Genomic DNA, 72,089 nt, shown 5'->3' on the forward strand with positions numbered 1-72,089 from the left:
CGATAATTGTAGTGAAGATCTAAAAACTCAAAAATATGATGTGTCTAACAGTGTTAAACGACAATGGTGGTGTTGACCATAACTCGATCTTGTTTCAGATCAGCCGAAACCCTAGGCCGAAGATGGTCCTAGGTTAGTTGATTTAGGGTTTTTTAAAAATTGTCTCCGCCTCTCTCACAAATCTAACAAATTCGTCGCCTCTCTTTCCTACAGATCTACAACAACGCTAGTTGTGGTTTCATGCATGAAGGCAACAATATCGGTGGTTTTTGGGGTTTTCTCTGGCTTTCTTTATCTTTTACACATCTGATGAGTATCTCGGACGAAGGGGGCATAAGATGGTATTAGAAAATCCGACAAAGGGGAGTACGGTCATGAGAAACAGTTCATGGTGTGGTGGTCGGTCATGGCTGAAATGGCCGATGGTTTCCTACAGCAAGGGTGTGAGAAATTGTAACATCTGTTACCCAAATGGACCAGTTCATGATACAAAGGATTCAAAGACATGGTTTTTGAGGAAAACCATATGCCACGACGTGACATGACCACTAAAGAATGTGTGCCTCGGATAGACACCAAGACGTGACATGAAGGGTGTCACGACATGGTGAACGCTGCAGCCCAAGCCCATGAATTTTAAGGTTTCTTCCATGTTTAAAGCCATTAACTTATGATCTAGGGCATCTTTTCCAGCCTCAAACATCCCTTAACAAAACCTTAGCCCCATTTCATGTTTGTGAGCTTGTTTGATTGATTGGAGGCCTTGTTCTTGGCTTTTGGTGAAACTTGAAGAATAAGGAAGTTCTTTGTGGTGAAAGGAAGCAATGATTTAGCTTCAATACCTCATCCTCTTCATATTTTTGAGTTGTTGGAGGTAAAAAGTTCATATGTTTACCATTGTTCTTCTAGTTTCAATTTTGGATTCATTTGGATGATTTTGGTCCCTTTCATGAATGCTCTTGGAGTTGAGAAACTCCAGAGCTTGTTGTAACCCTCAATTGGTCCTTAGGCTTCTAAGAATGAGAAAAGAGTCATGTTTGAAGCTATTTTGGGTCCATGAGCAAGTTAGGGTCATACTAAGGATTTAATGAACTTAGGGCTTAAGATCTTGTCTAATAGTGAACTCCTAATGGATAAAGTTGGAAACTTTATCCATTAAGTCAGTAAGAAGGATTAGATCTAAATTTTTGAGCCTTGATCTGTAAGGATTAAGCTCTTAATGAAGATTTGAGGAAACTGCTAGTTCCCACGACGTGACCAAGGAATGACCACGACGTGGTGAGGTTGTGATTTGCGATTGTTTTATCCTTTATTTCTCACAAAGTGATACATAGAGTGACACGACGTGATGTTAACTTTGGCCAAGTTGACCATTAACTTTGTAGACCTTTGACCATTGACTTTTGACCAGTTTGACTTATGGTCAAACTTAGAGGATTTGGGTTGCTGATTGGGTTTTATCTGTCTTGGTGTTAGTTGATTTGAGTGATTGATCAATCCCTACTACAAAATAAGCCTAATGCAACTATTTAGGTGCAACTCTTTCAAAAACCATGGCTTTTGGTTCTAAAACAACGTTTACAAAATAAGTGTTGCATTAAAATATATAATCCAACACTTTTCCTTTTTGAAGTGTTGCAAATTATAAAGTATGGTGACATTTTTATAAAAGTGTTGCAATTTCTAAAAATTTAAGACAACACTTATTTGAAAGTGTTGTATTTATAATGGAAATACCAACACTTATTTGAAATAGTTGTATTCATACATTTTTTTCGGAAGATTTGCTATGTTACAATATTAAATTGTTTAAACTATATATATATATATATATATATATATATATATATATATATATATATAGAGAGAGAGAGAGAGAGAGAGAGAGATAGAGAGCTAGGTTCAGGTGTTTAAACTAATTATTGTGTTATTGTATGCATGAATATGGGTCAATCAAAATTAAATAAAAAATTAAATAATTAAATAAATAAATAAGGGTAATAAAGTAATTTTATAAATAACTTCCACAAATACTTCCTATAATTATGATAGTTATTTTAACTTTGACCTAATTTCTTCTCATTCTTATATACACGACCGTTCACTATCAAAAACCCTATTCCACCATAAAAAAACTTCCATCAACGTACACCACCTCCATTTACAACAACGCCTCACCACTTCCACCGATCCCCATCAATAATTGAAATCGGTTTCTGAATCTGAATGTACCCATTCCTCTTCAACCGCTCATTAGATCGAGCTAAGGGATCAGTTGATCGATGGGGACAATCGATGGGGACAATCGATGGGATCTTCGTCGACAAATAAGCAGAAGCAGCTCGCGAGGTATGGTGGCATCAATCTTTGATGTCACACCCCAAAACCGGAACGGCGGAAACGTTCTGGGGTGGATGACGTCATGTCAAGTATAACCACATATGCAGTATAGTAATCAAAGTACAACAACCATTGCATTAATAGTAATAGTTTTACACAAGTTACATTTAATAGAGACATCAAAGTAATACAGAGACTAATATAGTTGCAGCTTGGTTCTAGGCTGGCTTCATAAAAGCTCCCGGGTGTACCTGTTTATTGCTGACCTGAGAATACAAGTTGTTTTGAAAGCGAGTATCAACATTTTTATAAATGCTGGTGAGTTCATAAGTATTTAGTTTCATTTATGTAAGTAAGCATTTTATTCAAAATAACTTTATAAAAGTAGTAGTTTAGAATTAACGGTGTATTAGAGCCCTTTCCAAAAAATCCTATATTTTCTAAATAAAAGCTGTCTTCTACCAAGACTCGACAAAATTATGTTTTAAAGAGTAATTTTCCCTGAAATACTATCATTACCAAAATACGGTATTTGATTTTCAAGGAAGTAGGAGAATATCACTAGTAAAAAAACATTAGGGAAAATGACATATGCCTCAGCAGAAAATACTGCTGACTAAGGCAAAAGAAATCATAGACTCCAGGAGAGTATCAAATGAATGATACGCCTGGCTCAGTCTAACATAAGGAAACACAGACCCCAGACAGTATCAAATGTACGATACGGCTAGGAAGGTCTAAAACAAAGAAACATAGACCCCAGACAGTATCAAATGAAAGATACAACTAGCAAGGTCTAAAACAAAGAAACACAGACCCCGGACAATATCAAATGAAAGATACAGCTAGCAAGGTCTAAAACAAAGAAATACAGACCCCAAACAGTATCAAATGAAAGATACAGCTAGCAAGGTCTGAAACAAAGGGAAATCTTAAGTGGGTTGTTTCAAGAATACATTGTTAATTCTCGTTACCTTAAGGCCATGAATTATAAGGTAAACATGGAGATACTCGTAACCATACTGATTGACACTAGAGTACTTGACACCCTGCAAGCGTCGGAATAAATATGACATTTGTCACCCCTTGGCTTGGTAGGTCGTGGACTGTAGCTAGCAGTCAGGGTGCGGGAGTGTCAGTCCCGTATAGATCTATACACACAATGCCCGCTCTCCCTACATGAGACTCTGGTTACCAACTCGACGACGGGCAGATCCGTGTCTTGAAGATGCATCTCGTAATCTGAATTCTATTAGAGGCGCTAGAGAAATGATATAGACTCGCGTATGAACTGACTCCTGTGGAATTCTCGTACTAGAAAGAGTGAATAGAACCTCCTAACTATTCCTATAATAGTTACTAGTGTCTCTGATCTATGAATGATGAATGGAAGGATGCCCTTGCTACCCAAGGGAAATGAACTGGCCGATGTAAACCTTTATGTCTATACATGTATACATGATATATAATTAATGTTTAAACGAACTTCGGACGGATATCTGATACCCACCAGACCACATCCAAACGATGAAAAGGAAATAGGGCAAACTAGCCTTCCTAAGTCCTTTAAACATTATTTATATAACTATACAAGTACAGGCATGCATTTAACGAAGTAGAAGCATTTAACGAAGTAGAAGCATAGAAGCATGGAAGAAAACTTTGACGAAAACTTTGGAAAACCTTTACACTTAAGAAAATCGTGACTTGATACCCTTTTGTAAAATAAGTTTGAAGACCTTTGGAAATCCTTGAAAATCTTTCATAAACAAGTTTTGAATATAACTTTGATAAAACAATATAAGTAAAGAAAAAACCTTTGTTTAAAATACTGTTGTAACTGGTTTTGAAGTAAAACATACAAAGCGAGTGACAATTTGAGAAAAGATTTAAACAAGTAAAGACGTTTTGGAAATCCACTTATAGTATTATACTTAGTAAAATAGCTGAAAGTGTGATAAATCCTTGTGCATGCGGGTTATTAATCACATATGATTGATATGATAACTGACATGTTTTAACTTGTATTCCCCCCATAAAAGCATGTAAAAACATTTAAAAGGTTAATTCAGGGGTATGAACTCACCTGTTGTAAGTGGATCAAACGAAAGTGCCGGTTGGGTGCTCGGTGTCAAGTAAAGACTTGAACACACTTGGTGACCTATTAACATATGATGACATATGTTTACATACAATTAGTAAATATAATACTAATTAAACACGTATACGCATCCTAAAATGCGGAAAAAACTTTGGTTAAGTGCTAGGGGTGTCCCAGGTAATATCTAAGGGAGTGTATGGCCTAGTTAGGGAGTTTACTCTTCAAGAGCAAACTCTTTATAGGGTTTACGGTCCTAAGACCATATCCCCATGAGTTTACGGACGTAAACTCATGGGTGTTGTGTTCTTTGATGCTTCAAGGTCTTATCTCACTCATAGAATCATGCTAGAGTCGAATCAAGGGCTAAGGAAGTGATTGGGGCTCAAAATGGACACAATAGGGAGTTTATGGCTAATTGACCACTCCTTGAGGAGTTTACAGCCGTAAACACATGAGTTTATGGTCGTAAACTCATTTTTGTCCATTTATTTTGTTTTTTGGTGGTTCTAACTCATGCATGCAAGGTTCTAGTCCCTTATATGAGCATAGGAAGGTGTTAAAGGCACTTAAACACCTTGGAAAGGTGTTTATGGTCTATGAAGATGTTCTTGGGGAGTTTACTACCTTAAACACATGCGTTTACGGTAGTAAACTCATGTTAGTCCATGAATCATGTGTTTTGGTGGTTGTAGGTTAAGCATACAAAGTTCTAGGTCCAATTTTAAGCCATACAAAGTGTTAAGGGCACTTTAACACCCTTTGGGGGTGTTTATGGTCTAAGAAGGGATGTTTACGGTCCAAGAACCTTCTTGGGCTATAGACTCCAGTGTGACTTACTTGTGTATGCTTTGGTGCATCTCAAGAAGGAATATAAGGCTCTATTCACTCAAGGAAGTTCATAGAAGCTTTTGGAGGTGTTTGAGGGGTAGTTTAACACCCAAAAAGGTGTTTATGGTCATTGAAGATGGGTTTACAGTCTAAGAATGTTCTTAGACCGTAAACTCATGTTTACTCCCCATTTGTTACGATTTTGGTGTTCTAAGTCCTTTCATACAAGCCCCTAAGTCATTGCTAAGCATTAGAAGTGGTTTGGAGGGGTTTTTGGGCACCAAAACCCTCTTTCAAGGTGTTTACGGTTTTGGGATGCTCCCAAGACCGTAAAATCTTGTTCTTGGGGTTTTTGGATGTTTAAGCCACGAATTTGCAAGCTAGATAAGATAAACAGCAAGTTGGGAAGGTTAACTTACCGATTTGAAGCTCGAAGGGGCGATTTTTTGACCAAAACCCGTTTTGTAAAGAGAGAAAGTAGAGAGAGAGAGAGAGAGAGAGAGTCTAAGGTGGGAAAAATGTGGGAATGAAACCCACTCAACCCTTATATAGGGTGGAGTTTATGGCCTGGTTGGGGGTTCACCCGACACCAACCGCGAACGGGGTTTTTCACAACTACCGTTAAACACGACTAATTTTAAAATTATACTTCCTAAATTTTGGTTTGCTTGACGAATATTATTTAAAATATTCCAACGGGTTTAAATCCGGTCAAAAATATTTTTGGGATAAATTTGGCTAATTTTATACGTGCTTAATTTCGATGTTAAAACTAACGGAAATTTTTGGGTTGTCACATCATCCCCCCCCCCCCCCCCCCCCCCCGGTTAGAGGGAATTTCGTCCCAAAATTCAGGTTTAGGTGTAACGACCCAAAATTCAAGACTAAAAATTTCTTTTAATAAAACATTACTTAGAGCAAAATCGTCAATCCAAAACATAATCAGAGTATTAATTCCCAAAACACATGTTCATTATCAGAGTAAAACATTCCCATGCTGTCTAGTCTATGGTGTGTGCCATGCGATCACCCCGAGCTCTCCCCTCTGCTACCGGAAGTACTTGAAACCAAAACTAAAAACCGTAAGCACGAAGCTTAGTGAGTTCCCCAGATACCACATACCATACAAACCATTTATAGCCAAGAACCATACATAACCGACTTATCCATAATCAAGTAAGGTGCTATGTGCCAAACATAGTCTTGCCATTATGCCACGGGCCGTGCGTGGTCTTCCTGGTCAAGCCTGGGCCGCTCCCTGGGTCTTACAGACAAGTGCCAAGGGCCACCCCCTGGTTTTTCAGACATGTGCCAAGGGCCACCCCCTGGTCTTTTATGCAAGTATCACAAAGACAACCGTACATACTACTCTACTTAGCTAAACAACATATAGTGTGCCAGAAGCCACCTCCTGGTCTTTCATATATAATAGCATACAATGCGCCATGAGCCACCTCCTGGTCTTTCATACATATTGCCTAGGGCTAACCCCCGGGTCTTCCTATCATCCATAATAATGTACTGTGTGCCAGGAGCCGCCCCCTGGTCTTTCATGCATATTGCCTAGGGCCAACCCTCGGGTCTTCCAACCATACATAATAACATACTGTGTGCCAGGAGCCGCCCCTGGTCTTTCGTGCATATTCTAAATGGGCCAGCATTGGTGCCTTAGACCCATAAAAACAGTGAGGAGACTCACCTCGCACTGCTGAACTTTGCTGATAATCCTTTGGCTGCTGACCGACAACTCTCTGAACTCCTGCTCCACTAGCTCCCTGAGCTACTAATGTCAAAGCAACACTGAGTCTAACTGACCCCCGAAAGACAACCAAGTCAACTCTGGTCAAAGTCAAAGTCCTGGTCAAAGTCAACCTTCCAGGTCAACCCTACTCGCCGAGTCACCCTATTGACTCGCCGAGTTCATATGTTCAGAGTCCTTCTCTTTGCGACTTGACTCGCCGAGTCAGTCCATGACTCGCCGAGTCTACCGATTACCGAGTCCTGACCTGTCCAACTCACCGAGTCTCCATTCGACTCACTGATTCGAGTCTCAACTCGAAGGGTTTGGGGTTTCGCGACCTGACTCACCGAGTCCAAGGACAGACTCGCCGAGTCCAAGACAACCTTCAACAGACTCGCCGAGTTGTTCTTCCAACTCGCCGAGTTCCTGCCCAACTTCATCTGACTCGACGAGCTGTTCATCCCACTCGTCGAGTTTCTCCAAATCTTCATGCTACTCGCCGAGTCCACTCAAAGGACTCGCCGAGTCCATTCAGATCTCCATACATGCAGAGGACTTTTGAGTCATGCAGGGACTCCAAACCATAGATCCATACTTCCAAAGCTCAATCCCCACATAAAGTTGCAAACTTTACGTATAACTAAAGAGATCTAGGCTCAAAACATACTAGGGTTTGGTTTAAGGACAAAAGGGCTTCACCAACTACTCATCTCCTGATGCTTTATGACGTATTGGACCATCCCAACACTAGATCTGAAGTGGCAACAACATATCTAAGCCCCTAACTCGAATTGGGTCTCAATCAACCATAAAACCCCCAAATCTCATAACAAAAATAGATCTAGATGCAAAGAAGGGAACATGGCAGCTTAATACCTCCAAGATGAACACAAACTGAAGTAGATCTCGGATATACACCTCTCCTTTGAAGCAACCTTATTGATCTTCAAGTTCCTTTCCAAAATTTCCTTCCTCCAAATCTATTTCTCTCAAATGATGGAAGCTCACACGAAATCTAGGGTTTACAGGTTCTCTAGTATGATATGGAGGCTGAGGGAGGGACATAACACCCTTTATATAGGATACAACTCCCGGAATTACGGTTTTCCTCGCACAGACCAGACTCGCCGAGTCTCCTTGGCCGACTGACCGAGTTGGTCACTTACACCTCGACCCGGATCCCGCTCGGACTCGCCGAGTCGCCCCTAAAATTAGGGTTTTCTTTCCTTTCTTGGCCTTCAAAACTTTGGGTGTTACATTAGGCAAAGAAGTGGCATAAATAAACAGGTAGAGGTATGAGGGCACTTCCTATTCGGTTGGTCCTCACACTCCCAAGTGAAATCTGGCCTTTGCTTGTCATTCTAACAAACCTTCACTTACGAGATGCGGATTCCGTCTCGTGCGGTTAGCGATTCCTACAGGTTCGTCTACGAAGTTAGGGTTCCCAATGGTTTTTATCAAGATGAGTGGGATACAAAGAGTGATGTCGGGCAAACACTTATCAAGTCTTAGAAAGCTCGGGTTATCCTTGGATTTCGTGTTTCCTGTCAATTGGCTTTCAGAGGTCTTCTAGATCATCGGATGGATTGCATGTCTACGGGTATCTGTTTGCTGCAGGGTGGCCATCTCAATCTTGTGCAAAATGGACCTGCACTTCTGATTCTTGAGATGTTTCTAACGGAAACTCTCCGGGTCGGGGAGATAGGGTTTCACCAGACGAGTGCTTAGAAAGTTTTTAAACTTTACATTATCGTCTAGTTAGCGCTTTTACAATATGATCCTTAACGGGAAAAGATCATGCTCTTACTTGCCTTGCTGTTTCATGAACATCAGGCTCTGCTCCGGGCTAACTCAATTCTTAGAGATTTTCTGAAGTGTTGGACTATCTCGGGAGGTGGTTCTACTATTTATGCGCGAGATAGTATTCGTGGAACACCTAGTAGTCCAATGAATCTCTAAGACATGCCCTATTCTCTAAGGCGTTGGTTTATCTTAGTTGCAGAAAGCGCGTGCTCTCGTATAACCCATCGACTAACACCTAGACTGGTGTCTAGTCTATAATCTCTTCGGGATCTGGGTTATAAGGCTTAACACAACCTACTTTCGCACTTTATTCAAGTATTCTTGGCTGCGGAGGTTATCCTGTGGTTCTCGGTATTCTAGTGTTCACTTCGGAGAATGCAGTCTATCGTCTACAGGGTGACGGTGACTTCTTCCACGTGAGGAGGCGGAGGGTCCTAGGCACTACTCGTCGGTAACGGGGTGGACGAAGTGCCTGAGTAGTGCGAGCATCTTCTGCAACTACTCTTCCGGTGGTTCTGAGTTTTCTTGTCTAGAAGTATAGGGTTCCGTCACTCGGAACTTTTAATCTCTTCATCCACTCTTCTCAAGAGTTAACGTATCGCAGCTTCTGGATTTCCGGGATATCCGTTGAGATGCTTAATTCGGGGGATTAAGCGTGAGTGGATGGTTGTAGTCAATGTACTTGACATCTTAGGACTCAGATTTCCTTACCAACTGAGGGTGCTAGCCACTATGTTGGCTTAACCGGGATGACAACAATTTCGGATTTGTGGTCATTATAGTAGCTCAACCCGTAGTGGTTCTCTTGACTCTAGCTCCTATTCTATGGAATAGGATGAAGGGTTTGACTATGAGGTTTGTGGTAGAGCTCATACTCGGCTTAACCACTACTACTTGGTGTATGCAAGCCGTATATAATTGAGGTCGGCAGGATGTTCAGTATAACACCAAAAACACATTTCACTCTGACTTCAAACGAATGAGATATGTTTGTTTAAAGAATTTCACATAATACAAAAGTTTAAATTTCTTGCTAAAATGCTGAAATATTTCAGTTTTGATATCTCATCTTTGAATGATTGTAACTCATACAATATAACACCAAAAACAAAAAAATTATAATATAGAATCATCAACAAACTCTAAATTACACACTGAAAAAATGCATGTCGATCCGACTTAAAATGAATGAGATATGTTTGTTTAAAGAATTTCGTATATACCCTTATTAAACATAAAAATATCATATTTGTCCAGCTTAATTTCTAAATATCGCATTTACCCTTCATAAAAATCAATATATATATATATATATATATATATATATATATATATATATATATATATATATATATATATATATATATATATATATATAGACACACACACATCATTTGTAAATATCATAATATCATATATACCATTATTAAACATCTAAATATCAATGATAATATCTAAAATATCTTACAACTGAACATGACAATACTCAACAACATAAAATAAGCAATCAATGCATACATTCCATGGAGAGAGCCGAAGATGAAGTGTTTTGCTTGGCAAACGGACAACATTCCAACAACTTAGAAGTAGACGTTCCATTATTATAGACGTAGAGATAATACAGTTAAAATTTTTAATTATTATAATAACTCTAAAATATAAAAACGATTAAAAACTATTTAAAACTTTGTTAAAAAAGACTTAAGCAAATATGATATTTTGAAGGTTTATAAATGGTAAATATGATATTAAGAAATTAAGCTGAACAAATATAATATTTTGATGTTTATAAAGGGCAAATATGAAATTCTCCCAAAGAATTTCACAGAATACAATTTTTTTTTTAAAATAAGTTGGTGCAAAACTGGTTTTTACCCGGAACCAACCAACCGGACTGATTTTGCTCAAATCCTAGATCTAAAAACTAGTCGGGGGTCCAAACAAACGGTCCAATCTGATCCACAGATCCAAATACTCACCCATACACCAACATATCTGCAAAAAAAAGTTTTGTGATTCTTAGACGAAAAGTTCCATTAGTTCGTGATTACATATCTCAAACCTTTTCATGTGTTTCAATGGTTTCACAGGTACATTTGCTTTCATCGGTTTCAATGGTTTTTTTTAATCAAATTTTGGCCAATCGCAACTTATAATCCTTTTCTCTTTCTCATTTGGGTCATTAAATTAATTTAGTCCATTTTACGCAATGTCGGTAACTTGATGAATTCACACAAGTTTCATACAGTATTTATCTTTTTTTTTTTTCATAGTCACATAGCCACGGAGTTAGAATTAGGTTATTTTGTCAAATTAAATGTTAGCCTTTCTTTCTATCGACCAATTGACATGAGCCCAGCACCTAATGCATGTTTGCAACCTAAAGTCCTAAACTTTGCATGTGCTCCTTTTAAGGCAAATTAATATTATGATTTTTTTATCAGTTAATACAGTAAATGAATTCTTGTTATTTTAAGCATCTATGTTGTAAGAATTTTACAAATTTATGCAATGAATTTGATAAAATAACACACAAATCGTTAATTAAAAGAAACAAAACAACATAATTTGATAATCAAATTGATTTGATGCACATGGTAAAAAAAGTTATACATCTTTTTTTTTTCTTCATAAATAACGGGTAATATCATTAGTAATCAAGTTCTCTAAATGTGATTTTTGGATCCGAGAGGTGCAATTCTTGGGTCATGTAATTAACCAAGAAGACATAATGGTTGATCCAGCCAAAATTGAAGCAGTAATGAAGTGGGAACGACCAAAAAATCCCACTGAGATTCGTAGCTTTCTGGAATTAGCTGGATATTACAAAAAGTTTATCCAAGACTTTTCCTCAATAGCTTCCCCGTTGACAACTTTGACCCATAAAGGAGCTACCTACACATGGAGCGAGAAGCATGAAGAAGTTTTTGTGAAGTTAAAGAAGTTGTGTGAAACACCAATTCTTTCCTTACCCAATGGAGTGGAAGACTTCGCAGTTTATAGTGATGCATCTGGAGTTGGGTTAGGTTGTGTTCTGATCCAAAGAGATAAAGTAATAGCATATGCATCCCAACAACTAAAAGTCCATGAATTGAACTACATCACTCATGATTTGGAGTTGCCAGTAGTAGTTTTCGCGCTAAAGATATGGTGGCACTATCTTTATGACACAAAGTGTAAACTTTTTACTGATCATAAAAGTCTCCAGTACCTCTTTAATCAGAAGGAGTTGAACATGAGACAACGACGCTGACTAGAATTACTCAAGGATTACGATTGTGAAATACTTTATCACCTTGGTAAGGCAAAGGTCGTAATCGATGCTTTGGTAGGAAGATAAATCTGGAAATGAGAAGGACAAAAGCGTTAAAGATTGAAATTGTCTCGACAATTATAGAAAGTATCAAGAAATCGCAGAATGATGCTTTAGAAGAAGATAACCGAAAAGAACGTTTAGGAAAAACGTTAGTGTTCGGTACAAACAAAAGGATTGAAGGTATACCAAAACAAAATTTGGGTACCTAAGATGGGAGGAATGAGATATCTTCTCATGGAAGAGTCTCACAAGACCATGTACTCTATTCATCCAGGCAATACCAAGATGTATAGGGATCTGAAACCTTACTACTGGTGGCCGAAGATGAAGCTCGATGTCGCACAGTATGTGGCTAAATGTGTGACATATGAAAGAGTTAAATCTCAACATCAGAAATCATATGGGAGTTTGGAACCTTTATCGGTACCCATGGGAAAATGGGAAAACATCATCGTGGATTTTGTGACTAAACTACCAGGAACGAAGGGAGGTCACGATATGATTTGGGTAATTGTAGACAGATTCACGAAGAGTGTACATTTCATAGCAGCCAATGAGAAATGGTCTATAGAAAAGCTTGCAAAGGTTTACGTGAAAGAGATAGTGAAAGCTCATGGTGTTCCCCTAACAATTGTGTCAGATCGCAATAGTTGTTTCACCTCAAGATTTTGGAAGAGCTTACACGAAGAGATGGGTACAAAACTGGGTTTGAGTATAGCTTACCATCTAGAGACTGATCGTCAGAGTGAAAGGACGATTCAAACATTGGATGATATGTTGTGAGCATGTACCTTGGAATTTCTAGGTAACTGGGATGAGCTGTAACGACCCGTCTCCGGTATGATAATTCTTTGGTATTTATTTTGGAAGTTTTGCAAGAGGGACTCGACGAGTTCATAGCCTGACTCGCCGAGTAGGGTCGGGATTTCGAGCACGTGTTAGCTGGCGACTCGGCGAGTCCATATTCCGGACTCGACGAGTCTGTCCGTCTGGGAGAAACCCTAAATCCCCGGGTTGCCCACTATTTAAGCCACCTTATAGCCCCCAATCTCGCCTCCTTCACCCTCAAAAGCTGTGAGAAAACCCTAATTCGTTCTTGAGTGATTCTAAGTGATTTTGTGTGCTATTGTGAAGGCTTGAAGAAGGAGAAGAAGGAAGGAGCAAGGAGAAGGACTGTAGAGCAGAGATTCAAGGGAAAGCAAGAGCTCTTTGAGGTATTCTTCCGTTTTCCCTCTCTTTTATGCCTTAAAACCCTTTCTAGATCTTGTTAATGCCTTTCTCAAAGCTTTATGTTGATATGGAAGATCTCTTATGCCGAGATAACCTTAGATCTGTTCATTTAGGAGTTGTAGAGCCCAGATCTATTGCCTTTATGGAGCTATTTTGCATATTAACCCTAGATCTACCCCTTTTAAGCATCTTTTAGCCTTTATTCCCTTGTTCATGTGTTTGTACACGTAAAGTTGGAAACTTTACGTGGTAAATCAGCTTATTGGACTCAGATCTATCATTTGTATGTTTTGGATTCGAGCAGAATCGAGTGTAGAATAGTTGCATGGCGGTGACTCGGCGAGTCAGAAGAACGACTCGGCGAGTCGAGTCGCGAGTCCCCGATTTCTTCCTTTTTGAGCGGTGTCGAGTGGGACCAGTGAGTAGTGGAGTGGACTCAGCGAGTTTGAGGGTAGACTCAGTAATGGAGGAACTCGGCGAGTTGTTCATACAACTCGGCGAGTCCAAGGCAATCTTCTTAAGCTCAAGAACAACTCGTCGAGTTGTTCATATGACTCGGCGAGTCGGATGAAGATTTTCTGAGTTCTTGGATCGAATGAGTACTCATCGAGTCGATGCCATACTCGACGAGTAGCAGCGAGTAGGGTCGAGGAGTGAGAATAGGGACTCGGCGAGTTGGCGGCCCAACTCGGCGAGTTAGGTTTGACCGAGAGTTGACTTTGACCAAGGGTAAAAGAGTCATTTTACCCAATGCAGTGTTTAGTATTTGATTGAGTGTGTTTATGGACTTGTAGCCGGGGAGGTACCGGAGCAGCAGCAGTTAGCCCTCAGAGCTATTCACTCAGCAGCCAGTTCACGAGGTGAGTTCCCTTTCAGTAGGAACGGGTCTAAGGTCACAACGTCGGCCCGTTTAGCTAGCAGTAGTATTCAGATTGTTATCCGATGCAGTAGTTAGCACGTTTGATGCCTTCGTGGCTCAGACAGGATTATGTGTGTTCATGTTAAGTGATACGTTTATGTTATGATCAGTCAGCTTCGGACTTTGGTCCGATGTCAGCTTCGGACTTCGGTTCGATGTAGGGGACAAGGTCCCAGTCAGCTTCGGACTTCGGTCCGATGTCAGCTTCGAACTTCGGTTCGATGTAGGGGACACGGTCCTAGTCAGCTTCGGACTTCGGTCCGATGTCAGCTTCGGTCTCCAGTCCGATGTAGGGGACAAGGTCCCAGTCAGTCAGCTTCGGACTTCGGTCCGATGCAGGGGGCAAGGCCCCAGTATGTGTTTGATATATTATTGTATGGTATGTGGTAATTTGGGGGAGCTCACTAAGCTTCGTGCTTACAGTTTCAGTTTTGGTTTCAGGTACTTCCGCCAGTAGAGGGAAGAGCTCGGGATGATGGCATCGCACACACCACAACTTCAGCTTTTATCCTGGGAGTTGATTTAGTTCTTGATATTTATATGACATGGATATGATACGGTTTTCCGCACAGTGTTTTATTATTATTTTGAGACACATCATGTATGGTTTTATGATATGACACTCAGATTATGGTTTTTGGTTATGTTGAAAAATGAAATTTTCGGGTCGTATTTTTGAGTCGTTTCAGAGCACTTACCTCTAGTGCAGTTCCCTACAACAATAGTTACTATTCGAGCATTAAGATGGAACCTTATCATGCGTTGTATAGACAGAAGTGTCGTACGCCATCTTGTTGGCTTGAAGTTAGAGAAAAACAATTTATGGGTCTTGAGATTGTCCATTAGACTGCGGTGAAATTAAAGGTGATCAGAGACAGAATGTTAGCAGCTCAAAATCGTCAAAAGAGCTATGCAGATAAGAAGCGACGACCAATAACCTTCGAAGTTGGAGAATTGGTATTGCTTAAAGTCTCTCCATGGAATGGACTTATCGGATTTGAAAAACGAGGGAAGTCGAGTCCAAGATTGATTGGACCGTTTAAGGCACTTCAGAGAATTGAGAATCAAGCTTACAAGCTAGAATTGCCAGTTGAACTGGAAGGTATCCATAACACCTTTCATTTTTGTTACTTGAGAAAGTTCTTGGGAGAAGAACCCGACATGATCCCACTTTCAGAATTAAGAATCGATGAAAACAAGAGGCTGATTGAAGAGCCCGAAGCAATTGTTGACCGTAAGACAAAAAAAATTACAACGTAAGATGGTCGAATTAGTGTTGGTGCGATGAAAACATATGAATGGTCTAAACCTCACTTGGGAGACAGAAAATGATATGAGAAGTCGATATCCACATTTGTTTGCTGATACATGATTTCATGACGGGATCATTCTAAAGGGGAGGTTATTGTAATGCTTGTAAGTTGAGGCTAGACATTTAAAAGAATAATCCTTGAATAAGATAATTGTTCGTCGTACACTTTATGGGCTATACAAATATCTATTTATTGTATACACGTTATGTGGACAAATATTATTGGTATATAATATTTGTATAAGTTTTTTTATGGTTGAGCGATAAATTAATGTTTATAAATAAAAGATTATTTAGGATAAAATAATCTGAACGAAAGTTGTTACGACCCTAAACTCTCAAACTATAAGATGTATTTGGTCTAAATACATTCAAAGGTGAACTCAAGTAATGAGACAGTAATTTTTCTATTATATTCATTTTTCAACGATAACTATCAAGTATATTTTAAGATGTTAGACATCAATAATTATTCAGACATGTCATAAATGTTGGGGAATTTCGAATTGGGTTATAGGAAATCTGGATCACAAACAGGAATCGTGTGATACACTTTCCTTGTTTGATATTTCGACCCTAATTGCCTTGGGTATCACGAAATCCAAACTAGGATAATTCCTGAAGAAACGATTCTGATTTTAGGCACAAAACACATAATCAATTTTGAGAGAGAATGAAGAAGAAAGCCTTTTTCCGTTTTCTGTGTTTCAAAATGGAATCGATCTTTTTCCCGGACTTATCCACACAACGGATAAAACGAGAACAATTTTCAACTTTCAGAAAATACGAATTAAACCTTGTATTTGCATCTTTAAAGAATAACAAATTAGTCGTCGTACTGTTCTAACAATGTTTAGTAAATACAAGTGTGCACTCCCACACCTCCTAACTTGTATTATAACTAAAACACTATTCTTGAAACATTTGTTAAATCCATTACACTAAAATATATTTGGTGATTAAATCACCAACAATCCTCCCCTATTTTAGTGTAACCTTGAATTAACAACCTTAAAACAAAAGAAAACGAAACTAATGCATAAATGAAAATATTGATACGATTGAATTTTCATGTTAGTATATTACACATTTCAAACATTCGAGAAATCAAGGTATCTTAAAGATTGAACCCAACAACTCTTTTGAATATCTGAAGATAATATACACATTAGTTTTACAATCATCTCAACAAAATAACTTGACACTAATTATAAAGCCGTGTGTCCCAGTCCATTCTTGATCGTATAAAAGCCAAGCCCCCAGGCACTTTGAAGTGCGGCTACACTTCACGATCATATAGGTGATTCTTTTATTCATGTACCTATATACATTTTAGAAATTTAGTTTTATATTATTTTGACAATATATATATATATATATATATATATATATATATATATATATATATATATATATATATATATATATATATATAGGGGAGAGTTCAATTGAGAAAAAAAAAAGATTGAGAATGGGGGAATCATTCTCAGCCACTCATTTATTTTTGCCGCAAAAGCCTCCGTCGTACCAGCGGAAATGAGAAAAGAATAGACATGTGTTTTCCAACAAAACATATTTCCTTAAACTATGCTAAGCATTTACCTTAATATATACAAAAACATAGTCTTTTTTGTTTTTTTTTTTTTTTTTTAATTTTTTTAATTTTTAAGAAGCTATTTTTATCGAAAAATTATTTTAAATATACCAAAATTCATGATTTTTTATTCTCTACAAATAGACATCCATATTGATATAGTTTTAAAATAAAATAAAAAATTTATTTTTTTTATATTTTCAGCTATCGTTATTCATAAGTGAATAAAAATGAATCAAGTTTTTTCTACAGTACATTCGTCATTCACTTATGAATAAAAACTATGATTAATTTTTTTTACATTTTAAGTATCATTCATATATGAATATAACATATACTAAACATAGTATATTCATATTTAAATATTAGACGATTCATTCACTTGTGAATATTAGATGACATATTCACTTATGAATATTAGATAATATTTTCATATCTGAATATTACATAGTATTACATGGTATATCATATGTGAATAAAACATAGTATATTCACTTGTGAATATTAGATGATATATTCACTTATGAATATTACATAGTATATTCACATATGAATATTACAATGTGTTTTCACAAATATATATAATTTTTATATGTTATTCATATATGAATAACATGCAGACTTGCATATTCGTTTTTTTTTTTTTTTTTTTTTTTTTTTTTTTTTTTTGTTTTAATAATCATATACTGATTCAATTGAGAAAACATATTCATATATGAATATAACGTGGTAATTTAGTTTATGCATTTCATCAAACAGTTGGAGTGCATACAAGTTAACTATTTTAAAAATGTTAAAAACATCAAGTTATCAATTCCAAATCATCATATACTTCCGATTTCGACTTCAGATGCGACACCTATGTCTGATCGATTTCTCATTTTGATTTTGATTTTCGAAAATCCGATTGGGAACCTGTGAGTACCGATTCTGAGTCCTTCAATGTCGACCGTGACTGCGAGTCAAGAACTCTGATTCCAATTTCATGAACAGCGAAGAAATTCCGATTCCAACTGATTTCGTTTGCGAATCCGGGAAATTCCAGTTCCAAACGTTAACAAATCGATGAAATTGATGAATTTGGGTTGCGAATTTGTCTTGAACGACGAACCTCCCAATTACGACTATTGATGATTGATTAACACTGGATGACATTGATGATGGTTTAGTTGAAGAAATTTGGATGATTGTTGAAGGTTGGAGGAGAAATTTTGAGGATGAATGAACTGTTATCGAATTCTCTATAGTTACTTATTTGACATTGAAGGTTATTAACATATTTACAAGTTTGCCACCGTGTCTTTTTATGGTTAGATAAATGAGTGGCTGAGAATAATTCCCCCATTCTCAACCTTTTTTATTTTCTCAATTGAACCCACCTCTCTCTCTCTCTCTATATATATATATATATATATATATATATATATATATATATATATATATATATATATATATATATATAACTATTTAATGAAGTGACTACAATTCTTATATTAAAAATGACGTATACATATATTATATGTTAGTTGTTCAAATTCACACTATATTGATTCATTATTGATTGAGAAGTTCAAACAAAATAAAAGAAAAAAACGCTAAGAAAGTATTACCACTTTGACTTAAAGTCAAAGGTTATCCACAATATTGGTTATTATAAAAAAAACATTCATCCAATTGTAAATTAGTTGATCATTTAAGAAAATGGCTACATACGTATAATGGTGTCAAATTTATGTGAAGCCATGTCAAATATTGAAAAGTAGTAAGTTTGTTCATGTAATAAGTACAATTTGAAGGCGGTTTAAATTCGAATATAAATAGACATTTAAGATTGAAAGTTTTCTATGAAAAAGATAGATATAAAAGAAAGATAAAGATTATTTAAGTTTTTAAGATAAAAGGATTATACTGGTTGGCACGTCGGCACGGATCACAGTTAAAATGAGATAAGGTTTTGGCATGACAATAAGTTGGCAATCGGTATTGAGTTTGAAGCCACAATAGTAACTAGTCTCCACTAACTATCCAAGTGAGTGCATAGTTACTTTCAGCTTACACATATATACAAATATTTAACTGCTTAATTCCATATGTATGTAGTGATCCAGATTATGATGACATGTGCGAAATTGTAAAGATCAAATGAATCACACAAAAATGAAGAATACAAAGAGTAAATCAAATCTGTTTAAGCTATCATTAGATCTAGGAAACTATTACAAAATGGGTTTTGCAATAATTCTCTCATTAGTCTAATCACTCCAAAATGGGTTTTATATAAATAGTCACTCACTTCCTATTTATAGGAAAGACTAAACTCATTACACATCACAAGAGGGTAAGCCATATCTAAGGAGAACTTTGCACCCTATCATTCTCCCCCTTAAAGTTAGGATTGAATGTCCCGGCTTTAATTTCCAAACGAGCTCCAAGCGATCAAGACCAACTCCCCCTCGAAGTAACACCGGTCTTTAAATCCGCAAAATGAATACCCGAGAAGCTTCAAATACCCATTTCTACATTCTCCCCCTTTTTATAATCAACAAATGATTATAAAACCTTCAAAGGATGAGAAGCGCTCGAGGAATAAACTTGACGAAACTCCCCCTCGATGTGTGACAAAAAATTCAACCGCGAAAATCTTGCACGAAAAACAATCACAAAAAGCCGAGAAAAATCTCCAAATTTTGTGAAAATTTCGACTTTTGGATGAGAGTTGCAAGAATTTTGAAAAGTGGGTAAAAACTGTCAATTTTGCAAATTCTGCAGGGATCCATTGCGACAAATCAGCTTCAAATGTGAAACTTTACCCAAATACGAAAATAAAGTGACAATTCGCATCAACTGTAGGGACCAGATTTGAAATTTTTCCACTTCACGGAATTTTACCCTTAATTCGAAACAGGGTAGAAACTGTCAAAATTCTGAAACTGTAGGTATTCGAAATGAAATATCGTCCTTCTTCACAAGAAATTACTCAATTCGAGTATAGGTAGAAACTGTGAATTCGTTGAAAGTATAAGGACTCAAATCGTAAATTCTTTTTTCTTCTCCAATTCGATCCCAATACGCGAACAGAACAAACCATTAGTCGAACACGATACCAGTCAAATGCGAATTCGACCCCAAGGCGTTCGATCTCTAAGTCCAAATCGTTCCAACTCCAAAATCAATTTTCGTTTGACTATCATACTAAAGTTCGATTTGAACCCCGATCAGCCAACACGTTCAATCCCAAGGCTTTCCCAGCACACGATCAAACCAATCAAAAGAACATCAGTTTCAACTTGAAACCAGAATAACAAATATCAATCGAACCATCTCATTCGATACCCAGACCCATCTGCATTCGATTCCAAACAAAGTGTTTTTGACTCGAACGAACATCAAGAAGATACAATTTTGACTCTAGCGACCTTTCGATTTCTGATTCTTGTATATGGTCATTTTACTCAAGAACTTTGACTTTCGATTCCAAGTTCTTCCAGTCAAAAACCAATAATCAGACCAAAGACATTCGATTCCAAGGACTTTAATTTCGACTTTAACCAAATCATTCACAGATGCGAAATCACTATGCTTGACTCGAAGAACTCCAAATGCTTACAGTCAACTTAACCCAAAACATGTTCGATCAATTGCTTTCGACTTCAATCAGCAAACATCAGTCACAATTGAGTTCTACTAGATTCGATTCAACATCATACAAGTCGAAATCATCTTCAATCGAACTCGAATTCAACTCTAGTCAACATCAAAACGTGAACAAAAACATTCAAACAAATCATTCCAGATACTTGATTTGACTCAAACTCACAATTAACCAAAACTGATTTGTTGACTCGAATCGATAAGCAACATCAGTTGAATCGAACAACAACATATGTCGACAATCTGAGTTTCAACCTTTCGACTCCTACTGCTCGACATTTGATTTCAAAATCGACATCCACCAATTGCGAGACCATTACACAAGTCAGTACAATCAAAAATACAGTCATCGAATCTCAATTCCTTCACAACACAACCTTCCTTTCGATATAACAATGGAAATTTTGACTTAGATTGAAAGAATCGATATACACGACTGATGCACAAGAAAGAAATAGAGAAAAAAAATTGATTTCGATGTGGGCTTAACAAAATGAACATATCAGTACGAACTTTTGGGCTCAAGTAGTCTGTGATAAACAGTAACAAAACAATAAAGTTTTGTTTGTTTGGGCTCAAAAGTTAATCAATCAAATTTAATATTTGGGCTTGATCTAGCAAAAATTTATTGGATCATCAATGAGGTTGAAGCAATTTTGATTCAATGAGTCAAAACAATCGAAAATGAAAAACGAAAGCACGAATCGAAATTATGATTGAATTTCGAGACAACCTGGATTGTTCATCAACGGATCTTCAAAAACAAGATATCCATCTCAACATGAATTTTTCGGAATCCATTTGAGAAATTGAGAAACCTTCTTGATAACTCTTTTTTCCATTTGCAATACTCGAATCGATTATTGAAGATTTTGGTTCTTTTATTGTATCAAGAAAATCTCCAAACTTCACATTGTACCACCCACGATGCATGTTGTATAATCCGTTCTTCTCATTTTTCAAAGACCCAACTTCATCTTCATAATGATTTTGAGAATCTTCAACAACTTTGGGTTTGGAATTCGAATTCATTGCAACACTTGATTATTGTTGCTTTAGAACGCAAATTTGTTTCATTTATTTCAGCTTCAAGACAACATTTGAAGAATTTTGTTTAGAAACCTAATTGTTCCTGGTTTTGATATTCTTCTTCTTCTTCTTCATATTTTTAGATCTTGAAGTTTTGAATTCAAGAACAACATCATTCTTAACAACTTCAACTTTGCAATTTTGAATCAAATCTGTTGGAGTTTGATACATTTGAACTTCTTGGATTGAAAGTTTTTTATATGACACCATTCCTTCAAACAAATCACAAGAATTCAAGCATTCATCAGTTTGAACTCCAATTGAACAAGAAACTTTCACATCTTCATGAAAATCACATTGAATTCCCATTTTTTAAACTTCAACAACTTTAAGAACATGAAGATCATTTGGGTATTTAATAAGAGAAACATATTCCTTTTTGAATAATTCTCTTTCTTTTTCTTACTTTTGATTTTCACACTAAGATATTCATGGTAATTTCAATCAAACTTCCAATCTTTGAAAGAGGTTGAAATATCAATTATCCATGATCATCTTTCAAGCATCCATAAGAAATCAAAGTTTCCCATGTAATCAACCTGCCTTTCAACAATAACCCATAAAATTGTTTCTCATTGACTTTGTATTTGACATCTTTATTCATCACGATCCAAGAATCATAATGCAAATACACCCTCTTTGATTAATTAACAACAAAGATTACATGAACTTGGATTTTTCTAGAGATAGAAAGTGAATATGAACCAAGTTCTAGAGAGAGAAAGTGAAATTAACTAGTATTCTAGAGAGGGAAAATCGAATTTTGAATAAAATCAAGGAATAAATTCGATTTCTAGAACAAAAAATCTCTCAAAGATGAAGAACTTACACCCATTTGAGATTCACCAAATCATGTTGTCACCATGGATCAAATTCTTGAGAATTTCAAGAACACCCGCTCTGATAATAATTGTATTTACAATACATGTGCTCTTCTTGGCTTACTTGGCTGAATTCGATTTTTGATAAAATATTAAATTATTTATTTTATCGTATCTTAAACATATCGGGTAGTGATAGGTTGTAAAATGTGAAATAATAAAAGGGTGAGGGTGTTCAGGTACTATTGTAACAATGGTGAATTGTCATCTAGCAGAGTATAGATGACGACCACAGACTATTCTAGACAGTCCAGTGGGAATACTAACATGTTCACAACCTGTAGGTGTTAATGAACGATATGTTCATTCGGTGTACTCTATCCCACATGGTTGCTTTATTAACATATATTGCTAAGGAACCCCCAAGGCCACAATGTATATCGTTGATCACGTGTGGTTTCTTGAGCTAAACATTATAGAACTGGAGAGTAAGAGTAACGAGAATGGGTAACGGTGTTATTTGTTTATGGTGAAATGTATAATTAAAGCAAATTAATCATATTATTGTGCGATGAAAACCCTAAGTGCTCACCAGGCTTTCCCAAGCCTGACCCACTTAGTTTCTTTGTATCATAGGTAGCGGCATAAGAGCACATGTGTCATGTTTTTGGGAACAAATTATGCACTATTACTCTTTTGAAAAGAATACTCTGATTTAAATAAGCATAAACAAATCGACCTTTTCTGGCCGTGAAATTGGGGATGTCACATATGAAGATTACAATAGATGACCAATGTGATTACAGACTATGACTTAATCTAGAAGGAAACGCGGGCGTTACAATATATCTATGGTTAAGATACACAATTACCTTCTAATACAATGCTAGAAGTTGAATTCAATGTTGACAACTTGCTTATGGGGATTGGATCACATTTAAGTTACTACCTCCCAAGGTATGTGCTTATAACCTATATAGTTAAAGTAGGTTGATTAAGTTCTTAATAGTTCTTTTAAAAATGTGCATTAATAGGTGCATGATATAGAACGACTACATATGTGAGTGTGAAGTGATGTCACTTTGGAAAGATTGGGCTTGGTTTTTATGCACTCATGAGTGGATAGGACACATGGTTGTAATAGTGTCAAGTGTAGTTGCAATGAAATCGAGTATGTAGTACGAGAGCAGAGTAAAGTATGAACGATGAACACAAGATCTAAATAATATATGTTTGGCTCAATTAAGCTTTCAGTGAGTACAAAGTGTTTTAGACAATTACACGAAAAATTCTTATCTAACTCTAGTACACCACCCTAGTTATAGGGAACACGAAAGCGAACAAAAAATACAAGGGACTAGACACTATAAGTTTCGAAACATAACATGCCCTTGTAATAAAGTTACAAACTATCGAAACTAATAATGACATTCGACACCTCACAACTAAATTCGACATCTACATTCTCCCCCTTTGTGAGTAGTGATGAATCATGTCATTAAAATCTTCGCAGCTTGATGGATAACCCTTTGGATCTCAGCATACTAGTTGACTATCTTCCGAATCTTAGCCTTCTCCTTATCATTGTTCTTGGCACAACTGTTCAGACGAATCATGAGATTTGTGTAACGAGACGTTGTATACCTTTCGACATCACACACTTGAAACAAGAATTTTGAGTTATTTCCCTTCTTGTTCTTGCCAAGAAAAACAATTCCTAGTGGTTTCAAGCAAATCTATCCATCTTCGAAGTTTCTCAAACTAGCCTTACTCATAAGCATAGTTTGTGGAACTGTAATCTCTTTGCCCAAAGACTTAGCCAATTCAATGTCAATTAAAGCCAAGGCTCCATTGTATCCATCAATGAAAACCTTCAGATGAGCAAAACCATCCATAAAGTCTCCGCGAACCTTTTTAACGTCTTGAACAAAAAGGGCATGTTTTTGCTTCGCAACCACCTTCAATTCTTTAAGCTCACCATTGAAAGAATCAGATTGAGTTTTGAACCTTGACTAAATACCCCTATCCATCTGTTCAAGTTTCTGATGAATCCGATGCTCTTGAGCATTCGGCATCACATCCACTTCTATACCTGATACCGAATGGTTACCCCTGCATTCGCTTGGAATTAGAGTATAGAATTAAGCTTTCTGTTTAGGATCTTGAACTGTTTGCCGGACATCAACATGTGATTTGGGATATTTCCTCTTCTGAATCAAACTCAATATCATCAAATGTCCCCATAAACTCACCATCATCTGTTTCATTATCATGTATGGCTTTTGGAGTTTTGGTGGATTGGAATGGGAATAAAGAAGTAATGGGTTGTTGCATAATGGTTTCGAAAGTAGGTGAATTTGTGGATGTAGGTAATGTGGTTGGTGTAGGAATATTAAATGGAGGTAAAGAAACTGTAGGATCGATAGTAGAAGTTTCGAAAGTAGATACGAGAATAATCGAATGATTACCTTGGGCTTCATTAATCGATATTCCATAACTCTTGTTGACATTTGCATATATATCAGATACGTTTGTAGTGATGCCTGAAGTGCGAACCTCCTCAAAATTTTGATTCTATTGTCGACACTCCGAGTGGTTTGACAACTGTCTGCTCTGGAGTAGATGTCTTTGGTTGTTCACCCCGATTGATGGTTGTGTCCACTGTAGAAGTTACCACATTGCCACCAAGATTTCCAATCTCCTCAAAATTCGACTTGATTGGAGAATCCCTCACAGGTGAAGGAGTGCCCGTTTTATCACGTCCAATGGGAGATTCAGTTATGACCTCAACTTCCATGGAGTCGTCATTGAGTATCAACTTCCTCTGCTTCTTTTGTTTCTTCGAAATACATTTGGCCATGTCTTCAACACACCTTTTCTTCGAAGTTGGAGACACTGGTGTTGATATTTTGCGAATCACAACCCCTTTACTGTTAAGTTGAGGCTTGCGAATATAAGATGGAGAAAATCTTGATGACCGTTCAGGTGAATGGCGTGGTTTATGTGCCATATTCTTCAAGCTTTTTAAGACACCTGACTTCGTGGGTACCACCTCCTTCGAAGGAATGACAATTTCTTGAACTATTGGCTTTGGATTTTTCTTCGAAGGTTTTTCTCCTGTAACAACTTTCTTTGGAGACTTATCTAATTTTTCAACTGGACTGGCTTTTGAAGGACTAGGCTGAGCATCCTTCTTTGATCCTCTTCGCTTCTTTGAAGGACCTTCATCAGACTTCGCTAATAACTTGCTAGCCTCGATAGATAGATTAACAATCTTCAATTATTCGACCACGACTGGATTTACTGGGTCGAATTTTTGAAGCATCGCATCAGGGATACGAGACATAGTAGGAAAAACATTGATGTCATCTTCCACAGTCTTGGGATAATGATATTTTGAGAATTCTGCTATTTCTTTGCCTTCAGGAACCATAATCCCTTCTTTCTCATAAATGAATTGTAAGATTAAGCTCCAGTATCGAGCACAAGATATCCCATTTACAACATTCATGTTTCCAATGCTCTTGACAAGCTCATCCCAGAGTTGAGTTGCATAATCAACCTACAAATCATAATAGATTCCAGCAACCATAGCATACACCTCCAATCGAGATTTACCTAGCCCCACAGTTCTTCCTGTTAAACAGTGAAGATAGATGATAAACAAGAAATTCCAAATACACGGTAAAATGGACTTCTTAAAGTCACTGATCTTTGTAAGAACAAGTTGATAACCAATCTCATTTAACATATGGATGACTTGAGCATTCGTTACCTTATAGAAAGGTTTGACATTGGGAATATTCAGAATTTGAGCAAAGAGTTTCTTTGATAACATTAATTTCTTCTCATTCAACAACTGAAAGGTCACGATCTTCATCGTTTTGCTGTAAGTAGCCGTAGATCCAGCAAGCGATAACCAAGAAAGTGGTACTGAAAATGAATTGAACATTGCAGTCGACAACACAAAATTTTTGAGAGCAACAACGAGCATCTTTAAACCTTCTGGATAAGCATCGACATCACCAAAGAACTTGGTAGTTTGTGCTTTGGATCTTCATGATTGGTTGGGATGAAATATCTTCAGTGGTTTGAGATTGCTTAGCCGCCATTGATAGGGTTTTGAAGAACTTGAAGAATTTCAGAGAGAAAAGAACTCAAATCGTTTGAGAAGATTAAGTGTGTTTAAAGTTGGAATAGAATCCCCAAATCCCTTTTTATACGTACACCAAATTTGAATTCTAAACAGTTTGCGCATTAAATGATAGGCCACGTGTCACCTTGAAAGAGGAGCTAGTGCCGTAAAGATAGCCATGTCTGATAAAGTGATGATCACTTTTCCTTGAATACCGCGTAGTAACCAAAACATCACATCCACCAATCTGTTCGATAGTACTAATAGGATAAGAACCGCCAGAAATCTTCGGAATTGAAGTTAGGCTCTTTCACTTTTGGTTTGAAAAGCGAAGTCATGTTCCAGACTTTTGAAATCCTCAGCCTGAGTTAGTATTACTCAGAACCCCAAGGATTTCGTGAGTGCAATGTGTGCCAAAGAAAAATATAAGAAACAAAATAAGAAAATTTTGGATCTGTGATGTCAAAAATATTTCGAAACAAATGCAATTAGATCCCAAGCAAAGATCACTTCGCTAATCATCAAGAGAGATGACCAACAACTTGTTTGGTTTCTTGTGAATTACAATCGAATACTTATAGAGAAGTATCGAAAGGCATCTTTTGATAAGGCTTCATGGGTTGGCTAAATATTTCATTACATAGCACATATAAACATAAGAGTGATACATTGTAAACGATATTACCTGTTTGAACATTGTAGTCAGGGACAAGTATGGCTTGGAAAAATGTATGAAGTAACAAAGAGTCATATAGATACTTACACTGAAATCATATTCCACAAAACAAAAGTATGATTGGATCGTGTTGGGTAAAAATGTCGTGCGTTTCGAACATTTTAGCAAGACCATGCAAAAAGAAAAAATATGATTTGGAGTATCGAAAAGTGATATTGAATCAAAAGTTTCGTTAAAATCTGGAACAAAGTTCCCCATCAATTCCTTTAATGGGTCAAAATTTTGGGTTTCACTTTCATCACGGTTTCATGAATCCATATCATTAACGCAGATTGTTTACATACCTATAACCTGGTTGGTTTTGACCAGAGATGTCTTGGGTATGTGTCTTTGTGTGTGATCGTCAAAGAATTTTAGGATGAAAAAGTTTGGTTTCAGTATCAAATGTACCTCTGCTATGCTTGAACCAAGCAGTTAACTTTTAACTCATATGAGAAGAGTAAGGTAGCTCAGAGACTAGTGTGAATACAACCTAATTGGGAAGGAATTTTCATGATGATAAGTCCATTAAGGCTTTCGAAAACACATAGAGTCATGGAGGATTTGGTCGACATGCTACACCATGCTTCTAGGGACATCCTAACTAGGACAAAGTTTCGAGAATATACGTTTCCCTCAAGCAGCAAGCATGAACCAACAAAAATCTTCGCTAAAAGCTACACCAGAAAAGATTAAAAAAACACAAAAATATTTTTGGATTTTTGATTTTTGATTTTTGAAAGAAAATAACAAAAATAAGAAAATCTTTTTGATATTTTTGAATTTTTTTAAAGAGAAAAACAACAATGAAAATCTTTTTGTTGTTTTTGATTTTTGAAGAAAAATAGCAAACAATAAAAATTTACCTTACTAGCGAAAATTTGAAAAATAGAAAAAGTAACGAAAATTTTGTCAAACCATTGTGCATGATGTCGAAAGAGAAGCATGTCGAAGCGTTGACTATGAACAATAACCGCTGAATAATGAATAGTAACCGCTGAATCGACATCTTTCCTCCTCTTTGGCTTGTCATTCTAATAAAATTTGTCCATGAACAGAATTGATATCCATCATTCCTAAGCCATTCAGAATTCTCACGAAAGATTTTTAATCTAATGGTTTTGTAAAGATATCAGCAAGCTGAACAATGGTCTTTACAAAATGAACTTCTATGTTTCCATCTTCAACGTGATCTTTGATAAAATGGTAACAAAGAACAATGTGTTTGGTTTTCGAATGTTGCACAGGGTTATGGCAGATGCGAATGACACTTTGTAAGTCACAATACAACGGGATTTTCTTCATTTTGATTGCATAATCACACAGTTGACTTTGTATCCATATCATTTGTGAAGTGCAAGATGCAACAACAACATATTCAGCTTCTATTATGGAAATCGAAACACAAGTTTGGTTTTTTGATTACCAGCTTACGAGCTTCTCATCCAATAGTTGACATCCACCACTTGTTCTTTTGCGGTCAAGATTACAACCACCCAAATCAACATCTGAGAATGCTTGAATGAAAAAGCCTATCTTCGAAGGATACCACAAGTGCACATAGAAAACATAATATCAGGTTGACTTGCCGTGAGGTAAAGTAACGAACCTATCATGCTTCGATACAATGTGAGATCAACAGCTGGTTTATCCAACGAAGGATTAAGCCTTGTTCCAACTGCCATTGGTACTCTTAACTTTGTGCTATTCGTCATTCCGAACTTTTCAAGAAAATTTCTTGTATACTTCTCTTAATTAATAAATATCCATTCTCTGCTTTGATGAATATTTAATCCTAGAAAATTGTTTATTTTCCCCATCATGCTCATCTCAAATTGGCTTTTCATCAAAATTTTGAATTCTCTTAACAAAGCAGGGTCAGTAGAGCCAAAAATAATATCATCGACATAAATTTGAACAAGTATGAGATGATTCCCAACTTTCTTTCGAAAGAGAGTGGGATCAACTGAACCTTGTTTAAATTTTGATTGTTTTAAGAAATTGGTTAGAGTTGCATACCAGGCTCTTAGTGCTTGTTTTAACCCATAAACAACTTTATCTAAAATATAACAATGATCAAGGAATTCTTAGTTTATAAAACATGGGGGTTGTTCAACGTACACCGTCTCTTCGAGTTCATCGTTGAGAAACACACACTTGACATCCATCTGGTAGACATCAAAATCCTTGTGTGCTTCATAGGCTAAAAATATTTGAACCGTCTCGAGTCTTGCGACAGGGACGGAGGTTTCCTCATAGTCTATACCTTCTTGTTGCGAATAACCTTAACTACAAGCCTAGCTTTGTTTCGAACAATATTACCATCTTTATCAGTTTTATTTTTAAAGATCCATTTTAAGCCCACAATTGAAACATCTTTTGGTTTGGGAATTAATCTCCAGACCTTGTTTCTTTTGAATTCAGCAAGCTCAGATTGCATAGAAACAACCCAATAAGGATGTTCCATAGCATCCTTGACTGATTTAGGTTCAATTTTCGAAATAAAAACATTGAACATGAAAAATTCCTGGTGTACATTAAGTACCTCATTCTTTGCAAGAAGTCCAGCCCGTGTTAATACTCCATCATGAGGATCACCAAGAACTTGTTCCTTTGGATGACTACTAGTCCATCTATCCATTCGAGGATATGCAGGATCAAAGTCCAAAGGTGCATCTTCGAGCATTTCTTCAGTTTTAGATCCTTCACCTGCATTTGAAAAATTATCATTAATGTCATAAAATTCATCATCCCGAACATTCAAAACATTTGTATTATTTCCAACTTGCCCCTCTCAATAATTTGATTATTATCAAGATGATCCCCCTCGACATCAACCCTATTATTTCTTTCTCCCCCTCGAAAGTATACTCCCCCTCAACTTGAGTAGATGAATTCAAGTGCTCCCCATCAACTTGAACATTCGTTATAACTGGAAAACTTTCGTTATTACTTGAAGAATTTTTTGATGATAAGGAATCATAGTTGTAACGCCCGGGTTTCAGGGCTAAGCATTTTTGTCAATGTAATAGTCTAGGTCAACTCTTGTAACTCTTTTTGAAGTAATAAAGATGAAATATTTGAGTATTATGTGAATTATGTGTATTTATGTGCTTATAATTTAATTATAAATGTATAATTAATAAATAATAAAAATAAGCGTCAAAATTAAAGTATAAGATAATCCCGATATCTCTACATAAAGTTGTAGAATATGTCTCAAGGTTTCCGTACATATAAAGAATGCCGAAATCCGAGTTATAACGAAGAAGTTATGACCCGTCGAAGTTTTACGGTAAAACCGGCACGGCACCGGGAAGCGTAAATAGTGAATTTACGATAGAGCGAGATTTAGCCTTAGCGATCTAAACGAAAGTCGTAGAATATGTTAAACTAAGAACGTCGATAAAAAGAACGCCCAAATCTGACTTCGTATGAAGAAGTTATGATTTTTCGAAGTTTTGGAATAGCAGTGTACAGCCCGAAATTCGAATATCAGATCGAGCGGTTTTTAGCCGACACGACCTGAACGAGAATCGAAGATCTCGTTAAGAGTAGCGTAACGAGAAAAAGATGGGTGAAAACGGATGTCGGATGAAGAAGTTATGAGGATTTAACGGACCAATCGTGTCCCGGCCCGTTAATAATATAAAATTTAAAATCGAGCCAAAATTAGCCGACGGAGTCTAAACGAAAATTGTAGAGTACGTTCCCACCTTCGCGTGGATATAAAGAACGTCGAAAACGGAGGTCGTACGCGAAAGTTACGAATTTTTAAAGTCGAAGTATGAAAATGCGAAGTCTGGTGCAAGACTGGTGACGTGGCGCGTTGTGGGCCGTCCGATGAAGGTCTCAGATCTCGCTTCGGATCATGCCACGAAGCCTCGCCCTACGCCCCGCGTACGAGATCCGGAACGCCCCGCGTAACCTCGGTCTGATCCATCCGACGAGTGGAAGACAGCTGGGTCCGAGCTGAAGTTCTTATCCGAGGAGTACGCCCAGCGTACCCTCGGTACGCCCAGCGTAATGTCCGAGCTGCGCACCTATAAAAGGGGTCCGAAGGCAGCCCTCATTTTCACACCAAAACTCACTCTCTCTCTAAATTACTTTCTCTCTCTAGCCCATTTTAACCCCCTAAACCCTAGGAAGAACCCCCTAGCACCCTAGGGAAGCCCCGAGGCTCCCGGAGTCCCGAGAAAAAGGAGTTTTTCGGTTTCGAAACGTTGCTCCAATCAAGTCCCGGTTCTCGATAAAATTCGCTGTAAGTGTGCTACGCTTACGCAATTTTTAATATAGCTTTCAAATAATTATAGGAATGTTATTAGGTCCTTAAAATAATTATTTGGGCTATTATTATGAGTTATATCGAGTATTATTAACACTTAATAATACTCGGACTAATTAATTTGTCGCGGTTATCGTTAAACTAAACCCTAGTGGTATCGATACTAGGTTTTATCGAAGGAATATCGTTTTGAGAGTATCGAAGCGCTGTCCGAGTGCTGAGTCACCACCTAACCAGGTGAGTGCATAGTTACTTTCAGCTTAACATAGATATGAAGTATTTTATATAAATTACGTGCTATGTGTGCATATTATCTGAATACTTGCTATCTATGCTGGATGAACGTTGTTATACATGTTTTCAATGATTTAAACTGTATATGTATTTTATATCTACGAAAATGTTGGGGTAAAACATGGGTAGATGTAATAGCTGATGTGTGATAAAATGATGAGAGGCCTCGATGTTGATGTTGTTGTTTCTGTCATCTAGCGGAGTATGGATGACGACCACGGACTCTTCTAGACAGTCCAGTGGAACACTAGCAGGCTCGCAACCTGTAGGTGTTTGTGAACGATGTGTTCACCGGTGTACTCCATCCCCCACATGGTTGCCTTTAGGACATTTATTGCTGAGGAATCCCCTTAGTAGTAGTGTCCGTCCCGATGATGATCCTTAGGCTAGGTCCCTTATGATAGGTGTTTAGGGACGTAAAGTGAGGATAACGGGAACGGGTAATCGGGTTATTGTTGATTGATGAAATTAATAAGCTTATTTATTGTGGGTTGAAAACCCTATGTGCTCACCAGGCTCCCAAGCCTGACCCACTCAGTTTTATGTATTACAGGTAGTGGCGCATGAGCATAGATGTGATGTTTTGGACGAGGGATTACGGATATAGGCCTGTAGATATGAAATAATGTAGTAAGGCTTATATTGTACTGTTTATGCTTTTGATCTGTACGAACATGACATCCCAAGTCTTTTAATGAAATACATTTCTATGGAAATGCTTTTGATAAATCTTTATCATATTTTGTTTTGGGACAAATTCCGCAACACTTTCATTTAAAATGTAACTCTGATTTTTAAACAAAGCATAAACAAACCGGTCTTTTCTGGCCGTGATTTTGGGGATGTCACAGTTGGTATCAGAGCATTAGTTTAAGCGAACTAGGAATTTGTAGGATTTCTAGACTTAAACTTAGAATGCTAAGCGATGATTATGAGGTGTGAGCACTAGCTTATTTTAGGAATTGTGCCTAAAATGCTTTTATGTGCTAAATGCTTTGTGCATGATATGCTGTTATTTGTTCGGATCTATGGTCTGTTGCCGACCGGATCTGGAAACCTTATGTGTTTAGGATTCTAAACGTACGACTACGATATTAGAACTAGCATGTAAACGTTTCGGAGTGATAAGGACGATTTAAACGTCTATCCTAAATAAAGATCTAAATTCACCTTATTCGGTGTATAAATCAAGATGGCAAGGACTCGTAGCGGAAACGTGAACGCGAATGGAGATAGGAACCAACCCCCAGTGGTTCAACAAATACCTGTTGCACCTGAGCCAGTCACGATGGCCGGAGTGCAAGCGATGATCCAGGCTATGTTGGATCGTCAAATGGAGGAAACTAGACGTTTGCTCCAGCAAAATCGAGAGGAAGGCACTATTCGGATCGAACAGCCCGAGTTGAACGAAGGGCAGACTGAGGAAGGAGACTATAGTGGAACTGTTGGTCAAGTCAACCAACCAATAGTTCAAGAAAATAACCAAGATGACGGATTCGAGAGAAATGGATGCAAGTACAAGGATTTTCAGACTTGCATGCCATCGACTTTCACGGGAAAGGAAGATCCAATCGGAGTCATGGATTGGATCTCGGAGATGGAGTTAGCTTTCATGACATGCGGTTGCAGAGGGAAGCTACAGACCACGTTTGCAGTGCGTCAGTTTCGAGGAGGCGTTGTACGTTGGTGGAATACTTTGGGGAAGACTTTAAGCCCCAACAAACCCCTGGAACTGACATGGGCAGAATTTCTGGTACAATTCAAACGAAAGTACTGCTCAGCTCAAAACCTGCTCGAGCTAGAGAACCAGTTTCTAACCCTAAAGAAGGGGAGCATGTCAATCGATGAATACACGAACAACTTCACAGAAAAGATGGAATTTGCCTTGCGTCTTGTTCCGGACGAGCTGACAAAAATTGATAAGTACGCAAAAGGATTACCATGGGAGTACGCGGTGCCAGTACGTCAGGCACCTACTTTGGAGGCAGCTATCTGGGCTGCCAAGTCTGTGGAGGATATGATTTAGGGAAGAGCTGCCAGCAAAGTCGAGGTTGGCGAAAAAAGGAAATTTGACGGATCCTCAAGGTTCGGTAAGAAGGGTAGATTCTCGAAGTTTGGTTCGAGAGGAGGAGGATCAGAAGCGAAGAGGTGTGACAAGTGCAAGAAGAAGCACTCTAGGAAGTGTGAAGGAGGGGTCACTTGTTACAAATGTGGAAAGCCTGGGCACTATGCCAATGAATGCACGTTCACTAAGAAGTTCTGTTATGAGTGCAACGAGGAGGGGCACATTTCAAGGGATTGCCCGAAGAAGAAGGAGACAGGAAGACCCAACATACCACCGAAGCCGAAGGCGAGAGCCTTCCAGATGACGCTCGAGGCTGCAAAGGAGGCAACAGACGTCGCTTCAGGTACCTTTCTTGTAAATGGTTTGCCTGCAAATATACTATTTGATTCCGGAGCCAACTACTCCTTTGTGTTGCATAAATTTGGTGGGAAATTAGCATTGCCTGTAGAAAAACTAGATAATGCCCTGATTGTAGAAGTTGCCAGTGGCAAATTCGTACCTGTTAGTAATCGTATTAGGAACATCGTCATTGACCTAAACGGAAACGAATTCGATGAAGAGCTATTACCCATAGAGTTAAACGGTTTCGACATCGTTTTGGGTATGGATTGGCTTAGCGCCAACGATGCTGAGATTCAATGCCGAAAGAAGATAGTAAAGGTAAACCCACCCGGAAAGGAATCATTTATGGTGTACGGGGACAAACGCAGAGTGAATTCTGGAATCATCTCCCTGATGAAAGCCAGGAAATGTTTGTCCAAAGGATGCGCATCGTACTTGGCATTCGTAATCGATGCTAAGAAAGAAAAGAAAGAGGTGCAGAATATACCGGTTGTGTGTGATTATCCGGAAGTCTTTCCCGAAGATCTTCCCGGATTACCACCTGATAGACAAGTGGAGTTCCGTATAGACTTGTTACCAGGAACAACACCAATAGCAAAAGCACCTTACCGATTAGCACCGACGGAGATGAAGGAGCTCATGACGCAACTTCAGGAGCTATTGGACAACGGTTTTATTCGACCTAGTTCATCACCCTGGGGAGCTCCGGTGTTATTCGTGAAGAAGAAGGACGGAAGTATGAGAATGTGTATAGACTACCGAGAGCTGAATAAGGCAACGGTGAAGAACAAGTATCCATTGCCAAGGATTGATGACCTATTCGATCAGCTGCAAGGTTCGAGCTACTTCTCAAAGATCGATCTTAGGTCAGGATATCATCAGCTAAAGGTGAGAAAGCAGGATATTGAGAAGACTGCATTCAGAACGAGATATGGACACTACGAGTTCTTGGTTATGTCATTCGGGCTAACCAATGCTCCCGCAGCATTCATGGATTTGATGAATAGGGTTTGTAAACCATTCCTCGATAAATCCGTGATAGTGTTCATCGACGACATTCTCATCTACTCGAAAAGCCAAGGGGAGCATGGCAAGCATCTACGGGAAGTATTAGAAGTGTTGAAGAAGGAGAAGCTTTTTGCAAAGTTCTCCAAATGCGACTTTTGGATACGGGAAGTCCAATTCTTGGGTCATGTTGTTAACCAGGAGGGAATAATGGTTGACCCCGCAAAGATCGAGGCTGTAATGAAGTGGGAACGTCCAAAGAGTCCCACGGAGATTCGAAGCTTTCTAGGATTAGCCGGATATTATCGACGATTTATCCAAGGCTTTTCTTCGATAGCTGCTCCATTAACAGCTTTGACTCATAAAGGAGCTACGTATACGTGGAGTGAGAAACACGATGAGGCATTCGAGAAGCTAAAGAAGAAGTTATGTGAAGCACTGATACTTTCTCTACCCGATGGAGTCGAAGATTTCGCGGTTTACAGTGACGCATCTGGAGTCGGGTTGGGTTGTGTTCTGACCCAAAGAGAAAAGGTGATAGCATACGCATCTCGACAATTGAAAGAGCACGAAAAGAACTACCCCACTCATGATCTGGAGTTGGCAGCGGTAGTTTTTGCCTTAAAGATATGGAGGCATTACCTCTACGGCACGAAGTGCAAGCTCTTCACTGATCATAAGAGTCTCCAGTATCTCTTTAATCAGAAGGAGTTGAACATGAGGCAACGACGCTGGCTAGAACTTCTCAAGGACTACGACTGTGAGATACTTTACCACCCAGGTAAAGCAAATATTGTTGCTGATGCTCTCAGTCGGAAAGTCAATCTGGAAAGGAAAAGGCCAAGAGCGTTAAGAATTGAAGTCGTCTCGACGATTGTGGAAAGTATCAGGAAAGCTCAAGAAGAAGCTTTAGAGAAAAATGACCGAAAGGAAGAACGCTTGGGAAGAACGTTAGTGTTCGGTACAAACAGTCGAGGACTGAAGGTATTCCAAAATCGAATCTGGGTACCTAAGACGGGAGGAATAAGAGATCTTCTGATGGAAGAAGCACACAAGACCATGTACTCGATTCATCCCGGTAGCACTAAAATGTATAGGGACCTAAAACCCTACTACTGGTGGCCGACGATGAAGCTCGATGTTGCGAAGTATGTGGCCGAGTGCGTAACATGTGCGAGGGTTAAGGCACAACATCAGAAACCGTATGGGAGTTTGGAACCTTTACCTGTACCCATGGGTAAATGGGAAGACATCACCATGGATTTTGTGACTAAACTGCCCAGGATGAAGAACGGTCACGACATGATTTGGGTAGTCGTGGATCGTTTCACCAAGAGTGCACACTTCATAGCAGCCAACGAGAAGTGGTCTATGGATAAGCTCGCAAATGCTTACGTGAAGGAAATTGTAAGACTTCACGGTGTCCCTCTTACGATTGTATCAGATCGTGATAGTCGTTTCACGTCAAGGTTTTGGAGGAGTCTACAAGAGGAGTTAGGTACAAAGTTGTGTTTGAGTACTGCTTATCATCCGCAAACTGATGGTCAGAGCGAAAGAACGATTCAGACGCTGGAAGATATGCTGAGAGCATGTACCCTCGAATTCCAAGGGAATTGGGACGAGCACTTACCTCTGGTAGAATTCTCCTACAACAATAGTTTTCACTCGAGCATCAAGATGGCACCTTACCAAGCCTTGTATGGACAAAAGTGTCGTACGCCGTCTTGTTGGCTTGAAGCCGGAGAGAAGCAGTTTATGGGCCCCGAGATAGTCCATGAGACTGCTGAGAAGTTGAAGGTGATTAGGGAAAGAATGTTAGCAGCTCAGGATCGTCGGAAGAGCTATGCTGACAAGAAAAGACGACCGATAACCTTCGAAGTTGGGGATTCCGTTTTGCTTAAAGTCTCACCGTGGAAGGGACTTATAAGATTTGGGAAACGAGGAAAGTTGAGTCCAAGGTTTATTGGACCGTTCAAAGTTCTTCAGAAGATAGGGAACCAAGCTTACAAATTGGAATTGCCCGAAGAACTCAATGGTATTCATAACACTTTCCATGTGTGTTATTTGAGGAAATTCACGGGAGATGTTCCCGACATAATTCCAATCTCAGAGTTAAGGATGGATGACAATAAAAGGCTGATCGAAGAGCCTGAGGCAATTGTTGACCGTAAGACTAAGAAGTTACGACGCAAGATGGTCGACTTAGTGCTAGTCCGATGGAAACATTCGAATGGGCCGAACCTCACTTGGGAAACAGAGGATGACATGATGAGTCGCTATCCACATCTGTTTGCTGATGCATGATTCCGGGACGGAATCATCCTAAGGGGGAGAGAATTGTAACGCCCGGGTTTCAGGGCTAAGCATTTTTGTCAATGTAATAGTCTAGGTCAACTCTTGTAACTCTTTTTGAAGTAATAAAGATGAAATATTTGAGTATTATGTGAATTATGTGTATTTATGTGCTTATAATTTAATTATAAATGTATAATTAATAAATAATAAAAATAAGCGTCAAAATTAAAGTATAAGATAATCCCGATATCTCTACATAAAGTTGTAGAATATGTCTCAAGGTTTCCGTACATATAAAGAATGCCGAAATCCGAGTTATAACGAAGAAGTTATGACCCGTCGAAGTTTTACGGTAAAACCGGCACGGCACCGGGAAGCGTAAATAGTGAATTTACGATAGAGCGAGATTTAGCCTTAGCGATCTAAACGAAAGTCGTAGAATATGTTAAACTAAGAACGTCGATAAAAAGAACGCCCAAATCTGACTTCGTATGAAGAAGTTATGATTTTTCGAAGTTTTGGAATAGCAGTGTACAGCCCGAAATTCGAATATCAGATCGAGCGGTTTTTAGCCGACACGACCTGAACGAGAATCGAAGATCTCGTTAAGAGTAGCGTAACGAGAAAAAGATGGGTGAAAACGGATGTCGGATGAAGAAGTTATGAGGATTTAACGGACCAATCGTGTCCCGGCCCGTTAATAATATAAAATTTAAAATCGAGCCAAAATTAGCCGACGGAGTCTAAACGAAAGTTGTAGAGTACGTTCCCACCTTCGCGTGGATATAAAGAACGTCGAAAACGGAGGTCGTACACGAAAGTTACGAATTTTTAAAGTCGAAGTATGAAAATGCGAAGTCTGGTGCAAGACTGGTGACGTGGCGCGTTGTGGGCCGTCCGATGAAGGTCTCAGATCTCGCTTCGGATCATGCCACGAAGCCTCGCCCTACGCCCCGCGTACGAGATCCGGAACGCCCCGCGTAACCTCGGTCTGATCCATCCGACGAGTGGAAGACAGCTGGGTCCGAGCTGGAGTTCTTATCCGAGGAGTACGCCCAGCGTACCCTCGGTACGCCTAGCGTAATGTCCGAGCTGCACACCTATAAAAGGGGTCCGAAGGCAGCCCTCATTTTCACACCAAAACTCACTCTCTCTCTAAATTACTTTCTCTCTCTAGCCCATTTTAACCCCCTAAACCCTAGGAAGAACCCCCTAGCACCCTAGGGAAGCCCCGAGGCTCCCGGAGTCCCGAGAAAAAGGAGTTTTTCGGTTTCGAAACGTTGCTCCAATCAAGTCCCGGTTCTCGATAAAATTCGTTGTAAGTGTGCTACGCTTACGCAAATTTTAATATAGCTTTCAAATAATTATAGGAATGTTATTAGGTCCTTAAAATAATTATTTGGGATATTATTATGAGTTATATCGAGTATTATTAACACTTAATAATACTCGGACTAATTAATTTGTCGCGGTTATCGTTAAACTAAACCCTAGTGGTATCGATACTAGGTTTTATCGAAGGAATATCGTTTTGAGAGTATCGAAGCGCTGTCCGAGTGCTGAGTCACCACCTAACCAGGTGAGTGCATAGTTACTTTCAGCTTACACATAGATATGAAGTATTTTATATAAATTACGTGCTATGTGTGCATATTATCTGAATACTTGCTATCTATGCTGGATGAACGTTGTTATACATGTTTTCAATGATTTAAACTGTATATGTATTTTATATCTACGAAAATGTTGGGGTAAAACATGGGTAGATGTAATAGCTGATGTGTGATAAAATGATGAGAGGCCTCGATGTTGATGTTGTTGTTTCTGTCATCTAGCGGAGTATGGATGACGACCACGGACTCTTCTAGACAGTCCAGTGGAACACTAGCAGGCTCGCAACCTGTAGGTGTTTGTGAACGATGTGTTCACCGGTGTACTCCATCCCCCACATGGTTGCCTTTAGGACATTTATTGCTGAGGAATCCCCTTAGTAGTAGTGTCCGTCCCGATGATGATCCTTAGGCTAGGTCCCTTATGATAGGTGTTTAGGGACGTAAAGTGAGGATAACGGGAACGGGTAATCGGGTTATTGTTGATTGATGAAATTAATAAACTTATTTATTATGGGTTGAAAACCCTATGTGCTCACCAGGCTCCCAAGCCTGACCCACTCAGTTTTATGTATTACAGGTAGTGGCGCATGAGCATAGATGTGATGTTTTGGACGAGGGATTACGGATATAGGCCTGTAGATATGAAATAATGTAGTAAGGCTTATATTGTACTGTTTATGCTTTTGATCTGTACGAACATGACATCCCAAGTCTTTTAATGAAATACATTTCTATGGAAATGCTTTTGATAAATCTTTATCATATTTTGTTTTGGGACAAATTCCGCAACACTTTCATTTAAAATGTAACTCTGATTTTTAAACAAAGCATAAACAAAGCATAAACAAACCGGTCTTTTCTGGCCGTGATTTTGGGGATGTCACAATTGTTATCCCGTGTGAGAGTAGATTCATCCGAATGTTTCGATGCTTCAGGCACTCGATTGTCATCAGCATTAACTTCAACATCAATAACTCGATCGGGAACACCAAAAATCAAATCATAATCAAAATATAACGAATTCAAAGATTGAGATTCATTTTTTGATTCATTCATTATTGGTTGTTATTCAAAGGTCTTTTCCACTTGTTTAACATAATGATCATCAAAAGTGAGATTAAATGTTTCTTCGATTTTTCTTGTGCGTTTGTTTAACACCTTGTAAGCAACAGAATTGTGTGAATATCCCAAGAATATCCCTTCATCAGCTTTTGACTGAAATTTCGAAAGATTATCCCTAAGATTCATATTGAAGCACCTGCATCTAAAGACATGAAAGAATTTAACATTTGGTTTTCGTTTGTTAATAATTTCATAAGGAGTAATGTTAAAATGACGATGAATAAAAGACCAATTTTGAGTAAAACATGCAGTGGAAACTGCTTCGGCCCATAGATATTGAGGAAGATTCGCATATGTGGGCATTGTTCTTACAGATTCGTAAAGTGAATAATTTCTCCTTTCTACGACACCATTCTATTGAGGAGTGTAAGGTGAAGAGAAATTATGCGAAATTCCTTTGTCTATTAGAAACAAATCAAGAACATTGTTCTTAAATTCTGAGCCATTGTCATTCTTGATCTTTCAAACCTTTTTCTTCAAACTTAGTTCAATATTCTTGATGAAGTCGATCATTGCTTGAGCAGTTTCGGATTTCAGTTTTAGAGAATATACCTATGTAAATTGTGAAAAATCATCAACAATGACCAATATGTATCTCTTCTTGTTGAAAGTCTCAATAGTCGAGGGTCCACATAGATCAATATGAAGAAGTTCCATAGTTTCAACAATCTTTGAATTAATAACAATCAGATGACCTTGTATGTGCTGATTTCCCTATTCGCAAGTTGCACACAAAGTATCATTATCAAATTTTAACACTGGTAATCCTCTAACAAGATTATTTACCACCAATTTATTCAAAATTTGAAAATTCAAATGAGAAAGTCTTCGATGCCAGAGCCAACTAACAATTGGATGACCTTGTGTGTGCTGCTTTCCCTATTCGCAAGTTGCACACAAAGTATCATTATCAAATTTTAACACTGGTAATCCTCTAACAAGATTATTTACCACCAATTTATTCAAAATTTGAAAATTCAAATGAGAAAGTCTTCGATGCCAGAGCCAACTAACACCCGATGAAGCTTTCGAAAGTAAGCATACTGAGGGAATCCCAACTATTGGTTTGATGTTGACAGTAAACATATCGTCTTTTCGTTTTGATTTGAGCAATACTTCCTTTGTGTCAATGTTCGAAATCACACTGCCTTCTTCATTAAACACCACTTGATTGTCAGTGCTTACAACAAGTTGCGAAACACTTATCAAGTTATGTTGAAGACCTTCAACATAAGCCTCCTTGTTCACCATAAATTTCCCATTCGTTACTTTTCCATATCCTTTGACCTGACATTTGTTGTTATTGCCAAACTTTACCACTCCAGCATTATCTATACTTCAATAATCACACAACTTTTCCTTCTTTCCAGTCATGTGACGAGAGCAACCACTATCGATATACCATTTGTCATCATATTGCTCGTCACTCAAAACCTGCAATCAATGAAAGAATTTAGGTGCCTAAGGTTGTTTGGGTCCTTGGTTATTAGACTGGAAAACATTGTGAAAAGAAGATCCTAAAATCCAATTACGAACTTTAGGTTTAAGACTATCAATTACATCAACTTCGTTAGTTAAAGGCATAAAAAGTAAGTATTCTCAGGTTTAGAATTTTCACTGACTTTCGCCTTTTTCTTCTTAGTCTTTTCTCAGCAACCTTTTCTTTCGGAATGGCTTTCCACTATTTGACTGAAGGATTCGATACCTTGGATGAAGAGCTTCCATTCGAAGATTCATTTAGATACTTTTCATAAGCATCTTTGATTTGTTGTTGAGAAAACTTTTCTGATTGAAACAATTTTTCTTTTCCTTCAAGCCAATGGTTAATGTTTTTCACATCTGACTTTCCTTTGGCATACGAAACTTTGGGAACATGTTTCGTAAGAGGATTTGGAAAATGTGGTTGAGTTGGTTTGAAAGTTACATTCCTTTTAGATTAGACTTTATCAAACTTTTGAGTTGAAAACACTGGTTTCGTTTGAGAGGAAATTTTTTTTAACATTCGTTGGTTTATTCAAAAATTGGTTTTGTCGTGAAAAATGATTTTGTGAAAACTTTGTTTGTTGAGTTGAATTGAAATGCCTTGATGGTTGATGATTTGTGAACTGCTTTGCATTTGATGTTTGAGAAATAGGTTTTGTGAAAGATTTTGACTCTTGAGTTTTAGACTTTGAAAAATCATTTTTTTCTTTGTTTAGAAACAAATCTTTTTGCTTTAGAGTGAGATTTTTCTTATTTTCAACTTTATTTTGAAAAGAAGTCTGAACTGTATTAGACTTTTTCCGTTCAGAAGATTTATTAAGCATAACATTTAGTTTCTTTCGAGACTCAATGTTTTGCCAAAAAACTTTCTTTCGTTCTTGTCTCTTTAAAATACCACTTTCTTTCAAAAACTTATCAATTTTTTCCTTAAACTCTTGAGAATTAATTTTAACATTTTGAGAAACAATGTCATCTTTCTTTGAAACATATTTTGATTTTTCAGATTTCTCAACCCAAACTCATTGTGGTTTTTGTCATTGAAAAGTGTAAGAATTATTTGTTAAATTGTGTTAGATAGTACTTTAGTTTGAGAAAAATCCTTCTTTTGATGCTTTCTTGTTATCTTCTTCAACCAATTTATGAATCTCATGTTTAATATTATCACTGTTTCCTTTTGTGACAAAAACCTAATTTGGAAAGATAACCTCATCCGAGCATTTAAAATTCGGATACACAACTGAATTGGTTTCAAGGTAATGAGAACCTTTTTCCTTTATTATTGTGTCGAATCTCTCTTTTTTGTCAAAAACCTGATCAACTACAACCTTTGGAATTGTTGTTTCTTTCGAAACATCTTCATTGTCACCATTATTGTTTGTTTGACTATCTTCGACAGTCACATGGTTATGATCATGAACTGTCGAAGTTGAGGGTTTGTCAGTGTCAATTTTAACATGAGAATCATTACATTTTTCTTTGCCTTTAGCCATTGAAGTGACATTTATGACAAACAACTAAGAACAATCAATAACTTCCTCCTCTTCAATTCCACTAATATCATCAGAATCATCTTCGATATTAGCAAAATTAGTTTGAGGGTCAGCTTTTGAATTCTTAGTTCTTTTCAAAATCTTAATTTGTTCGTCTTTGGTCAAGGTTTCATTTACAATATCAACGCATTCATTAGCATTCAGACATTCATCAATTTTTACTATTCCATATGCATATCTATTATCTGGAACCTTATTGAATTCAACAGTTGTTTGTTCACAATCATTGGAAATAGAGTCGATTTTCTCCCTTTCGAATGCTAAAAAGGGAAAAAGTTTCCTATGTTGTTCCTTGCTAATATCCGAAGAATGATGTAATGCTGTTAATTTACCATATAATCTTTTGGCAAAGTTACAGTAGATGTTTCGTTGTTTTAATAACATTTTAACATCTGTACTTAAGCTATCTCTATCACACATTAAAATTTTTATTTGCATATCTAAGTATTCTACTTTCATTTTCTTCGAATCCAACATCCTCTGAGTTTCTAAAAGTTGTGTGTTCGACTTCTTAGCATCATTACTAGCAGAAATAAGTAGGTCGTTAACGTAAGTAATAGCTGCATCAAATTCAGAAAGAATCGAATCATCTGCACTAGAGGGAAAATTAAAAGATTGTAAAAGAGAACATACATGAGTATTCATAGGCGATTTGTGTGAAGATGTTGAAACAAAGCATTTCCCATTTATTTTCTCTTCCTCTTCTTCCTCAAACTTCGCGAACATAGCCCCGTGTGTAGGTTTTCACATCTCGTCGTCGTCAGAACCAGATGACCAAATATGGTATTTACAATCTTCTTCATCCACACCTTTGGCCACCAGAGACAATCCTTTTGCCTTTGCACGAACCTCTTGCAACCTTTCAACGTAATAAGTTTCATCTTTTACCTTGTTCTTCTTCTCATCACGCTTTCGCAGCATACAGTCACTTGCCATATGATTCGCCCCATTGCTGTAATGACAGTCGAATCCAACATCTCCTTTTATCTTTTTCTCTTTCTTCTCTTCCTCAGCACGAACTTCTTTCTTCTCAATCTTCTTCTCATCACTCCCAGATTCTCCGACAAAACTACCTCTCATATCACCTATTTTAGACTTTGCATTGAATGGTTTCTTGAAAAATTTCTTTACTGAATTGTTAGAGTAAAATGCAACAGCCTCATCATTAGAGTTTACAATCAACCCTTCATTATGCGAATCTTCCTTCTCTGTACCCTCTTTCTCAACTTCCCTTCCAATAACTTTCGAAACCAAAGCAAGCGGACCACCCAAATTGATCTCGCTTCTTCAGCTATTTCATTAACTTCGGATTAATGAGTTTTCAACAGATTGTAAAGATCATTCAAGGAAAAATAATCGAAACTCTTTTGAGTCTTCACCATCAGACTACCATTTCGCCACTCTTTGCGAAGCCCCATTATGAATGTGAGATTAAACTCCATAGTTGACCTGGTGATCCCATATCGATTGCATTTGTAGATAATCTCACTCAGACGATCATCGTACAATTCGATAGATTCACCTTCTTTTTGTTTAAATTCTCTTAATTCAACCAGAGAATTTTCCACTGAATTGATTTTTGTCTTTTCACTACCTTGATATTTTTCCTTTAGAATATTCCAGATCTCTTTTGCAGTTTTACAACTACGAACGTAATTGTAAACAACAGGAGGTAGAGCACCTCTGAGTTCTCTTATGCATTTCTTCTCATTCTTCAATAATCTTTCAGTTTGTTCATTGACATTTTGATTGTTGGAAGAAGTTCCAATACTTTTAACAGCAGGAGGTGGACGAACATCACCGGGAATACACTTCCACAGTTCTTCATCAATTCCGTTTAAGTAATCCTCCATACGATCAACCCACTGATCGTAGTACTTAGGAATTAGCATCGAATCTTCGTTGATGAACCAAGGATATGAGAGTAAGACATCATCGTGTTCATGTTGAAATTCGCCATGTTGTATGGAATTTTTTTGAGAAAAGCTCAAATTGGAATGAGATCAAACAGCTAAAACACTCAGAAAACACCAATCAAACACTCGATTTAACAATTAGAATGCATAATCGACTCACAACAGAAGATCTAAGATGATTTTCTGAAGCAAAAGAGAGGAAATCTGAGATCTAACACGAGACTCAAAACTTTTGCAAAAAATCAGAAAATTAGAACAATTATGTATGAATCCTGCTCTGATACCAAATGTAGTTGCAATGAAATCAAGTATGTATTATGAGATCAGAGAAAAGTATGAACGATGAACACCAGATCTAAATAATATCTGTTTGGCTCAATTAAGCTTTCAGTGAGTACAGAGTGTTTTAGACAATTACACGAAAAATTCTTATGTAACTCTAGTACACCACCCTATTTATAGGGAACATGAAAGCGAACAAAAAATACAATGGACTAGACACTGTAAGTTTCGAAACATAACATGCCCTTGTAATAAAGTTACAAACTATCAAAACTAATAATGACATTCGACACCTCACAACTAAATTCGACATCTACATCAAGTATGAAACATTAGATATTGTGGTTAACTTATGCGTATAGTATTTTTAGTTACTCAAATGAGTTGATGGGTTCAATTCTTAGGACACCCTGATTCTCGAGTATTTGACATGCATATTATACTAAAGTGAAAATTCAATCTTCAAGATATTTTCATTTATGCATAAGTTTGATTTTGTTTTTGCTTTTAGTTAAATAAGGATCACACTAAAATGGGGGAAGAATGTTCGTGATTTTAATGTTATGAACTTATTTTGATGTAATTATTATTAATAATGAGATAGTCTGAGCTCTATTTACTATGGAGATAGGAGGTGCGGAGTGCACACTTGTAGTGATAAATATGAACTCGGGAATACATGGTCGGGGGGCAGCGTCTCTGGGTGCAGGGTTCCAAAGGGTTACGTCCCTAGCGGGGTCCAATAGATTTCTATGTCAAATATGAGTCTAGCCATGCAAATTCCCGCCAAGACTATTAGTGATATCATGATGATGTCATAAATTGGTTATGTCTTAATAACCAACATTTTTGACGCCAAAAGCATGCAACTTCCGTTTAACTACTTTCCCTCTTATACAAGAACTTTTTATGGTTCCACAAAACGGGTTGGAACATATATACACGAAAATCATACATTTGATTTGATCTATCTCTCAAGAACACAAAACAAAAAGGTACTTTTTTGTGTTTTTTATTTAGAAGTGACCTGACTTCTAAATTGAAATTTTTTTGTATTATCCCAAATCTGATTTCGTGATACCCCAGATTATAGGGTCGAAATCATAGATATTAGAAAATAATAGCAATCTCGATCTAAAAAATATCCAAGTAAATTGAGATTCTTAAGACCCCAAATTTTCAGCACCCTTCACATGTTCACCCCTCAACTTCACTGTCTACAAGCTTTACAGCAGAAGGCTTACATTTTGATTACCATATAATATATATGTTCACTTATTGCTTTTATCCATCACCACATATAGGGTCGAAAGGAATCTAGGTATATGAGATTATGAATTTATGATGTTAAAAGACTTGGTTAAAGTTGTAATGCCATTTGTGTTTTGCACGATCTAGTTCGAGTTCCTCAGTTGGAAACAAACAGAAGATGATACATAAGGAAAAAAAGAGAATTTTCATGAGTAAAATATAATTGAACGAGAAAACCTGAAATTTTGTAATCATATATATCCAAGAGTTTTAGACCATTCCCAAATCACAATGGAAGTTTTTAAGCTTCCTGGAATATGATAAACAAATATTAGCTTTTTCTGTAAATAGCGTGTGAATCTTGCAGGAAATCAGCTGTGGAGACTCAAACTCCCATGAAAGCTGCATTTATAGGAAAATAGAAGGGAAGTTTTTTGTTTAGAAAGCGATGAAATGAAATATACGAGGAGACTGTACTTTGAGTTTGAGAATTCAAAAGGAGTAGTAAAAATGGCGTGTGGAACGAACCTACACATGCAGAAGAGGAGTGAGTTGATTTTTGATTTGAAGAGATTAATTTTAGAAAACAACAAATCCACCATGCTTGACCATGTAATTAAATAGTATTATATGGAAAACTTGAAACATGTAATAATCTAATGTTCCAAAAATTTATTCTATTGGGCCCAGCGGAGGCGTTAAATGGGGCTTGTCCTCGGGCAAATCGGGTCTATATACGATTATACGGTTTTCGTACTTTCCTTCTTGAAAAATTTTGATGTTGCTTTTTATTATTATTATTATTATTATTATTATTGTGTTTATGTTTGTTATCTTAAAACATAATGTATTAGACATATGTTTATTTATTCCCTAATATAAACTTTATTGAATGGCATTGGAAACAGTACCCAGTAAATATATTACAACCTATTAAATTCAATTTATAAAGTGTTATATTAATCCAATTTTAGATTTTTCTTCATTGTGCATGTAGGACTGTTCAAACATTTCGAGGTCCGGAGAAAAATATAAACGATGTCCTCATACATTTGAAAAAATCATATAAAAATGATAAGGAAATAGATCATTCAAATTGAATTACTCTTAACCCGAAACTTAGTTGTTGGGTAACTTGGCTTCAACATCCTAACTAGAAATATCCCCATTTAATTATTTCAGTGTCCTAGCTTTTTGTTAAATTTTTTATACATGAAAACCCATCGTTCTAAAACGATTTAGAATTTTAGATACCCTTATAAGAAATTATCGGCTTGATTTGGACCTATTTATTAAAATAAACCATTCTTTATGTAACTGACAACATTACATCGACATTATATGCTAAGGCCGGCCGGTATAGCGAGTAAAAGACGCATAGGAACCAACGTGACATAGGAAAACCACGCACCGCCCCATAAGAGCGTAGGCATCTTGTGGATTGAATGGCTTCACAGACAATTACAAAGCATTTGATTGGGTAAAAGAAAGCTGTCAATATTTTGACTGCTGAATGTATACATTGGCCATTAAAAAACATTAATTTTTAAAATCTAAACCAAAGTTTATTTATCTACAAATACCAACAATTAGATATATTTTCTCATACTACAAACATATTCTTAAAAGATGAATAATTTTTTATTTTCAAGTTTTTATTATTCTTCTTTATCTCGTGATGATGATGGCAATGATTATGACGATGGTGATGGTGATGATGATTTGTTTATATACACGTTCATGCTAATGGCAAATGAAATGTTGTGTCAAGAAGCTAGAAGTTCAAATGTAGAAAAAAGGACTAGAACATCAATCAACAGGGATAACATCACGAAAAACGACTTTCTTATACGTGATTACTTTGCCCTTAATTGTTTATACAACTAAGAGAAATTCGAAGAACGTTCTCATATTAGTAGAAAACTATTCCTACATATAGTTAGAGATTTGGTAGATAATTCTGAAAGTTTTCAGTTGAGATGGTAAAAGATGCTAGAGGTAAACATGGTTTTACAACAATATAAAAATGCACAACCACACTTCGACAATTGGCATACGACATCATCGTAGATGGATCAGACTAATATTTAAAAATGTTTATGAGGACAGGTCGAGAATATACATATTTCTTTTGTAAGTGTGGTGTAGAGTTTTACGGTGACATATACTTATGGAAAACACCTAGAAGTGATGTTGAATAGTTGTATGCCACACATCAAGCTACACGGGTTTCAACGAATGTTTGGTGGAATTGATTGTACATATTTGAAGTGGACAAATTGTCCCAATGTATGGCAATGCCAATTAATGCGAGGTGATCATAGCTTATCGACTATAATACTATAAACAGTTGCTTCACATGACTTATGGTTTTTTTGCATGCAAATTTGGTATGTTGTAGGTCAAACAACGACCTGAACATCTCTGATATTTAACGAAATTCTGCAGGGTAAAACTCCAAACATGCATTACATTGTAAATGCATAAAATATAATTTTAGGTAGTAGCTTGGTCATGGGATATATTCAGAGTACGCTACATTTATCAAGTCATGCTCATTTCTGAACGACGAGAAACAAAAATTGTTCAAGTTAGCACAAAAGTCGATTCTAAGTTTTAATTTTCATGTATTTTCAATTTGTAATGTTGGTTTTTAGTGTGATTTTTTTATTAATATTTTTTTTATTGAGTTTTAAAAATTATGGTTTTCTAATTTAATGTAATATATATGATGTGACGTGGTCAGGATTTCTAAGGGTTAGTGATGTGATAGTAGGGATGTGGTGAAGATGTGACGCTAATATTGCATCATTTAATAAGCATACAGTGATCATAACCCTTAACCTAATGAATTTATATATAAATGAATTATGACTAATCTAAATTAAAATATTTGAAAATAGAATTTCATTGTTAAGAACTAAAAATGGAAAATAAAAATGTCTACCGATTATACTATAATATTATACTAGAATAAAGTCATGTAGTTTAATTTAAATTCAATTAGTTTATACTAAAATTTCAATATATATTTTCATGATTTTTTTGAAGTATTGAAGTATAAATACTTATTTTTAGTTATTTAAAAATACAGACACATTTTTAGAAGTATTGATACATATATTTATGATATTAGAAGAATAAATGCATTTTCTAAAAATATCAACACATTTTTGAAATTATAAATACATACTTTTACGTTTTTAGAAGTATAGATATATTTTTTAGATGTATAATACATATTTTTATGGTTTTAGAAATAAAAGTACCATTTTAGAAATATTAATATAGATTTTAAAAGTATATATATATATATATATATATATATATATATATATATATATATATATATATATATATATATATATATATATATATATATAGATTTAAAAGCATAGGTACCTTTATAGAAGCATAAATATTTATTTTTATGTATTTTAGAAATATCAATCCGTCTTTAGAAGTAAATATTTCTAAATATGTATTTATAATTCTAAAAATATTTTAAAATTTCAGAAAAAAAAAATCAATTTATACTTCTTAAAAACGTATTTTTACTCGTTAAAAATGTATCTATATTTCTGGAAACATAAAAATATGTATTTATACTTTTATATTTATAAAACATAAAAATACATATTTACATTTTAAATTGTATAAATTGCCAAAAAAAACTCTTAATATAAAGAAATAATATTTTAATAAGATGTAATGCAATGCTTGAATTTATATTTTTCATAAAGAATTTTATTTTTTCTATATGTATACACATGCATAATATAAAAATATTATAGTTACCTCCAATCAACTTCATGATAAAAGAGTAATACAAAAGGATGTTGTGCAAAGGTTGATTGAAAATGATAATACCACTTTATTTTGGAAGGATCAATAGATTAGAGTTACTAACTTATTGATCTGATTTCTGGTTGTTCACTTTAGAAACAAAGAAAGATTGCTTCATTAACCAAAGATAGAATTACACTAATTAGAGCTCGTCTTGGAACAATAGCGGAGTCAGGATTAAAGTAAAGGGGTATCCCAATTTTATATATTCAGGGTAACCCAAAATTTTTTCCAGGGTACTTGAGTTTACCCGGTTCGGTTTCGGTTGTAAACCCAAACGGCCAAACTTTAATCGAATCCTTAGGTAACCTCAAGTCTTATTATATAAACATGAAGTTGAATAGATGTGAGATTCAAAGTAGATATCAAATGAAGTATTAGGATAACTGACTTATATAATAGACAAAAATGGTTGAGTTTAGATATGTTTGGCGATGTGGGATAGAATAGTTGGGAAAATAAAAACAAAATAAATAGACAAAGGATATGTGAAGAGCAAGATTTGAACTTGAGGGCTTTACTTCAATAAGTCAACACCTTAACCAATAGCACTACCATTTGTTTGTGATTATAATTGAAGGGATACTTATATATACATTATACCGAAAAAAAATAAAGAATCCGTAAACAAAAATTACACTACCGAAAAAGATTTTAGGGGTATCCCGGTCTACCCCGGGATCCCCTTGGATCCGCCTCTGTCTTGGAAGTGCCCTCTTAACTCTAGAACTGGTTTTTGGCCACTTACATCAATTTATGATGTTATACATGACTTCCATTTCTCGCCTTCTATTGATTGTCGGAGATGGAATTTGGAAGGCTTGTATTATTTTATTATAGTAAAAGAGAGAAGACATGCTGATGATTGTGTTCTCTTAGAAACCAACGTCCCAACTAGATGGTTTAAAACACTTCCTCGAAAAGTCAATGTGTAATGTCCCCATTTTTAAACCAAATATTGTATTTAAAACCAAACCAATCATTCAAAATCCAATTTTAGAAACATATAGTAACATTTTTTTTTTCAAAAACATAAAGTTTAAACCAATCTAAATTACCAAAACCAGTGGAAGTCGAATAACTATATAACACCGATGTTAATGTGCAGTCATGTCGTGTCCTTATCACGAACAACATGAAAAACATTTAACTTAACAATGTAAAAATAAAGCTTTGTGAGTTTCCCAAAATACTATAAATTCAACCATACATATAGATAATGATCTCAACTCTAGCGCCAACCCATCATCAACACCTAAAACAAAACATACATTATACATATTAAAGGTTCGATTGATCAGATACAAACAAGTATAAACATAAAGAAAGATGGTAGAAAGATAAAAGAACAGAAAAACAAACCATTATCACAAATATTTTTTTTCACTAAGAAAAGTGGTCTCACAAAGAAAACACATGCACAAAGCGGTCACAAAGACGATCAAACATATGTATTAGGGTTTAGACCTAATGTATGATTATACACGATTACAGTAAGCATAAATCGCTATATTTTAGGGATGTAATCTAATCTATGTTTAGTCTGATCCTAATCACTAAGATTATAGATGAGATATCTATTTAATAAATACAAAGCTATCTATAATTACAAAGTATCTAACAGACTAATATACAAAAGTATCAGACTTTATACAAAACTATCACGTTGTCGCTAATACCATGTAGAGGATGGCACTGGCGCTTATGCTGGCACTGACATTGGCATTGGTGGACAACGTGTGAATGATATTTGACTCATCAGATCACAAGGTGTGACCTTACAATCTCTCTTATCTGATAATGTAAAAACTAATCATCAAAATTGTCATTAGGAGAATCTTCAGAAAACTTGCCTGCTTCTTTCAAAATTTCTGGCTTTATCCACTTGAATTCATCAATATGATGATCTTCTAAACATTTGGTGAGGTCAAGAGAGATCAGCACATGATAACCTCGTTCAAATTCTTTTTGACCCATGCATTCCATACGAAGATGAAATAGATGTTTAATAGGAACAACATGAAGATCATCAGTGTGATGAAAGCACATATGGTTTTGACTATCAAGATAAAAGATACCATGTTCAGTCTCCCAGATGAACATGTGTTGAATAGGCTCAACTCCCAGATGAACATGTTTTGACTACCAAAATTTTAGTCTTAGATCTTCGACTAAGAACATTTTCGAACTTCTTTCGGTTAATTTTATCATATAGCTCAGAAACCCTTTTCGCTGGGCAATAGTATTGTTGAAGCACTGCAGATCATCACTTTGAATATTTAGTCCTCCATCAGATGAGGCATGCATCTGAGCAAGCTTGCTGGAGCGACATTTTCTTTATCCTTTTTTATTGAGGCATTGTGCTCCAACATAATTTCCCTGACTTCTTCTAATGGAAGTTTCCATTTCTCAACCAAATCTTCCAAATTAATTATCAACTTTCTTTTCTTCGGAGGAGGATTAGCCGAGAAACTACTAGGGGATGAGAAACTACCAGGGGCTGAGGAACTACCAGCTTCAACATTATTATCCCCCCACCCCCTAAGAAGAGAGTCTTTATTTTTCTTGGAATGATTTGATAATAATCAGAATCAACATTAATATGAGAGCCCTGAGGAATCTCCCCCCTAGAGAATGCATCAGGATAGATGAAATTAAAAGGAACAACAATTTGTGGCAGTAAATCCATATCCAGAAAACCTTCATAATCTTTAACATTCTCATATCGATTATCGGTGTTTTTAGGATCAGGCTTTGGTATAGATAAATTAACAATAGTGATAACTATATTTTGATTTGTCTCCCCCTTTTTGGCATCATCAGACTGAGGAGATAGAAGAGGAGTTTTATGACGAGGAGAAGGAGTGCGAGGAAGAGGATTTGATGGAGGAGAGGGTCGGAATGATGGATGAGGTGGAGGAGGATTGTTACCAAATAGGGGTGGAGAATGATCATTATGAGGAGAGGTAGGTGGAGTGCTTCCACAATTTCATCATCATCAGCCATGGCAATAGCGTATTTAATTTTAGCCACATCGCTCTCAACTTAGTTAGTATTTCTGCAAGAGATTGTGTCAGTTGAACAAAAAGAGATAGTTGGGAAAGCACCGTTACTTGGAAATTAGAACTCGATTGGCCTCGAAAGGTAGTAACATCTTGAAGGGGAGATGCCAACGAGAGGGTAGTTGCAGCTTGTGGAGGAGGAAATATTGGATTAGAACCATCAGCAACATTAATCAATGGGTCATTTGTTTCAACTTGAGGTGAAGTTAATTCATGTTGTGTGATAGGCTCGGTAGAATGAGTTGATGATAATGAAGTGGTCGAAGAAAAGCGAATGTGGTTGTTTAATATTTGAGGGGAATTGCTAACTTGTTTCTGAGCTGAAGTTTCGACCATGTACATATCAGTATCGTTGTCATTAAGATTTTCATCTTCATTACCAGCATCCTCTTCACCCCCAATGTTATCCTCAGGGTCAGCCATGTGAGAAACTTATGGGTCTTCAATTACATATATATTCTGAAGCCAATTCTCCATATGTTGAGTCAAATGAGGATCTCCATCAACAGGGCTAAAATTGATGATTTTTGATGAGAGAACTGGAAAGATTATCCATGATTGATGTTGTAACCTATACCAGTGCGATCCAAAAGTAATGCAAGCCAACGAGGATATGGAACATAAGCTGAATTTTTGTTCCCAGTGAAGCATTTTGTTGAAACAAATAGTGACCCTCTTTAACTAAAAGGAACCGTAGACTTTTGCACTTAGTGATACCGAAGAGAAGTTACCACTGGAGACTGTTTTTGTCCATTGAAGAATCGCAGAGTTAAAGATGAACTGTAGAGTGACGTTTTGCATGAAGATAGTTTATGTTACATTAACTGACATTGCTTGTATTCCATGTATTATCCGGTGAACCATTAATGGTCATCATAATCAGTTACTTTTAGATTATTTTACTCTTTTGATGTAACTTTTTGGGACTCTATAAATAGAGCTTCTCACTTCATGTAATCCTTACCAATTTACCAATTTATCAAATATCAATCTATCGATCACTGAATGTTTATCAAAATCAAATTGTTCATCTCTATATATTAAGTTATCTTAATTGATACTTAACCGAGTCCCTATTCACTTGTGTTGTTCATCTTATACTAACTTGTGTTTGCATGCAAACCTTGTTACGATTCAACCTTGTGTCTAGTTGTTTACTGCTTATTGATATAAACTTGTTGCTATTTATTTTCCTTAAATTTATGCAATCTAGCTATTATCATTGTTGAGCTAACAAGATCCACTGAGATTAAATTTAATTACAAAACTTATTATCTTGTACTAATGCTTGTTGATGTTTTTCTCTCAACAATTAGTATCAAAGCCAAAGTGGTTGCCTTTTAATTCTTTTCAAACTTGAAGCTTTTGTTCTCAAAACTCTAATTTAAAAAGGCCCTCTATACCACTAAAGCTCATAAGAAAATTTCAAAAAAAAAAAAAACAAGGAAAATGGAACAAGCTTATTCTCTAATCGTTTCAAACATGGTTGGTGGTTCTAACAGAACCCCAAAACTTGTTGCAAGTGAATATCATCATTGGTCCCAAAGAATGGAAAGATATCTAAAGAGGCTCGGTAGAGATGTGTGGAGATCTGTAGAAAAAGGACCTCATGTCCCTATTCTCACTCTTATTGCAGCAGACGGTGCGCAAGCAAGACTTGGTGGAGGTCAAGAAGCCATGGACAGACCTACCAATGATGACTTAGAGAAGATGGAGAAAGATGTAATAGCCTTCTACGAAATCTCATGCTGTGTTGCTCTTGACAACTTTGACATCATTATCAATTGTGAATCTGTTAAAGAGATCTGGGATGTTCTAAAAAATCTCTATCAAGGGTCTGAATAGGCTCAAGAAAAGAAGCTTACAACATCTCTCAATGAGTTCACCAACTTTAAAGCCTTACCTGGTGAAAGCCTTGATGAGTCCTTCAACATATTCAACCTCATCATCACCAAACTTTCAAACTCTGGCACTATAAGAAGCAGTCACGAAACAAACCTGGAGTTTCTTAATGGTCTGGGTAGACATTGGACTACAGCTAAGATGATATTCCAAGGAGATAGAAAGATCCAAACTCTCTCATTGTTCAAGCTATATGGTGAACCTCAAGCCCAATAATCAACGGTGTTAAAGGAATGTGCAGACCTTGGTGGACCACTTGCTTTGATGGCTCAAACTCCATAGTTTAAAACTCCTGAGTACCGATATCCCATAGAATCATCATACCAACACGCATATGACAACACACCGCAGTCGTATGAAGTCGATGTAGAGCTTGATGATGAAGAAGAGTTTCAAAACGCCATTGCCTTGGTCAGCCAACAGTTCAATAGACTCCCACCACCATCCTTTCATAAAAACCATCAGTTCAGCAAACCACCTTTCGGTCGCAATTTCAATCTGCAGAGTAGCCATCAAAGATATCTCAAAAATCCTCATCAACAATCCCAACCGCAAAATGATCCTTCAAAATAGACACTGCATACCAAAAAACCCTCAGACTCCGGTACCACAACTGAAGACAAAAACGGAGTCAATGTTTGCCATAAGTGTCACAAGGAAAATCACCTTTCCAAAGGCTGAAAGGCAAACGTGGTAAAAGACAATGCATTCTACCTCAAAATGGCTCAAGAAATGGAGGAAAAAGAAAAGACAGGAGCTTATGTTGCTCAAGTGAGAAGGAATCATGAAGTGTGGCCCTCAGGTGATGAAGATGAAGAGATTGGAAACAGCAAGAAGACAGGGAAAATGTGCATGGTGGCAACTAGTGAGGAAGATGGATCAACAAACCTATGGAGGAGTTACTGTAACATTGCAAAAGGTGGAACTCTCAGCATTGTCGAGCAGGTAAAAATTATGATTCATTCTAATGAATACATCATGCATGATTGTGAACCTTAATTAGAAAGACTTAATGACACTTGTGCTGCCGTCCTTACAAACTATAACAAAGCCCTAGATGAAAAGAATACAGCGACCCAAGAGCTGTACCTTGTGAGAGGAAGACTAGAAGAAAAAAAGCTTACGATCACTATCTTAGAAAAAGACTTGTTGTTATAAAAAGATGCTAGAATATTAAGTGAAACTGAATTAGATATTTCTTTGAATCAACGGGATCTTGACCGAAAAGAGATTGCACGTTTGAATTGTTTAATAGAAAAACTGTTTAATGAAACTGAAGCTATTGAGAACCTAGTTAACAATGGGACCGTAGACAACACTTATAATTGGGGATGGTCCAATGAGTACTCTACTGATGAGAACTCTCTTCCTCAATTTGATGTCAATCATCCCTATGTCCCACCAAATCAGACTTTTCATTATCCATTCAATGACAAAACTTTTCCCGAAGACATACGATGTCACTTTGACATACTTCAAGAACTTAGCAACAATTGTGTCATTAAGGAAATTCTACCTAAATCCTCTGGTAATTTAGATGATCTCTTACCCATTATTGGCAAAATTTGTCCCGGTTATCAGTCTAGTTCAGATGTGGATGAAGGAATTGTTTTGGAAGGACATGAATTAGTTGTAGATTGTCCATACTTGCCCTCCAAGACATGTCCCAACCAAGAGTCACCAAAGACTTAGTATGCGGTAGTCCAGTCTTCTCTACCGCACACCCAAATCAAAAGCACAACTACTCTTCAGGCCATCTTGCATGAACTACCCATTAATAATTTTGAGTTTGGACAATGTTCTCAGAGTAATGAACTTTCCAGTTCTGATGACTCAAGTCCTCGTTTTTTACCTCAAACAAAGAATTCCATGAAACCTCAACTAGATGTTTCCAATGTTGTCCCACCAAAGTTAGAAGCAAATTTGGCTCTCGAAAAGGTGATAAGATCCGAACGTTAAAAGAGAGAAGCTGATTCCAAAAACCGAAATTTCAAAAACCAGACCAAGTTTTCAAACAAAAGAAATTTTGAAAAACCCAGGGTTATGGAGTATTGACTACTGGGAGCTTCTCTATTCAACGAGTTGCTTACGTAGAAAGTCTAAAACATAATTTGATAAGTGTGGGTCAATTATGAAAAGCTAGTCATCGGGTTGAATTTGATAGTGAATATTGCTACATCATGACAAATGACAGAAACACTTGCTTAATCAAATCTAAAGCCGAAGGGAAAATGTATCCATTGGATGTCTCTCTGATTATTGGCAAGCCGTAGTTGTGTTTTCTGTTAAAGTTAGTGTCTAAAGTGAGTTGGTTATGGCACCGCAAACTTACTCACCTCAACTTCAGATACATCAACAACCTGGTAACCAAAGAGTTAGTCCGCGGACCACCAAAATTTCAAAAACCAGACCAAGTTTTCTAACAAAAGAAATTTTGAAAAACCCACTACTGCAAAAATCTTTTCAAAATCCACTGCAGTTGATGGATCGTGCAAAAAGTCATGTCCAGTGATTAAATCTCTTGACTCAAACAAAACTGAAGAAATTTCAAAAGGAAGTCAAGTCAACATCATCAAATTCCTTAAAAGACACAAAAATGAAGGGTATTTTACACACTTCACAAACTTTGAAATCCCTTATGCTAGTCAAAAGGTCTAAACCTACGACGGTTTCTTTCAAAAGACCCTTTCAAAATCTAGTGGACAATACCAAGAGACCAACCTCAGACCAGTCAGAAAAAAGACCACACCCTCCAGACCGTTGACCAGGTATGGTATGTTGATTAATGAAAAGAACTTCTTTTTTTTGCTTTTATCAACTACCATCGAAGACTTGTCCAATCCTAACTCGAAAAACTCCAAAAGATGTGACACATCGTGGTTCCAAACAAACATGGAAAACGAAATCTGTGTCCAAGACCTAGATGCATGCATATGTTAAGAAAGTTTCCCATGTCACCACAGGCTCCAAACTTGTTTGGGTGCCCAAACTAACCAACTGATTGTGCAAGCAATGTGCAAGGAGGAACAAGAAGAAGAATGGTTAATCGATAGTGCCTGCTCATTGCATATGACTAGAAGGTTGGAATACCTTCGAGACTTCAGGCCAATCAACAGCGGTGGACATGTCATATTTGGAAACAACACAAATGGTATCATCAAGGGTTATGGAGTATTGACTACGGGGAGCTTCTCTATTCAACGAGTTACTTACGTAGAAAGTCTAAAACATAATTTGATCAGTGTGGGTCAATTATGAAAAGCTAGTCATCGGGTTGAATTTGATAGTGAATATTGCTACATCATGACAAATGACAGAAACACTTGCTTAATCAAATCTAAAGCCGAAGGGAAAATGTATCCATTGGATGTCTCTTTGATTATTGGCAAGCCGTAGTTGTGTTTTCTGTTAAAGTTAGTGTCTAAAGTGAGTTGGTTATGGTATCGCAAACTTACTCACCTCAACTTTAGATACATCAACAACCTGGTAACCAAAGAGTTAGTTCGCGGACTACCAATTTTGAAGTACAACAATGATACTTTATGTCCAGCCTATGAATGTGGTAAGTAAACTAAGGGTGCCTATCCTCTGATAGTTGATTCTTCAATAGTTGAACCTCTAAAGCTACTTCACATTGATCTCTGCGGTCCATCAACCATAGCCAGCCTTCACAATAAGAAATATATTCTGGTCATAGTTGATGACTTTACTTGCTTTACTTGGGTTTTCTTTTTGAGAATCAATTCAGACACACCGCAAATCATGATCAACTTCATGAAGGAAATAGAGCTTCAGATCAAACTACCAGTCAGATGGATAAGGAGTGATAATGGAACTGAATTTACTAATCAACTCTTGAATAGATTTTTATTTTCCAAAGGAATTGGCCACAACTTCTCGACACTTTACACACCACAGAAAAAACGAAATAGTTAAGAGAAGGAATAGAACATTGGTCGAAGCAGCTAGACCGATGTTGAATTTTGCCAATTTACCTCTCTACTTCTGGGTAGAAGAAAATGCAACTACATGCTTTGTTCAAAATCGAAGCATCATTTGCAAAAACCTCAACAAGACTCCATATGAAGGTCCTAAAAATCAAAAATCCAATGTCCGATTCTTTCACATTTTTGGTCGCAACTGTTTTGTGATCAACAACAAAGATCATCTTAAGAAGTTTGCACCGAAGTTAGATGAAGGCATTTTTTTGAATTAGGTGTCTAAGCCCATAAATATAATTGGCATGTACTTGAACCGATAATAGCATGGTCCTTTTGAGTTGCCTTCACCATAGCAATTTGATAGGGTGAATTATGGAGAAAGAGGTTAATTGTGATTTTTAATATATTATAAGAATAATATATAAATTGAGAAATCATATTATTTAATTAGTATTGATCAGAAATTAAATTGGAATTAATTTGGTGATCAAAAGAGACCGATTAAATTATGGGGACTGATATTGCAACCATATGATAGTTGCAAAGTTAGGCTTGTGAATGCCTAAGAAGAGATGGCCGAAATTCTATGTGTATCCCACATAGAATTCGTCCAAAGGGGGAGTCTGGAAGGTTCTAATGGGTTGCTTAAGGCCTAAGCAGAGAATTAGAGTTCCAATCAGAAACCCTAGCAGCTCTGTAAGTCCCTAAATCACTTTGATGTATCAATCTGATCCACTTGATGGTGCTGAATGCCAATCAAGCGGATGATGCAAGATAGAATGGAGTAGTCGAAGAAGAAGAACAATATGAATCTTCAATGTATCAATGATATTCAATGATGATCTGTTACATAAGATTCACACACACACTTGTTCTCTCTTACTTTCTCTCTCTAGAACACTAAGTATAACCATTAGCTCATTCTCTATTCCTTGGTCTATCTTTTGTCTATTGTCTAACAACCCTATATATATGGACCGAAAACCCAAGCCCCAAAACACAAAGGCCAGACCGAAATCACATGTGATTTTGGTCCAAACTACAACTAACCCAAGACTGCTTTCAGCCCTAGACTGAAAACTACAAATGCCTAGAAAAGCAAAGTATAAACCATAAATTTAGACCTAACAATCTCCCCTTGGTTTATAGCTTTCTTTTCTTATGACCTAACAAACTCCCCCTGGGTTTGTAACTTTTTTTTCTTCTCAATCTTTGATTTGTGCTTGGCTTCAGCCTTTATCTTCTATTTCTTCACAACTTCAAGATGAACATATGAATCTTCTATATGAATGACTTCATCCTGAACAGTTGGACTTTTCTTCAAAAATTTGACTTTGAATGCATGTTGGATGTGGAGGCTTCTTGTAAAGATTCTTGAAAATCAACACTTTCAACTTAAGAATCTTCAGAGAGAATAACGGAGAGACCAAATCTTCTGGATCACTTCAGCAGGTTCATAGATAATAGCAAATTGATTGAGGAGGATTCAATGCAACTTGTCAAATAATCTTCAAATACAACTTTGCCTTGCTTCTGGGGTTGAAAGATTGAATGTTGAAAAATAATCTTCATTTGTTATTCCTTCGAATGAAAGTCCTACAATGATCACCTGTTGCGCCTTGAAAAGTAACAAATGACCAAAAGGTCCCTGGGGATCACAGAGTCATAAAGACCCTTCTCACCACAGTTGTTCAAGGACCCAACCTTGGCTCATAAAGATCCGATATAGTCTCCTTGAGTCTTTTCTTCCTTTAAGTTCGCTTTTTAAGATAAAAGAAACTTTTAGATAGAAGATAAAATTAAACTAAAATATTTTTGGATTTTTTTTTTTAAATTCTCCCCCTAAATTTGTGCATAGAGGAAAACTATGAACAAGTTTAACAAAAACAAAAATAATAACTAAATTTAAAATTTTTTAGGATCAAAGTTGTCATGCAATTCAATGTCATTTATCAGCACACACATGCATGTCTAGATCTGGTCAATCACTGGTATTGTGATCCACTTAAGCACAAAGAACTCCTTACTTTAGGTGAGTATTCAATCATTAAGTGAGAAGATAGATATAGAAATGCATATGCTGTATCCCAGGTCGGATGTCTTCCACTCACGTAGAGAGAACAACATATGACTAACATAGATAGAGGGTTAGATAGATAGCAGGTGCATATGATGTGTCCCAGGTTGGATCTTCTGATCATGTAAAGGGGACATCATATTGCTAACAGATAGAAAGAATTGCATAGATGAGAAGATGCATAGAGATAGAGTTGCATATGTTGCATTCCAGGTCGGATATATTCCAATGACGCAGAGGAAGCAACAATGACTGACAGATAGAAAGCAAGAAAATAATTTTCTACAGACCTACTTTATCAGAACCCCACAGTCATCCTGTCAGTACCACAATTAAGGACATAAGTCCGTACTTTGAAGAAGTGTTGAGCCACAGTTCTAGATAACTAACTTTAATGTATCATGTAGGTTTCCTTGTTTATCCCACTGTTCAATCTATCCAAGCTTCGTATGGTTAGGCCAAATGAAACTATCTAAGTCCAGATAAATTAACACAGTCAAGTCATTTCATTTTTCAATCTATGTCTAGTCCTTTTGAATCCTCTATGCCTACCAACACATTGAGCACACAGTCTAGACAATTTAGTTTCAGTGCATTACACGCATCATAAATTGCCTTATAGGACTAGACTTCATATCACTTCCCAAATAATACCTACAAACGAAAAACTATAAGAACATATTTTTGGATTTTTTTTGTATTTTGATTTCTCCCCCTTGATTTTTGTATGAGGAAGAAAGAAATGAAAATAAAATGCGCAAATCAAAAATTTGTCTTTGAAACGAATCATTTAAATAAAAACTCAAGATTATCAAGAAAACACAAACCGTAATTCACTAATTAAAGTTGCATCCAGATGACCTGAGAACAGCAAGCCGATGTAGCAACATGTTTAGCCTCTGATGTGTTTCAATTCCGGAACATATCAAAAAATTCTTCACATCATTAAGTACAAATCCCAATTGTGATCCTCTCCTTCTTCCTTTCCTGCAAAGGACACATACTCTAACTTAAAGTTCTAAATGTTGTGCAGTTGAGAGATGCTTCCTATCATGTGCTTGGAACAACCACTATCAACAAACTAAAATATGATGATATGCCTCCATAGCTGCTCCAGCATACAGTGCATGATTATTTGGTCTTTGGGACCTAGTCCATTTTGAAACTGGGTTGACCCTTATCATTGATGCAAGGTACTCTCTCCAACAACATATCCTGTTTATCACATACAAAAGATGAAGAAATGTTAGAATCGTTAGGTGATTTGGGAGTTTGAGCCTTTGGTACCCATCTGTAGACCCATTTCTTGTTTGATCGGATGGATGCCTTATCACTCGCTTTAGAACTTGAAACTGAACTTCGAGTTGGATTTGACCTAACTGGTCTTGGTTTTACTGGAGCATATCTTGAATTTGGCTTCTTGGCCGACATTCCCTTCTAGACCTTGGGAGTTGAATTCTTGGCCTTTTCGCATTCCAATCACCATTTTGTGATTGTTACCTTGAAGGATTTCTTTCGAAAGATCTCCCTTTTGGCGCGTTCTTCCAACCTTGTGCATAGTAGGGAACATATGCATGATCAGGACAATTTATGGCAATGTTTCTAGCTGTTTTATAGTGAAAACATGTCTGTTTCTTCATGTAGGAGTTGTTTCTGCCTACCCCTAGGGGCCTGTCCATGCCTTGTCTCTGATTGATCCCACAAGCACACTTATAGCAAGCTGTCTATTTTGCTTGTTTTGGTGACCTGTATTTATCAACAACTGGTTTGTTAGAAGTGATTGAATTAAAAGCAACATATTCAGAGCTCAAGGAGTCATTTGTTTGACAATTAGTAGAATTAACAGAACTAGAATTAATTTTTTTCTCCTTGTCCTCTTCTTCTACTACTTTACCTGCACATGAAGTAGAATCATCACTATCGTTCATTTTATTATTCTTAGTTTGGCCTAATTGTTCAGTCTTAACTGAAGCTTGTATAGGGGGCGGTCCAAACTGAGCAGGTGTCTCTTTCTCATTGATTTCAATGGATGGGGTATAGTTGTGATTGAAGGGATGTGGAACACTGTGATACCCTAGACCCTTAGTTTCATTATCTTTAAATTTTAATTGTTTTTCTACAATGGATGCAACTACCTCACTTGACACGTCAAATTTCTTAAAGTTAAGATCATCATTTTCAAATTTATTCTTCAATGTGTCAAGCTCGGCAGTCAAGTTGGCAAGTTGTTTCTTAACATAGGTATAATTCGCACATTTGTTGCTATATTCCTCTTGAAGTTTTCTAAAGTCCTTGGTTTTGGCCTCTATTTGTTCTTTTAAAGGTTTTTGGGCCTTCCTAAGTGTATATCCTTCATATTTAAGGTCCTCAACTTCCCTTTTTAGAAAATCATGTTGATCACGATAAAGTTTGATTTTTGCTTCACAAGACTGAGAACATCAAACTTCATTGACCTTGGTGATTGAGGAACTCATTATTTACCAAAAATGTCCTTTGACTTGAAACCTAGAAAGTCAACCTTAAAAGTCAAACATAAAAGTCAAATTTAAAAAGTCAAACTTGAAAGTCAACCCGAAAACTCAAACTAAAAAAGTTAAACTGAAAAGTCAAACTTTGAAGGTCAAATGTGAAAATGTGAAAATTAAACGAGAAAGTCAAAGTTAAATGTCAAAGGTCAAACTTGAGAGTCAAAAGTCAACTTTGAAAGTCAAAGGTCGAAAGTTAAAACTTTAGGCTGAAAACGAAAACTTTAATACCAAAACCGAGAGTATTTGACCAAAAGCAAGAGTATTTGATGGAATACGTGTCCTTTTAACTAAATACAAAGCTTTAATATCGAAAATCGAGGTTATTTTTATAAAAAATGAAGCTTGGGGTCGAAAACGAGAATTTGAAAATCAAAAATGTGATTTTTGACCGAAATCGCAAAGCTTCTTGGTCCTAATCGAGAAGACTCGCTGCTGATCGAAAAAAGGATGCTGATCGAAAACGCCTTTAGACCGAGAACAACGAGGACCGAACACGTGCGAGATTGCACACCGAAAACCCACTGAACCAAAAACGTCCGAGATGCTCCACCGAGAACCTTCGAACCCTGCTCCACCGCAAACCTATTGTCCGCAATCCGATTTCGGCCTAGAACCTTCTGACCGCAAATGAGCTTTTGGCCGAAAACACTTCGGAAAACCTACTCCTTGTGTGAAAATGGCCGCCTGGGTCTCACAATTCTCGTCCAAAAACACGATTTTTCAACCTTTTTAGTGCAAAACTCGATCTAAAACTCAATTTTATGAAGAACACGAAGAACAAACATCCAATATTTCTTTAAAAAAAATCAAAAACACAAAAACATTCAAGAAAAAAAATACAAAAACGTTCAATATCTTGCCAAAATGATTGATATGATCCAAGCTCTGATACTAACTGTAAGTACCTAAATCACTTTGATGTATCAATTCGATCCATTTGATGGTGCGGAATCCCAATCAAGCGGACGATGCAAGATATAATGGAGTAGAAGAAGAAGAAAAATATGAATCTTCAATGTATCATTGATATTCAATGATGATCCGTTACATAAGATTCACACACACACACACACACACTTGTTCACTATTACTTTCTCTCTCTAGAACACTAAGTATAACAATTAGCTCATTCTCTATTCCTTGGACTGTCTTTTGTCTACTGTCTAACACCCCTTGATAGGCAAGTTCCTAAAGATCCGCCCAATATGACGAACCCGAAACTGACTCCAGAACCCAATCACGTGAATACATGGGGCAGCCTAATTCAATCAAAACCTTCCATTACTTGAATGTAAATTTTACCCCACGTATTTCTCCACACATCAGTCAAGAGTATTTTGTTTTATTTCCATGTTATTTTATTTTCCTTATTATTTTAGTTTATTTTGGCTTCTCTACAACAGTTATTTACTTTCCCTAAATGTAGCTACGTGGGTGGTGGGTTTTGTTTTCCTTTTTTTCCCTGTATGTATGGATGAATGATGAATGGTAAAAAGGCAGTTTTTGGAGGTTTCCTTAAAATTAATTCTCTAAGTTTAGAGAATATTTTCCATTTCTATCCTAATTTTGGCAGGATTAGGAGGTGATCTTGGAGGCTGATTTGAGAATCTCGTGGTGTATCTGTATCGAGAATTTCAAGTTGGATTGCCCGATGATTCCTTTTGGGTGGTGACGACTGTATCTCAGAAGGAGCGTTGTTGCTGTTGCTGTTTTACTTTGTTTTTGTTTTAATTTTTGGGTTAACTTTTGATCCAAATACTAAGCCGTTGGCCATCACCCCTATATATATGGACCGAAAACCCAAGCCCCAAAACACAAAGGCCAGACCAAAATCACATGTGATTTTGGTCCAAACTACAATTAATCCAAGATTGTTTTCGACCCTAGACCGAAAACTACAAATTCCTAGAAAAGCAAAGTATAAACCATAAATTTAGACCTAACAGTTGGTCAAGACGCCATAGCCTCGAATTTGAGAAATTGAATTGTTGCCATAAATAACATAACCAACATTTGGAGCAAACTTCAGATCACACAGAAAATCCTTCTTGCCAGTCATGTGCATGGAACAAGAATTATCAATTTACCATATTGTATCTTGTTCCGAAGCACAAGAAGCCTACAAAATCAGTAAGTTTTGGGGTTTTTAGGCTCCGCGTTAGATTTAGGGACCTTATAACGAGATTTGGACTTAGCTTATGATTTTTGAGTACTTGGTGTCTAGGAAGGTTTTTTCCAAGATTCTTTTGGGAAAATGCAGAATGTCAGATTCATTTCATTGATCTAAAAGTCATACTTATGTATCGGTTTTTTTGGGAACCTCTTTCCTTGGAGGAATAGCTTTCCGAGATGTTTCAGAAAGAGCTGTGTTATGAGGTGTTTCAATTGAATTTTTAGAGTTTTTTTAATTTCCATTCAAACTTTTGACATAAACCTTTAGAATGTTTCTAAACTACATAGTTCCAAACATCTTTTCCCTTTTTCACTGCATTTTTTGACACATTTGATTTTGGAAATTGTTTTGGTTTAATAACCGTGCCATCCAAAGTAGCAATAAACACAGAAGAGGAAGCTTTCCTAGGAGAATCCATTTTCTTAGATGAGGTCTCAACAATAATAGTTTTCACATAACTTTTGACATATGTATTATGGATATTCGTGCTAATAAGAATAGATGGTCTCATAAGAATCATAACAGGCATGAAAGTATTGTGATTCATAGTATTTGGAGTGACTATGTGAGGCACTTTCTTCACATATTTCCCAAGGAACCTAGAGCATTGCCTAGATCTAGTTTTTTTCTCTAGAGCTTTCGTAGCTTCGAGATTTGGATAAACAAAGTCCTTATTGTTCAGCCAAGGTTTTTTCTAAGAGTTAGATGATGACTTCGAAGATTTTCCAATAGATGAATTATTGAAACACGACTTAATTTGAACTAGGTTCGGCTTAGAAACACCTAATTTCTTCATCTACATCACTATCAAAGGACCCCCAAAATGAATTTGTGGTGTCATTATGTTTTTCTATGTCTTGTTCAATTGTTTTAGAAACGATTTCCTTAATAACATAATTGTTCGGAGGACCAGAGTTAGGAAAACAAACTCCAGTACCACATGTGCAATGTGAAGGTTCTAAAGGCAGATTCGGGTATGGGGATATCAAAAGAGAAAGTTGTATTGAATCATGACATGTAATAGTAATTAGTTTGAACTCAGGTATTAACTGAAATTTCACATTTGTCATTTAGAATGGTAAATTCATCTTTGGCCATTACAAGTTCTCTCTCTAATTATTTTATCTTAAGCTTGCAGTCTTCAAATCAAAATCTAAGATGGGTCAACTCACTATCTAGCTTCTCACTAACTTCTATGGCAGACTCATAGGCTTTATAAATAACTGTCATATCTGATTAAATTTCAGTTAGATAAGGTTCACAAACAGATAAATCAAAATTATTATTAGTAATCATAGATTTCACCTGCTGGATGATGCTACGACCAGCGGATCGTTGGTTGCCATGTAGCAGTAGTTTGGCTTAGCATCTTCATCATCAGCTTTCGAACTAGAAGACTAGTAGCCTTCATCAAGCTCAACTGACTGTGTATCCAAAAGACAGAAGTTTCTTCTATATTTTCCTTTACCCTTATCACCAGATGACCAATACGCATCAACATTTCTTGAAACCGTAGTGACAAAAGCCTTTTCCTTTTCAGGAAGTTTTTGTTCTCTACGAGGATAGTAGGAAAAGTCTTTCACCATTGATTTTTGAGGAACATCATCCAAATAGTCCTAAGCATATTGGTTTCTAAGACCACATTTGTGACAACAAATCTTGGGTTTGGCAAAGTTCAGAACATCCTGAGGTTCTAAGGTCCTATTAGGAATGTTGGGTTGATATGCTGGTGGATTTTATGTTGGTTTTGGATAGGGTTGAGGATTGATTTTATGTGGATCTTTAAAGTAGTATTTAGATGGTTTTTGATTGGGATTCTAGGGCCATCTATACTTCATGGACAAAAGTGAAAATTCTTGTTGAAAACAAAGTTTAGAATCGGATTCTTCTGGATCAAAACATTCTTCATATTGGTAACTGAGAACTTGAGGAATGAGTGTAACAGGTGGAGTGTGTCGTTTAGGTTGAAAGAGTGGAAAAGGTTGGATGGATCCAAAAGGATCTGAAGCAGATAAATTCAAAAGTGGTGGGTTGACACAACTGACTAAAGCAATAGGACCTCCTGATAGTTCTCTTAACGTTTGAGCAATTTTGGATTCATGACCTTGTAGTTCGTCAAACAGCTGGTAGAGCTTCAGTTTATTCATAGATCCATTACTCTGAAGATAGAACTTAACATTTCCACATTGTTTTCGTAAACTGTTGATGAACTTTAGGTTGTACTCGATAGGAGTTTGGACTACTCCATGCATTTCCAAGTAGTTCACCATGATCCTATATCGGTTTGATACAGAATCAATAGATTCACTAGGAGTTGTAGTTAAGGTGTCAAAGTCGTTTACCACCATGGTCAATTGCTTATCCTTCATGTTTACCGACCCTTTGAACAAGTCTTGAAGTGTATCCTAAATCTATTTAGTAGATTTGCACAACTTAGTGTGCTAAAAAAGAGAAGGAGGAACACCAAACACCATTTCAGAGAAGGCAACTTAATCTGCATGCAGTTTCTCAATTTCGATTGCAGTAAGTGGTGAGGGTCGAGCTTCTTCTTGACCCATGAGCATGGAAACATCATCTCTAACCACTTTTCTAACTGGAACATGAGGACCTTCATTCACTGACCTTTATATTTCTTCACATTTTTCTTTACCAAGAAAAAAATCTCTCCATTCTAACTTTCCAATGATCTTACTCCTCAACAACAAGAAATGGGACATGCGATGGGCAAACCACCCTATTTAGTATTTAAATTTAGTATATTTGTTGAGATTGAGTAGAAGCAGCCATTGAAGTTAAGATATTAGATTTAAAGTAGTATATAGAACTTTTATCCTGAACTCAGAAATGATTGAGATACCAAGGTAATAAAAAATGAAAAATAATTTGTTCTTATGGATTCAAAGGATAACCACTTAGGCTATGATACTAATTGTGAATGCAAGAATTTGTGCGGACAATATTTGAGAACTCAAAAGCTGAATTAACTTAAGATCAATGTCTGCTTGTAATGAAGATCCAGTCAAGTTTGGTAAACCAGTCTTGTTTCGGAATAGAGATAATCAACAAAGTGCTTAAATATAGAAACATTGTTTGTATGAACAATGTAAAGTAATTCAAGAACAAGAAGAATGTAAGAGAGAATGATTGACTAAATGAATCTTGATTAGAGTGAAATAGGTGCACACTTCTCTATCTTGATACAAGGAAGACACCTCCTTAAATATCTAAGGAGTAACTAAAAGACAAATCTGATAAAGTGTGCATGGATTGAAAGACTTCTGAAGATCAACAAACAGGCACAACTGTTGCTTTTGATTTTTTCTCTTATACTATACAAGAAAACAATAAGAACATTAAAAAAATAGTAACTGAAACAACTAATGCATTACAAACTCAAAATACTTCTAAACATAAATGCATCTCATATTGGTCTTCACTTCGGAACATCTTTACATCGGAACACTTTTACTTGGGAACTCTATCTCTGAAGTCTTCGTCTCGGATTGCATAAGCATCACTTCTTCATGTTCCAACACATATTGTATGGATAAGGAACTTTTATTTTGAGAAACTTGACTAAGATATATTCTTTAAACCACTTTCATAGTCACTAACATGAAAGGAAGTGAAATATTTCCTTCGGGCCATACTAACTATCTGAAGAAACCTACTACACATGATGTTTTCCTTTTGACTTGGATTTTAATGTGTTTTGGCAACCGTGATAGGAAATTCTTATAGAAGATGTTAACTAAGCGTCCATTATCAACATATATCCTATGGATTAGGGTTTTACTAACCGAGCCTTTGATGTTGAAAGGTTTAGTGCCTTGATGATTAGGTGGTATCAAATTGCTATGTGTGAATTCCAAACTGGTTCATCTTCTATTTTTTATCAGTATACTACTACTATCCCCTCGGATCATCATTACCTCTACATTGTAAACCTCACCTTTTTTCTACCATTCGAGGCTTCTTTCTGTTTTAACCCTTTATTCTTATCCTTTTCCTTTATCAAGCTTTCACAATCCGCCATGGCATGACCTGGCTTCTTGGGAAGCTTGTATTGGTTGGGGTCTTTGGGATATCTTCTCTGGCAATTTCCACCACTACCTTTCCATTGATTTCTTATGTATGTACTTTGAACATTTTTTGTCAATAAAGGGCATTCCTATCAACACCTCTTCTTTTTCCTCTATGAACAAACTTATGGTATTTTCCTGTATGGGAGCGGGGGCGAGGGGGGGGGGGGACTTTCTGAGGTTGGATTATAAGCCCGTGGAGCATATCTTTCCAACTTAGACACAACTCTCCCCTCTCATCTTCTTGTCTGAGGAACCTATTAATCTTCCTTATCATCTCTTCAAACTTTTGTCATTCTCTTCCCACTATCTTTCTAAATATCTCTCCTTCCAACAATTAGTATGTGAAATCCACTATAAACATAAGGTCATCACGAGTGGGCATGTTCTTGTTTATCTCATTAAATCATTTTCTCTCTTTGTCTGCAAGCAAATGTAGCATGTGCATGTTGTTGGAACCTATAATGCTTTATGAGGCTATTACAAAACTTTGTATATAATTCTTCGTTGATATCGTTTTGTGAATGGAGATCAGAAGTTAAGTCTATCGAACGCTTTGTTATATTCTTTAACTTCTATGCCACCCCATGGCACTTTTGTCGTTTGTTAATTTTTGGTTCTCCTTACAACTTCATCTTTTCCATGGTTTCATCGATATTTACTGCCTTATTTTAATAATCGCTTGAGTTGCATGTGTAAACAAACACACAATCATAGTCTTTCTCTACATTTTATTTTTTTTACTTTTTCTTGTCGTTTTTTCGTGGACCTATACTTCTTAAAAGTTTCATATTCTTCCATTTCTTGTTCTTCACTCATGGGTGCTTCTATATTTCCTATGGGCTGAGTTTTCAAAAGAGAAGGAGCCATTATGTCCCTAATTTTTACGTCCTTCGTTACATGAGGTGTATCTCTAGGATCTTCAAAAGTTTGAATTCTTAGAATCAGACTTCATTTGATGATCGTATCGTTTTTGGTGACCATTTGATGTGTGGTCCCATAGATGGTGCCACTTAATGCAACTAAGGTATTATGGCACTAGTGTTAACTTAAAGCTTCAATATGTTGATAGGATCTAGCGTTCTGAACCTTAAAAACATTACAATACGTCAGACGTTCATTAGGAAGGAGTCCTGGAAGAATGCTCTGATGATTAAGTTAGACAATGATTCGAGATTAATTCTTTACGAGTGATAAGATGTATTTGATATTGCCTACTTGTATCCTCGATTTTGATTGTTCTTAATACACATTTTATTGAGAACTGTTGCCTTAACAAAGCCGAGCAAGTTCTAGTCAGTCTTTATTAATGTTCTATTACTAAAATTACAAAAACTTGTACTCAGGTAGAGTCAATAGTCAATTTCGATAAAATTTGTGC

Source organism: Lactuca serriola, chromosome 5 (genome assembly GCF_051521515.1).
Source record: "Lactuca serriola cultivar US96UC23 chromosome 5, Lser_US96UC23_V15, whole genome shotgun sequence".
In the NCBI taxonomy this organism is placed as follows: Eukaryota; Viridiplantae; Streptophyta; class Magnoliopsida; order Asterales; family Asteraceae; genus Lactuca; species Lactuca serriola.